We start from the raw sequence: 72,089 nt of genomic DNA, 5'->3' as shown, positions 1-72,089 counted from the left end.
AGTCATTGGTAGCTTGATGGGGATGGCATTGAATCTGTAAATTACCTTGGGCAGTATGGCCATTTTCACGATATTGATTCTTCCTACCCATGAGCATGGAATGTTCTTCCATTTGTTTGTATCCTCTTTTATTTCCTTGAGCAGTGGTTTGTAGTTCTCCTTGAAGAGGTCCTTCACATCCCTTGTAAGTTGGATTCCTAGGTATTTTATTCTCTTTGAAGCAATTGTGAATGGGAGTTCACTCATGATTTGGCTCTCTGTTTGTCTGTTGCTGGTGTATAGGAATGCTTGTGATGTTTGTACATTGATTTTGTATCCTGAGACTTTGCTGAAGTTGCTTATCAGCGTAAGGAGATTTTGGGCTGAGACGATGGGGTTTTCTAGATAAACAATCATGTCGTCTGCAAACAGGGACAATTTGACTTCCTCTTTTCCTAATTGAATACCCTTTATTTCCTTCTCCTGCCTGATTGCTCTGGCCAGAACTTCCAACACTATGTTGAATAGGAGCGGTGAGAGAGGGCATCCCTGTCTTGTGCCAGTTTTCAAAGGGAATGCTTCCAGTTTTCAAAGGGAATGCTTCCAGTTTTTGCCCATTCAGTATGATATTGGCTGTGGGTTTGTCATAGATAGCTCTTATTATTTTGAAATACGTCCCATCAATACCTAATTTATTGAGAGTTTTTAGCATGAAGGGTTGTTGAATTTTGTCAAAGGCTTTTTCTGCATCTATTGAGATAATCATGTGGTTTTTGTCTTTGGCTCTGTTTATATGCTGGATTACATTTATTGATTTGCGTATATTGAACCAGCCTTGCATCCCAGGGATGAAGCCCACTTGATCATGGTGGATAAGCTTTTTGATGTGCTGCTGGATTCGGTTTGCCAGTATTTTATTGAGGATTTTTGCATCAATGTTCATCAAGGATATTGGTCTAAAATTCTCTTTTTTGGTTGTGTCTCTGCCTGGCTTTGGTATCAGAATGATGCTGGCCTCATAAAATGAGTTAGGGAGGATTCCCTCTTTTTCTATTGATTGGAATAGTTTCAGAAGGAATGGCACCAGTTCCTCCTTGTACCTCTGGTAGAATTCGGCTGTGAATCCATCTGGTCCTGGACTCTTTTTGGTTGGTAAACTATTGATTATTGCCACAATTTCAGAGCCTGTTATTGGTCTATTCAGAGATTCAACTTCTTCCTGATTTAGTCTTGGGAGAGTGTATGTGTCGAGGAATGTATCCATTTCTTCTAGATTTTCTAGTTTATTTGCGTAGAGGTGTTTGTAGTATTCTCTGATGGTAGTTTGTATTTCTGTGGGATCGGTGGTGATATCCCCTTTATCATTTTTTATTGTGTCTATTTGCTTCTTCTCTCTTTTTTTCTTTATTAGTCTTGCTAGTGGTCTATCAATTTTGTTGATCCTTTCAAAAAACCAGCTCCTGGATTCATTGATTTTTTGAAGGGTTTTTTGTGTCTCTATTTCCTTCAGTTCTGCTCTGATTTTAGTTATTTCTTGCCTTCTGCTAGCTTTTGAATGTGTTTGCTCTTGCTTTTCTAGTTCTTTTAATTGTGATGTTAGGGTGTCAATTTTGGATCTTTCCTGCTTTCTCTTGTGGGCATTTAGTGCTATAAATTTCCCTCTACACACTGCTTTGAATGCGTCCCAGAGATTCTGGTATGTTGTGTCTTTGTTCTCGTTGGTTTCAAAGAACATCTTTATTTCTGCCTTCATTTCGTTATGTACCCAGTAGTCATTCAGGAGCAGGTTGTTCAGTTTCCATGTAGTTGAGCGGTTTTGAGTGAGATTCTTAATCCTGAGTTTTAGTTTGATTGCACTGTGGTCTGAGAGATAGTTTGTTATAATTTCTGTTCTTTTACATTTGCTGAGGAGAGCTTTACTTCCAAGTATGTGGTCAGTTTTGGAATAGGTGTGGTGTGGTGCTGAAAAAAATGTATATTCTGTTGATTTGGGGTGGAGAGTTCTGTAGATGTCTATTAGGTCCGCTTGGTGCAGAGCTGAGTTCAATTCCTGGATATCCTTGTTAACTTTCTGTCTCGTTGATCTGTCTAATGTTGACAGTGGGGTGTTAAAGTCTCCCATTATTAATGTGTGGGAGTCTAAGTCTCCTTGTAAGTCACTCAGGACTTGCTTTATGAATCTGGATGCTCCTGTATTGGGTGCATATATATTTAGGATAGTTAGCTCCTCTTGTTGCATTGATCCCTGTACCATTATGTCATGGCCTTCTTTGTCTCTTTTGATCTTTGTTGGTTTAAAGTCTGTTTTATCAGAGACTAGGATTGCAACCCCTGCCTTTTTTTGTTTTCCATTTGCTTGGTAGATCTTCCTCCATCCTTTTATTTTGAGCCTATGTGTGTCTCTGCATGTGAGATGGGTTTCCTGAATACAGCACACGGATGGGTCTTGACTCTTTATCCAACTTGCCAGTCTGTGTCTTTTAATTGGAGAATTTAGTCCATTTACATTTAAAGTTAATATTGTTATGTGTGAATTTGATCCTGTCATTATGATGTTAGCTGGTGATTTTGCTCGTTAGTTGATGCAGTTTCTTCCTAGTCTCGATGGTCTTTACATTTTGGCATGATTTTGCAGCGGCTGGTACCAGTTGTTCCTTTCCATGTTTAGCGCTTCCTTCAGGAGCTCTTTTAGGGCAGGCCTGGTGGTGACAAAATCGGTCAGCATTTGCTTGTCTGTAAAGTATTTTATTTCTCCTTCACTTATGAAGCTTAGTTTGGCTGGATATGAAATTCTGGGTTGAAAATTCTTTTCTTTAAGAATGTTGAATATTGGCCCCCACTCTCTTCTGGCTTGTAGAGTTTCTGCCGAGAGATCCGCTGTTAGTCTGATGGGCTTCCCTTTGAGGGTAACCCGACCTTTCTCTCTGGCTGCCCTTAACATTTTTTCCTTCATTTCAACTTTGGTGAATCTGACAATTATGTGTCTTGGAGTTGCTCTTCTCGAGGAGTATCTTTGTGGCGTTCTCTGTATTTCCTGAATCTGAACGTTGGCCTGCCTTGCTAGATTGGGGAAGTTCTCCTGGATAATATCCTGCAGAGTGTTTTCCAACTTGGTTCCATTCTCTGCATCACTTTCAGGTACACCAATCAGACGTAGATTTGGTCTTTTCACATAGTCCCATATTTCTTGGAGGCTTTGCTCATTTCTTTTTATTCTTTTTTCTCTAAACTTCCCTTCTCGCTTCATTTCATTCATTTCATCTTCCATCGCTGATACCCTTTCTTCCAGTTGATCGCATCGGCTCCTGAGGCTTCTGCATTCTTCACGTAGTTCTCGAGCCTTGGTTTTCAGCTCCATCAGCTCCTTTAAGCACTTCTCTGTATTGGTTATTCTAGTTATACATTCGTCTAAATTTTTTTCAAAGTTTTCAAACTTCTTTGCCTTTGGTTTGAATATCCTCCCATAGCTCAGAGTAGTTTGATCGTCTGAAGCCTTCTTCTCTCAGCTCGTCAAAATCATTCTCCATCCAGCTTTGTTCCGTTGCTGGTGAGGAACTGCGTTCCTTTGGAGGAGGAGAGGCGCTCTGCGTTTTAGAGTTTCCCGTTTTTCTGTTCTGTTTTTTCCCCATCTTTGTGGTTTTATCTACTTTTGGTCTTTGATGATGGTGATGTACAGATGGGTTTTCGGTGTGGATGTCCTTTCTGTTTGTTAGTTTTCCTTCTAACAGACAGGACCCTCAGCTGCAGGTCTGTTGGAATACCCTGCCTTGTGAGGTGTCAGTGTGCCCCTGCTGGGGGGTGCCTCCCAGTTAGGCTGCTCGGGGGTCAGGGGTCAGGGACCCACTTGAGGAGGCAGTCTGCCCGTTCTCAGATCTCCAGCTGCGTGCTGGGAGAACCACTGCTCTCTTCAAAGCTGTCAGACAGGGACATTTAAGTCTGCAGAGGTTACTGCTGTCTTTTTGTTTGTCTGTGCCCTGCCCCCAGAGGTGGAGCCTACAGAGGCAGGCAGGCCTCCTTGAGCTGTGGTGGGCTCCACCCAGTTCGAGCTTCCTGGCTGCTTTGTTTACCTAAGCAAGCCTGGGCAATGGCGGGCGCCCCTCCCCCAGCCTCGCTGCCGCCTTGCAGTTTGATCTCAGACTGCTGTGCTAGCAATCAGGGAGACTCCGTGGGCGTAGGACCCTCCGAGCCAGGTGTGGGATATAGTCTCGTGGTGCGCCGTTTTTTAAGCCGGTCTGAAAAGCGCAATATTCGGGTGGGAGTGACCCGATTTTCCAGGTGCGTCCGTCACCCCTTTCTTTGACTCGGAAAGGGAACTCCCTGACCCCTTGCGCTTCCCCGGTGAGGCAATGCCTCGCCCTGCTTCGGCTCGCGCACGGTGCGCGCACCCACTGGCCTGCGCCCACTGTCTGGCACTCCCTAGTGAGATGAACCCGGTACCTCAGATGGAAATGCAGAAATCACCCGTCTTTTGCGTCGCTCACGCTGGGAGCTGTAGACCGGAGCTGTTCCTATTCGGCCATCTTGGCTCCTCCCCTATTCTTTTTATTTATGGCTGCTGCACAATTTAGACAATATAAACAAATACTTATAAGCTGTCATTCTCTTTTCTTTATAAAAATATAAATCTTTTAATATTCATCTAGTTTTTTTTACTACATTGTTTTTAGTTTGGTCCCTCTCTCTCACTGCTCTGCTCCCCTGACTGGTACATATTTGGTATTTAGGAAAGCTTGAAATTGTGTGTTAATGGTTACCTTTATATTAGTATCTTTACATAAAACCCTTAGTTACACCTTTTTTTGGCTATTGTCTGTTGGTTGTCTAGTAAGAGTGATGTTGAAATTAGATAGTGACAACTTCATCCCATACACTTCCAGCTTCTGATCTGAAGTCATATCTTTTTACTCCTAGTTAATACCTAAATGTAATTAGTGAGTTTATCCTCCTTTTCATACATGATCCTCATTCTCCCTCCATAGTTGAGAGATGTACATTACTTACGTTGTCAGAGTGTATAGCCATTATGTACTACGCTGTCTCCTTTACAGCCACCAATCCTTATGTTGATGTCTCTCCATATATTTAGTAGATGCCTTAGGAATGTTTTAATGGAAACACATTCCTTGAGTTCTTGAATGTTTGTAGTTTTTTTTATGGCCTTTGTATTTGTGCATCAGTTTGTTCGGATATCAAATCCATGACAAGATATGAAATCATTACATTTTCTTTCCTTGTGTTGCTTAAATATGTTATGTAATTACTTTTTTGCATAACGCATTATTGTCAAAAAGTCTGATGGTATTTCGATTTTTCTTTCCCTCAGAAGTTACTTGGTTCTTTGGCCTGGATGCCCAAAGATACTTGTCTTTTCTTTTTTAAAGACTAATTTTACTAGAATACATCATTCTAGGCCAGTATTCCTAGGTATATAGTGATATCTCATTATGTACTTTTGTAGTTTCAGGAAAGTTTTAATTTTTTTTTATTTTTGCAAAGCTTTACTGAATTATAGTTTTTAGTATTTGATCTGTTTCATTTCTTTGATTTTGTTTTTCAAGGACTTATACAGTCTTGGATCTTGTCTGTCTTCTCTAATTGTCAATTTTCTCAAATTTCTTTTACCTCTTCATTTCTTTTTTATTTAAAAAATGTCCTGCCTTCCTTCTTATATTTCTCTTAAGGCATGCTTTTGTGTTACTTATAGCTTGGTCTTTATTTCTGAAATAAAATTTTCTTTCGTTTCTAAGTACTAATCACCTCCTTTTTATATCTTTTTTTCTCATCACCTAATTTATGAGTTTTTCTAATTCTTACTTGTTTCATAGATTCTATTATTTTCCTCCTTTTCGTTTTTAAAATAGTAGGTTACAGTTCACCCTAATTGCCCAAAGGGATGTTGTTCTGATCCTTATTCATATTTTCCTTAGAATAACTTTGAATGAAATCAACTATAATCCCCCCTCCCCAGCTTTTGTTGGTCATTTCTTTAAGTAAAATGAGTTTCCTTGTACTTTTGCACAAGAATTGAGGGAAGACTGGGCCAGAATAGTATTTTTAGAATCATGGCTTTGGAGCTTTCTCTTGTGTTGTATTTGTGAAGTGATCAAAACTTTATGAGATCTGAGACCCCCCCTCACCTGCTTTTAACTGGGCTTTGTCTTTGCATTTCCCTATTGTTGTTATTCTGTTTGATTTGGACTCTGCTCTTAGCAGTTTCTCTTCAGGGTGGGGCTTTCTCTTGGAAGAGAATTTTAGTTTATTATTTTTGAGAGTTTACAGAACCCAAACTGTTTAAGCACATCCAAATTTTAAATCTCACTGTGGTCTCCTTGGACATACTTGCAAATTGTAGCTTTGCAGAACCCCTTTCCAGTTTTGGTTACCAATCTCAGGATTTTGGTATTGCTATTCTTGTTGCTTTGCATGTTCTTATGAAAGCATACTGTTATGACTGCCATCTCTCTATAATCCCCTCACTGTAGTTTAGCATTCCTCTTATTATAAATTGAGTGTGTTTTCTATATATTTAAGAGGCATTTTGCATTCCTTTCACTGTGAACTGTGTGTTTATATAGCTCTCCAGCCTATTTTTCTTACTTAAAAATTCAGATAAAATTCACATAAAAAGTAATTGTTTTCTTAATCTTATTGTAAGTTTGTTCCTTGCTAGTATATAGAAACACAGTTGCCTTTTATATATTCATCGTGTATCAAGGATTTTTAATATGAGATCACTTCATCGCTGAACCGAGATAGCTTTACTTCTTTTCTAAAGTGAATGCCTTTTATTCACTTTTCTTGCCCAATTGCCCTGGCTAGGACTTCCATTACAGTACTGTATTAAATATAAGTATGGCTATCCCTATCTTCTTCCTGATTATAGGGGGATGTTTTCAGTCTTTTACCATTAAGTATGATGATGGTGTAGGTTTTTATAGATGTCCTTTATTAGGTTGAGGAAGTGCTTGTCTATTTTTAGTTTATTTTTTATTTTTAGATCGTGAAAGGGTGCTGAATTTTGTCAAATGCTTTTTCTGAATTCATTGCTATGGTTATGTTATTTTTGTTTTTTATTCAATTGATATAATGTATTACAATTATATAATGTATTACAAATTATCAATTTTATTCACTTGATATTAACGTATTGATTTTTTTTTTGTCTGTTGAACCAACCTTTATTTCTGGGATACATCCCACTTGACCATGGTATATAATCCTTTCCATATGCTGTTGGATTCAGCTTTCCAGTATTTCATTGAGGATTTTTGCATGTGTATTCATAAGAGACATTGGTTGGTAGTTATCTTTTTTTGTAGTGTCTTTGTCTGTCTTTGTTACTTTGGCCTTATAGAATGAGTTGGAAACTGTTCCATCCTCTTCTATTTTTTGGAAGAGTTTGAGAAAGATTGGTGTTAATTCTTCTTAAACATTTTGTAGAATTAGTCAGTGAAGACATTTAGTCCTGTCCTTGTTGGAAATACTTTGATCACTGATTAAATCTCTTTACTTGTTATAGGTCTATTCAGATTTTCTATTTCTTCTTGAGTTAGTTATGGTAGTTTGTGTGTTTCTAGAAATTTTTTTATTTATCTAATTTGCCGACATATAATTATTCATAATATCATTTTATAGTCCTTTTTATTTCTGTAAGGTTGATAGCAATGTGTCCTCTTTCATTCCTGATTTTAGTTTTCTCCATCAGTCTAGCTAAAAGTTTTTCAATTTCTTTGTATTTTTAAAGAACTAACTTTTGGTCATTTGATTGTCTCTGTTGTTTTTCTATGTTCTACTTTGTTTATGCCTGATTTAATCTTTATTACTGGCTTCCTTCTTGCTTTGGGCTGATTTTGCTTTTCTTTTTCTAGTTCCTTAAAGTAGAAAATTAAGCTATTCATTTGAGATCTTACCCTTTTGAAAAGCAGGCCTTTAAAGCCATGAATTACCATGTGAGCACTGCTTCTGCTGCATCTCATAGGTTTTGCTATTGTATTTTTGTTTTCATTCATCTCAATGTATTTTCTAATTTTTCTTGAGATTTCTTCCTTGACTCATTGGTTCTTTAGAAGTGTGGTATTTAATTTCCACATATTTGTGAATTCTTCAAATTTCCTTCTATTGTTGATTTTCAATTTTATTCCATTGTGGTTGAGGAGCATATTTTGTATAATTTCAATATTTTAAAATTTACTGAATCTGTTTTGTGGCCTAAAATATGGTCTATCCTTGAGAATAATCCATGTACTCTTGAGAAAAATGTGTATTTTGCTGTTTCTGAGTGAAATGTTTCATAGATATCAGTTTAAATCTAGTTGATTTATACTGCTGTTCTGGTCATTTTTTTCCCTGTTGGTCTTCTGTCAAGTCATTCTATTATTAAAAGTGAGGTAGGAAAGTTTCCAACTATTGTTGTTGAACCATTGATTTTTCCTTTTAATTCTGTCAATTTTTGTTTTTTTGTGTTTTAGGGCACCATTGTTATATACATATATGCTTGTAATTGTTACATTGTATTGATGTATTGATCATATTCCCATTATATAAAGTCCTTTGTCACTGTGACACTTTCGATCTTGAATTCTATTCTGTCTGATACTAGTATACTCATTTTAACTCTGTTTGCAAATAATATGTTTTTTTGTCTTTTGACTTTCAACCTGTGTTTGCCTTTCAAACTATGTGAATCTCTTGTATATAGCAAATAGGTGTATCATGCTTTTTAGTATCCATTCTGCTGACCTCTGCCTTTCCATTCAATAGTTTAATATTTACATTTAATGTAATTATTAATAAGGAAACATACCCTTCTGCCATTTTTCTATTGGCTTTCTAGTTGGATTATCTATTTTTATTCCTTAATTCCTCAATTACTGCTGTTTTGTGTGTTAAATGTATATTTTCTAGGGCACCATTTAAAAATATCCTAATTTTTCTTTTCTTTTTGAAAGATAATTTGGCTAGAATTCTTGGTTGACATCTTTTTCTTTTAGTACTTTGAATACATCATCCCACTGCCTTCTGGCCTCCATGGTCTAATGAGAAATTGTTTTATTTAGAACACCTTGTATATGGTGAGTTGCTTCTTTCTTGTTTTCAAGATTTACTCTTCAACTTTCAATAATGATGTGTTTGATTTGTGTCTTGGTATATATCTCTTTGGGTTTATCTTAATTGGACTTTGTTGGCTTCTTAGATGTGGAGATCAATGTTTTTCATCAAATTTAGGAAGATTTGGCCAATATTTTTTCAATTATTCTGTCTTTCCTTTCATCTCTCTCCTGATACGCCTATTATGCATTTATTGGTATGCTTGATGGTGTCCAAAATGTTTCTCAGACTCTTTCCTTTTTCTTTCTGTTCTTCACATTGGGTAACCTCAATTGACCTATCTTCCAGTTTACTGATTTTTTGTTTTGTTTGAAATAATTTGCTGTTGAACCTCCATTGTAAAACTTTAAGTTTCATTATTATACTTTTTAACTCCAGAATTTCGATTTGGTTCCTTTTAATAATTTCTATCTCTTTATTGATATTCTTTAATTGGCAAGACGTTGTTTTCATGCTTTCATTTAGTTCTTTATGCATGGTTTTCCTTAGCTCCTTAAAGATATTTAAACAGCTGATTTAAAATCTTCTTCTAGGTACTGAGCTACCTCAGGGACAATTTCTACTGATATATTCCCAACTGTGTATGGACCATACTTTCTTGTTTCTTTGCATACTTCATAATTTTTTGTTGGACACTGGAAATTTTTCATATTATAATGTGAGGATTCTGGAAATCAGACTCTTCATCTTTCCCACAGTTTCTTGTTTCTACATGTTGCAGTTATTGTTTTTAGTGGTTTTCCTGAACTAATTTTTTAGAAGTCTGTATTTTTATCACTTGTGACCACAGAAGTGTATGTTCTGTTACCTTAGTGTCCAGCTAATGGTTGGATACAGAGTTCCTTACATGTTTTGAAATAAAAAAACTCCCAGTCTTTGTAGAGGGGCACTATGTGTTTGTTGGGGTACAACTTCAATAAACAGCTTTGTTTTAGTCCTCACTTTCTGCTTGTGCAGAGAGGAAAGTCAGTCAGAGGCAAGAGCTTAAGGTGTGTTTAGGTCTTTTCGGAACACGTGCCCCGTCCTGTTTGGGTGTGGTCTTCTAGATTACTAGAAATATGTTGGAGCTTTTTGAAGACCTTATTCCCCAATACATATAATTCCTCAGCCTTTTCTTCGAAGCTTTTTTGTTAGTCTATTGTTTGCCCCAACTGTTATCCATTGCTTCGCATAGCAGCAACTAAAACATTTTTGCCTGTAAATGTTTTTGATAAATGTCCCTTGGGTAGTAGCAGTTATAGTGCTCAGTGAGTACCAGTTGGGTGATCAATCTGTTCTCTCACTTGTTTCTGGATTTTGAGGCACAGTGAGAAAAATTTTCCCTCTCTATAATTCTAGAGCAATTTACCAATGTTTTCTTATGGTGTTTGTATAGATTTGTTTTACATTTAAGCCTCTAATCCATTTAGGTTTTAGCATAGTGTGTGGTGGGAGAAATGTATCCAATTTTATATCTTTCATACGGCTATCTAGTTATCCTCTCTGCACTTACTATCTTTTCCTACTGATTTGAGATGCCTGCTTTATAATGTACCAAATTCCTATGTGCAGTTAGTTCTAAGTTGATTTTCTATTCTGTTCCATTTGTTTCTCTAGTTGTGTGCTGATACGACACTGTTTTTCATTATAGAGGCTTTATAATGAAAAAAGTACTGTACTCCCCAAATTATTTTACTTTTTTAGTTTTTTTTCTTCTTCTGGTTATTCTTGCTTGTTTGCTTTCCAAATGAACCTTGTAATAAACTTGCTTTGTGCCAGAAAAAAATTATGATGATACAGATGGTCCCTGGCTTACAGTGGTTCAACTTACATTTTTTGACTTTACAATGGTGTGAAAGCAATACACATTCAGTAGAAACCGTACTTCTAACTTTGAATTTTGATCTCCTAGACTAGCAATATGCAATGAGCTGAAGCTCCCAGTCAGCCATGTGATCATGAGGGTAAACACTCCATACTCTACACTGTACTACTGTGTTGCCAGTGTTTTTTGGATATTGTGGTTTGTGTTTTTGCATCCCATCATGTCTACAAAACATTCATTTTTATTTTTGTTTTATTTTCCCTCCATTTCCTGGTGATGAGACAAAATATCCATTTTTGACTTACAATATTTTCAAATTACAATAGGTTTATCTGGATGAAACCCCATCATAAGTCAAATCTGTATTTTATACTGGGAGTGTGTTTTGTGTATGTATTATCTTCATAAGATCTGATATGCCAAAACATATGTCTCTGAATTTCTTCAAGTATGCTTTTGGAACTTTAAGGGGTATTTTGTAGTTTTCCTCATAGAGGTTTTGGGCATTTCTTATTACATTTGCACATAGGTATTTTATTTCATATTTTGATGTCATAGATGGGGCATTTTCTTCTACTTAACTGATTTTTGTTTCTATATATGAAACCTCTTAATTTTATAATCTGCTATTTTACTGTGATTTCTAGTAGTTTTCCCATTGATTCTTAGGGTTTTCCAGATATAAAAAGTATCAGCTGCTGGGAAATATATTTGGTGGCTTTGCAAGAATTGTGAAAACCCCATATTAACAAAGTTCTGGGAGTTGGTATTCAGTAATAAGACCCATTAATCAAGTTATTCTCTCACATGCTTCAGCATTTTCTAAGATATTACTTTGATTTTAGGCCTAGATCAGCCTCTTGCAAATATAATTTGTTTTTTCTTTTGAGACAAGGTCTCACTCTGTGACCCATGGTGGAGTGCAGTGGCGTGATCACAGCTCACCGAAGCCTAGACCTCCCAGACTCAGGTGATCCTCTCACCTCAGCCTCCCGAATAGCTGGGACTACAGGTGTGCACCACAACGCCCGGCTAATTTTTGTATTTTTTGTAGAGATGGGTTTCACCGTGTTGCCCAGGCTGGTCTTGAACTCCTGGGCTCAAGCAATCTGCCTGTCTCAGCCTCTCAAAGTGCTAGGATTATAGGCGTGCAACACCGTGTCTGGCTGCAAACAGAATTTTTAAAGTAGCATTATCACAGCTATCTTTGTCTGGGTTGCTATAATAAACTACCATCAATTGGTGGCTTATAAACAACAGAATTTTATTTCTCACAGTTCTTTAAGTCAGGAAGTCCAAGATCAAGGCTCTGGCAGTTTCAGTGTCTGATAGGGGCCTTTTTTCTGGTTTGTAGATGGTGCCTTCAAGCTGTGTCCTCACATGGTGGGTGGGGCAAGGCAGTTATCAGGGGCCTCTTCCCCACCCCCCATCACCTGTACCCCCGACCCGAGATAGAGTCTTGCTCTGTCACCCAGGCTAGAGTGCAGTGGCATAATCTCGGCTCACTGCGACCTCCGCCTCCAGGGTTCAAGGAATTCTACTGCCTCAGCCTCCCGAGTAGCTGGTATTACAGATGCCCGCCACCACACTTGGTTAATTTTTATATTTTTAGTAGAGACGGGGTTTCACCATGTTGGCCAAGCTGGTCTCGAACTCCTGACCTTGTGATCCATCTGCCTTGGCCTCCCAAAGTGCTGGGATTCAGGGGCCTCTTTTATAAGGGCACTAATTCCACTCATGAGGGCTCTGCCCTTATGATTTGATTACCTCCCCAAAGCTCCACCTCCTAATGCCATCATATTGGTGACTGGGTTTCAGTGTATACATTTTGGGGGCACTCAAACATTCAGAACATGGCAATGACTCTTTATATCCTCAAAGACACATATGTACACAGTCATACATGATCATCTATTTTGCTTTTGAGAAATAAATGTATGTATGGGGCTGAATATATTCTACCCAATGAGGTCAAGTTAGTGGGTATTTTTGAAAATGCTATGAAACCCTTCACCTATAATTTGTCAAAGCTGAGGTAATAGTTCCTTAAATTTTGCTAACATTCTTTTAAATGCAATTTTGTGCCTATCTTTGCTTTTTAATCATAGTAATCCTATGTCACTACATGAGAGTTTGCTATCCCATTCTAATTCTGAGAAAACAGAGGCTCAGAGGCTAGTCACCTAGCTAGGAGTGGAGCAGAAATCAGAACTCAAATTTCCTAAGTCTTAATGTTCATTCTTTCCAACATCTCAAATACCTGCAAATCCTGCTGCTGCTCTTACAGCCCATTTCTTACCTGTGCTCAGAGGAATCAGGAAACAGCTGCTCAGCATCCTCTATTATAATATTCCTTCGTTTGCATGAATTCTGCGAGTTTGTTCCCTTCCAGCTTCCCCTTCAGCAGATTAAATAGCCCTGATTCTGTTCCTTGTAGAGTTTATCTTCCAACTCTTTTGCCAGTTTTAACAAAGAGGTTGTGACCCTTGGGTTCCTGCTCAACAGAGATCTTCCTCATTATTTTGTAACCTTTATACCTCCTTCCAGGGAGAGTTAAATAAAGCCTGTGGATTTTTGATCTGAATGTCTGGCAGGCGCACGCTCACACAGAAAGGTTTCCAGCAGGGCTTGCTGATGAAAACCTCACTCCAACTATGGAGTCTCATTCATGGCAAATGAAAGGTGGTGGCACCTCTGCTTATCCCCAAACCCACAAATGGGAACAGTGAAGGTCCAAATTCCAGAGCAAGTCCCATTTTGGCAGGAAGAGAGGTTTTAATGAGAATATTTAGAAACTAGGAACTGCTGGCTAATTACTTCGGGTGAACAATTCTTCTTTGGAAAGGCACCATCCTTTCAGCTTGCTAATCATGTGTAAAAATTACTCCTGACCCAGAATTTCATTATAGCACCTGAACCAGCCTGAAAATTGGAGAAATTAAATGGCATAAAATAGAAGCAATAAAAAGAAGAATAAACCTTGAACGTTAACAGCTACACAGTGTTCTGGATGCTAAAGCACAAAGCATGTCAAACACACTTCAGTGGATTTTAAGAAATCCACCAGATGCCACTTGTCCTTCAGCATCCTAGGGCTCTCTTCCTAGCCTCTTCTCTCTGTACCCACAAAAAAGGTGCCCGATTTGGATAATGACAGGGTGCTTTTTATCTTCCATAAACTACTACTTGCTTTTTCGCCTTCGGGGAGTGACACGTGGCTGATATCACTGTCTTTCAGAGGAAATTGATTCATGAGTCAGAGAAATGGGTTCAAGTCAGCCTTTCGTGGATGACACCAACATCTGTTATGAAGGGAACCTTCACAGACCTTTGATAAAAGGAAGCTGTGGTACAGTGGAGAAAGCACCGCTTGGGAATAAAATGGCCTCAGTTGGAATTTTTGCTCTGCCATTAAATAGCTGGATACCTCAAGAAGAACTTCTCTGAGCCTCTAAATCAGAGTTGCAAACTGAATCTGGCCTGTGCATTGGTTTTCATCTGCAGACAGCTTTATTTTGGCTAACAAAATGTTTTATTTTTTTTCCATAGTCCCCACCACTCCCTGGAGGTCAGACTTAGCTGGCTTCACACTTTGACATCACCCACCTGGCCCCCTAGTTTGCCATCGCTCATCTCTGCGATAAATCTTCTTAGAATAAATGTATCTATGTTTCCCTAGTTTGCTGTTTCTCACTTGAGGTTATAATTTCCTGAAGTCAGGAAACTATTTAACTTATTTTCTTCTAGCACAATATTAAGGGCAAATTAGCACTTAATAATTACTCATTGATAATGTTTGTGTGTGTTAACATATACCCTCTTTTTCCCCTTGTTCTTTCTCGCCTTTCTGGGAAAACCTAACAGTGGTTAGAAAGCATGTTTGGGGACTGGGCGCAGTGGCTCACACTGTAATCCCAGCACTTTGGGAGGCCGAGGCGGGTGGATCACGAGGTCAGGAGATTGAGACTATCATAACTAACACAGTGAAACCCTGTCTCTACTAAAAGTACAAAAAATTAGCTGGGCATAGTGGCACACACCTATAGTGCCAGCTACTCGGGAGGCTGAGGCAGGAGAATCGCTTGAACCCAGGAGGCGGAGGTTGCAGTGAGCCGAGATCACACCACTGCACTCCAGCCTGGGCAACGGAGTGAGGCTCCATATAAAAAAAAAAGAATGAACGCATGTTTGGGGAGTGGTCATAAGGTCAGATTTTATTTTACTTGCACTTTCCCTGCTCCAGTTTGGACCTTTCATATATTTAGATCCACAAATGCACAGGTATCTGTGTTTGGAAGGAAATTGTTTTGGGCTCTTTTTGTTAATTGATGCTAGCACATTGGGGATTGTGATGAAAGGAGACTAGATGTACAAGTAGAGCAGAGATGATCCCAGAGGTTATCTTGCTCAACACCTTTGTTTTGCAGAGGGAACAACTGAGCCCCAGATAGGGCAAGTGCCTTGCTTTGAACCCCACCCCGAGGGCTAGAGCCCAGTACTCCCTCTGTTGAGCTCCAGCTTCTATGTCTCATCCACTCGAAAGAGGCTGCATTCTGCTTGGGTCTTGGCTCAAGACATTCATGTAAAGCTAATTAAATCTTTAAAATTGAATACCTATACTGAGTTGCTAAAATTGCATTTTTAAAAATGGGGGTAGTGATGTGTTCTTGTAGAACTAAAAATCTGTAGGCCAAGTTTATTTTCTCAAAAGATTTATGAGTCGAGTCACAGAAACCAGATGATTAAAGAATGTAAAGATTAATTCAATTATCATAAAATTCTGAGTATTTAATCACATTTTGAGATAATCATTTATTTATGGTAAATGCTTTTTGCTTCCATTTTCCTTTATTTTATTTAGTATGAATTATTTTATTGTTCCCAAGAGGATATAACTTTACAATAAGTTAAAATGTTACATTGCATTTTCTTTTGTAACATGGAATTCAATTATATTGCATCTAATTCACTTGTGTTCACTTAAAGGCTGGATTTTTTAGGTGTTTTTCAGGTTACTAGAAATATAACTTCTCCTTTTCCTCATTCTCTTTTCCTTTCCTTTTTCTCTTCTTTTTCTTCATTCTTCTTCTTTCTCCTAAAATAAATCCTTTAGCATTCTCTCCTGCTGGCAAAGGTCTACAAAGCTGTAGCATATGAGAGCCAGAAGAGGCTGTAGAGATTCTCTTGTCAGGGGTTCCTGACCTGTGGTTCACCCATACATGTGAAGTCCTAGGCGGGCTTTGGTGAGAAGCCCAAGAACTTTGAAATTGTATGCAAAATTTTGTGTTCATATGCACTTCTCTGGGAAGAGGGTCTATTGTCTTCATCACATTCTCAGAGGGGTCCTTAACCCTAAAGGTTAAGTAAGAGTCACTGATGAGTAGTAGAACAATCCCTCTAGAAATCCAAATAACTCATTCAGGATCACATGACTATTTGGTGACAGAACCAGGAGTAGAAAGTAAGTCTTTTGGATTCCAACACAAGGTTTATTCTGTTACACCAAGGAAGCAGTTTTAATGAAGTTTTATATATAGTTGTTATGGCTCCTTAACCATATTTCATGGATGGCCTAGGAATTAGAAAAAAATTACTTATAAAATCAGGTTAATTAAAACATCTTAACCAACACAGAACAAAATGCTTTATAAATTCCAAGGGCTTTAATTCCTTTCATATAAAATTTCACACACTCTGAGTATGTCTGATATATAACTGCATACAAATAGAGAGAGAGAGTATGTTGGAGTGGGAAAAGGAGAGAAAACTTCCAAATTAGCAAGTGTTTTCTCCTTCCTAACTCATGGGGGTACCCTTCCTTGGAAGTACCCAGGATTTCTTGAAATCCCCAGAGTATACATTCTGCTATGTCTTTCTCTTCTATTCAAAAAAAGTGTAACCGAATGCAAGGGAGAATGAAGCCCTTAACAATTGCGACACCCCGATAACTGACTGTGAAGCCATAAGAACGCTGGGCACCACTGCCAGGAACCACAGTCCCACAGAGCACTCTTTTGTAAAGCCTGCAGCCACCCATCCCCTGGTCTAATAAGCCAGAAGAAGACAGTGCTTTCTGCGGTACTTTCTATCAACTCCTCTTCTACCACTCCTCATGGCCACCTAATCCTGCCTGGGTGCTATGAGCCTTCCCTGTGGGCTGCGTGACCAGGAAGGATCTATGATCCTGGTCTTCACACTCCATTTTAGCAGTTTCATCAGGTAGTAGAGATTTCCAGCTTCATTGTCCACATTAACGTAAATTGTCTTCCTTTCAGGCACAAAGATCAACTCCTTCTCAAATGCTGTGATCATGGCCAGCTCATTGATTAACGACTATGAATGGATATTAAAATTCACCTCTGAACCTCTGTTTAGTTGTCAGTATGCAGAGAGAGGCTTTTCCCCCCCCTCCGATGGTAATAAAGATGATGATTTAATCTTTCTTTCTCATGCTCTAATAGGATGGAGACGAATCATGCCGGGGCAGTTTAATCACATTTGTCATAATAGAGACTGTCATTCTTTGGATTCTGTTTTATTAGCAGCATTTAAAGATCTACAGCAACTCAGATTGCTGCTCAGTTGGCCTAACAGTATGACATCTATTTTCAAAAAAAAGAAAAGAAAAAAAAGGGATGAAAATAAAGGAAAGAAAGGAAGGAAGGAAAGTAGGAAGAAAGGAAGAAAGAAAAAGTTAACTAAGCCTGTGAAAGAGGCTGTTTGAAGCACGGGGCCAGGCTAAGGTCTGCTTGAGAGGGTGCCAGGAGCCAAGGCTTGGGCCCAGAGAGGAGCGTCAGGGGGAGGCTGCCTTTGAGGCTGAGCCACTGACCACACACCCTGAGTGATGGGCTCCTGAGACCTTAGGTGTGTGTGCCCCAGGGAGGACACTGAAGTTAGGTCTTCTCTAGAGCTTTCATGTCTGGACTTTTTCCTGCTGCGGTTTCCCCCCTCTGCCCACATAGATCCCAGGGTTACTGGACCTCCATGACTTATGTTTTGAGTGGGTCTTGACACTGCTGAGCTCCTCAGATCCACCATTTCCCTCAGCAATGAGATGATCAGGTGATTTTGCTGCTGCTTTTTCCCCACTGGATTCACCATCTCTCTCTGGGCTGTCAGGAGCAGGCAGTGAGTTTTGGCAAGATTAAGACCTCAGCAGCCCACAGAGGAATGTCTGTCAACTGTCTGGATAGGAAAATTCACCAAACCTTAGGCTATGGTGGCAACCGTGTGGCATCATGTTCTGGAGCACACAGCACTTGGTGGCAGCACACTATTCTCAGAGGGTAGAAGGGATGAGTTTTTAATACATCATGACCATTATTTGGTCTGTGAGAAAGACCATCTGCCAGGATCATTTCCTAGGTGGAGGGAGGGAGAATGATGCTACGTAGCAGGCAATTTTCACAGATGTATTTCCTCGGCCATTAACTTAGAGTCTGGGTTCGAAAATTAGATATCACCCTGTAAGCCTCCCAGTATGTGAGTGGCCATTATGATATATGAATAAATCTAAGCCTCTATGGTAGAAACTTCTTTGATTGACTTTTATACATTTTTTGGCAGAAGCTTCTTTAAGTGCTTTTCAGACTTTTTTTTCATTAAGATGGAAAAGAATTTTAGATTATCTAGCAGCAATGGTGTGTATGCATGTGTATGTGTGTGTGTGTACGTGTGTGTGTGTGTGTGTGTGTGTAGAGTTTTGGATCTTGATATTGAAACAGTGACAGTCCTATAGTCTTTCAGGGGCAGTGGTTGGGAGGAAGGCTTGTAAATAAACAGACTTCTAGTTTATTTCTTACTAAACTGTCTGTACAAAGACCCAGTACAATATGAACATTCATATCAGCACCCAAAACTAGACAACGCATGTTAGTCCATTCGGTCTGCTGTAACATAAATACCAAACAAAATACTGGATGGCTTTATAAACAACAGAAATTTATTTCTCACAGTCTTGGAGGCTGGGAAGTCCAAGGTCAAGTTGCCATCAGATTCAGTGTCTGACTAGGGTTTGTTTCCTAATTCGTAGAGGATGCCTTCTCACTGGGTCTTCACCTGGTGGAAGGGGCAAGGGGCTTCCTGGGCCTCTTTTATAAAGGTGCTAATCCATTCATGATGGCTCTGTCCTCATGACCTAATGACCTCCCAAAGGCCCCACCTCCTAATACGATCACTTTGTGGGTTAGGATTTCAACATGAATTTTGAGGGGAGATAAGTAATCAGTTCACTACACAACCCAATGACAGAATCTGGAAGGGACTCGCTGTAATTTTAAGGCAAATGGGATTGGACTAGGAAAAATCTACTAAAGCTTTAGGTTTTTTTTTCCAAAGCAGACTGAAAAAAAAAAGTCAAGAGATATTGCATGTCTCCCTACAATTTGTCCTCTCACTAAAAGAACAGGTCCTATGTAAATTGAAAATGATCAGTTTTACCTTTTGGGTACCCCTCTTTGAGGCTGGAAAAAAATTTTTTTCCCTCCCAGGTGCCTCCCTTACCATCTTTCTGCATATGGACAGAGACTAAAAAAAAAATCTCAAAATCATTTGAGCATATGTGTGAGTGCATGTGTGTGAGAGAGCATGAACATGTAGGTACAATAGCACTATATATTCTGGGAGATGTAGTCTCCATGAATAAAGCACTAGGTTGGGAGCAGAGACATGAAGACATTGACAGAATTCCAGTCTCTCATGAACTCTGTTAGTTCAAGTATAAGGGAACAAGGAAGAAGATGTATGTAGATACCTCCACAGTCAGTCAAAGGATTATTAATGAAAACTTTCACGGAACTGAGAATTAGCCTGGGAAACTGGCATATTACGCTGTCTTTTGACAAACTCTGTTTAGAGAGATGCTTCATTCAAGGAAGACAGAATGATAACATGGGGCACATAAAAATATTGTGGTGAGCAAAGGAAAGGATATAATATCTGGGCAATTCAGAGGAAAATCATACCTTTCAAATTGTCACAGGCTGGGCACAGTGGCTCATGCCTGTAAGCCTAGCACTTTGGGAGTCCGAGGTGGGCGGATCACAAGATCAGGAGTTTGGGACCATCCTGGCTAACACGGTGAAACCCTGTCTCTACTAAAAATACACAAAATTAGCCGGGCATGGTGGCGGGCGCCTGTAGCCCCAGCTACTTGGGAGGCTGAGGCAGGAGAATGGCATGAACCCGGGAGGCAGAGGTTGCAGTGAGCCGAGATTGCGGCGCTGCACTCCAGCCTGAGCGACAGAGCGAGACTCCGTCTCACAAAAAAAAAAAAAAAAAAAAGAAAAAGAAAAAGGTCACCACAGAACACAGCACAGAAGAAAATTTCACAAATTTTTTTTGAACTTTCTTAAAGTATGAATCAGGGGAGGAAGTCAAAAGTAAAAAACAGCTGGAACAAAGAGGCCATTGGACAAGATGAAAAAGGATTTAGATGAATCAAGAGATTGGCTCATAGCTAGAAGGCAACTGCAGAATTAACAACTACATTAAAGGCAGCAAAAGCAGAATTGGGGTGAAAAAAAGCAGAGTGCAGATGTCCTACAATTGCAAGAGATTTTATTAATAATCTAGATTTTAAACCAGATAAATGTAAAAATTAAAGTGGATGGAAGATATGGAGAATGTACTTAATTCTTTATCTCTAATAGGTGAAACTGAAAAAAATACAATTATCTATTAGTTCTGAAAGAGATCTATGGTTAAAGAATTAATTTCAGAAACTTAAAGTTATTTAGTGGAATTAAAAAGCTGATTTTCAAAACCCTGGATAATATAAAAACCAACCAAATAAACATAACACACACATACACACACACACACACACTCACGAAGAATCTAGAGAGTAAAACATAAAACATAGAATAGGAAATAAATTATCCTTACTTAAAGAAATAGGTTCCATGTTCTCATGTTAGGTCGAAAAACATCATCCAACTTTGTACTGTTGAGAAGCAATAGATCTAAAACAAAGTGAAGCAAATGTTTAAATATAAAAGGATAGCTATATAATGATAATATGAAAACAGAGAAGGAATGTAAATATGAGGTAGAATATAAGGAACAAATTAAACAAGATTACGAGGCATTTTATATTGATAAAATAATATTTTTGCCAAAAATATATAACTGTCTTGAACCTTTATGAACTAAATAATATTGCTTTAAAATACACAAAACAATTGCTGTTGGAAGTAGAAAGAGAATTCAAACATCAATAATAAAAGTTACTTTGTAACATATAATTGCTATTGTAGAATTTACAATGAATAATTCTGGAATTTATGTATAAAATTTGGTTTGTGAATATAAATAAAAAAACTTTTCCAGCATCCATGAAAACATAATTAAAACTACTTCAAATAGATCAAAAAAAGTAAGCAAATTTTCCAAAAACTAAAAATTAATAAAACAGAAAATTTAAACAATTGTAGAAATTATAAAACACTTCTTTAAATAACTTTTGAGTCTAAATGGAAATAAAAACTGCAAGTACAGATGGAGGAAATAAGCATCATCCCAGAGCCTCATTATACCCTTAATTAGAATGTTCCATTTAGGAATTTATGGAATCTTTTCTCTGCATATCATTAAGAAAATACTAGAACAACTATTCTTAGAATGGATTATGTAAGATTTCTTATAGGCAATGGTTATTCTGAGGTTTCTAAATATATCTTCTTCTTCTTTTTTTTTTTTTTTTGAGGTGGGGCCTCACTCTGTCTCCCAGGCTGGAGTGCAGTGATGCCACCAGGGCTCACTGCAGTCTCAACGTCCTGGGCTCAGGCGATCCTCCCACCTCAGTCTCCTGAGTAGTTTGCACTACAGACATGCACCATCACGCTTGGCTAATTTTTACTTTGTATATTTCATAGAGACAGGGTTTTACCATGTTGCCCAGGTTGGTCTCAAACTCCTGCACTCAAGGGATCCTTCTGCCTTGGCCTCTCAAAGTGCTGGGATTACAGGTGTGAGCCACCCTGCCTGGCTGTAAATAGATCTTCTAACTTTATGAGGAGGCAGAGTTGCCCCCTCCCCCAATTAAAAAATTATTTCTTTCAATGTGAAAGCAAAATAAAAAACAAAATTTAATTTCCTAAATAAGCAAAAACAAAACAAAACAAAACAAAACAAAAAACAAAAAAAACCCCAAACAATACAACAAAATAAAACACCCAATTAAAAAAAAACCACACACACAACAAACTGAAACAAAATAAGATACCACCACCACCACCAATATCTTTGTGATCTGGCACAGTGCAAGAATATTTTCCAATTTACACCCTGTCCAAGTCTCCAGTATGTCATCATCCCACCACTCTCTGATTATTTCACTCATTTAAATGACCTGTGTGGCTCTGTGCATTTGAGTTTGCAATCCTTGATAAAGGCTAAGAGTTGAAGAACTTAGATTCTTATTATCTTCTTTTGGGTTAACAGCTATTACGCAGGAGTTTGCACTCACTGAGCCTGCTGGTGGCAGGGCTGGGGCAATCACCCCAGGTGCAAAATAAGTTCAGTCGAAGTCTGTATTGGGAAGGCTGCAGCAGGGCTCTGTCAAAATTCTGAGGAAAGATCACTGTCCAATCTTGACTGTGAGAAGAGTTAACTACGTCTTCCTAAAGCAAAATAGAGAAATGGAAAAATGATTAAGGAATGATTGATAGTAGTTGTAGATTTATTAGAATAGTTTAAATAAGATTTCTTATAGGCCATGGCATTCTAAGTTTCTAAATATATTTTCTAGGTCTACTTCATTCCTAAGTGTTTTGCATTCATTCATTTATACTCACCTCATTCCAAAAAGGATTTGAGGCAGTTGGTAAGGTTGTGGCATATTAATAGGTGGGGAATGGTCAGCCCCAGGGACAAGCAAAAGAGAAGTTTAAGATCAATAATAAGACTGGCTAAATGTCAGTCTGCTTTTTATTATCACATGCACTGGCAATTCTAAACAATGTCAGTGATAAAATATTCCTCCTTGCCGAGATAGACCACTTCACTATTTGTTTTAAATACAGAGAATATTTGTATCTATTTAAAATAGGTGTTTGTATTTATTTTAAATTGCATTTCAAAATTGTGTATCATTTCATATAAATTGGAATATAGTTTGTATCAATGCTTCATTTGTGATAAAACTTTATTTCCAGTGAAAAATATATGTGATATGCCTAAAGGATAACTGGTTGGATTTCTATAGAACCCAGCCCATGACTTGCTTAGATACATTAAGCTGTCTTTCTCTTCAGAGCACTGATCAACCATCACCACTAGCCTAGCCCCATTTGTGCAGGTTAAAGTTGAGGAACTAGGAAAAAATAAGATTTTTGGCATGTGCTAGTGTTTCAAGCCTGTATTTAAAAAATGTCAGGAAATATCACCCTAATTTCTCTCTTTAAAACAGTTGTCATGTATATCTAGTGATTAGCAGGACTGACGTTGTGCCACATTTAGACTCTTAGTAAACTATTTCTTGGATGAATCTTTTCCTAAAATGGTCCATTTCTATAACTTATCTGTAACTTATATCCATATGCATTTAATCCACTTTAATTTATAACTCAGGCCATTCTAAGTATCTTCTCATTGGTTCTTCTTCATCAGATTAGGATGTTTATGCTCCCTTGTGGTAAGCAAATGTCACCTTCTTCTTCATGAAGTATTTGCTTAGTGTTTCATTTGTGCTCTCTCATTCCATGAGAGGAAGGGGAGGTCTGCAAACTGAAAACCTTTTCACTCTTTGGTGTCTTGCCACTTTTCAATTGTTAGGAAGCAAGCCCCGCACAGGCAGGTTAATGTCTTCACTTGACGTCGAAATATTAGCAATCTGCTTATGTGACTTTCTTAAGAAGGTGTTAGGCCCTTGACTGTTCTTTGAGAAAACTAAGATAAAGCAAATGTATTTTAACAAAATATAGTGCTTTCTGCCCACCATTCTCTTCATTTTGAGTTATGGGCTCCAGTGATACCTTGTTCCTCAAGAAAATTACTCTCCATTACTCAATTTTCAGATCTCTGTCTAAGTGGGTGTCTACCAATTCCTTTTGGCAGTGGTGTGTGCCTGACGTGGTGGGATGGTGAGGAGGGACGCCTGTGCAGATTGAAGATGTGGCTCCTGCCAGCTGTAAACCTGCAGAGGTGTATTCTTTTGCTGCAATTCAGTGTTCTTGTAAGTTGGTCTGTCACCATCAGGCTCATGAGGAAAGGGACCCAAGAGAAAACAGAAACCAGCCTGAGCCCTCGAGGGTCTTATGTGTGGCATAGTTTAGGCTAGTGTTACCGGGGGGGGTGGTGGTGAAATTGTTTGCTATTGCCCAGACTCAGATGGCAAAGACAAGTGTGGCCCAGATTGAAAAGAGTGCAGGAGGGCTGTGGGCTGTGCCTGGCCAGGCTCATCCCTGACAATGCTGCCTGTTGGGTTTATCATACTGGCCACAGGTAAGGCATTTGGGCAGCTGAGCCCAGGTGTTAACATGTAACTTGCATAAATTGTTCAAAGGAGCTTTGGAAAGCATCAGACAAAAGTGTTGCAAGGAGAACAGCACAACTGAGAAAGGAGATAGACAGGGCTACAATCTCCTGTTTTACAGACTTTCCTGTTCCCTTCCTTACATTTTCAGAGGAAAAAAAGGCACAAAATGCAGTTGTTTTATAGCTTGCAGAGGAGTGACTTTGACAAGTTGTGGAAGGCCCACAGAGGACTGGCACTAGGGGATAGAAAGTCCTAATTGTCAGAAGGAGAAACAGGCCTAAAGGTTTTTAGACACCTCTTTAGGGGGTAATTATGACTATGACTTGGAATATCTAATATATTCTTGCAGATGTATTCAAATCCACAACAATTTTTCTTTGGTCATCTCTCCTTTCTTTATGCTCATGTCAGAGTCCTTGAAAACTTGGTTCCCTAGTGTTACCACATAGCCATATATTCAGGCAAATGGTCCAATAAGGGTTATATTAAGGCTGTTTAACAACTGGCAGTGCAAACACCAACCAGTCAAATGGCACCCTAATGAATCAATACAGAGGCACACAACTGGCACAGCTGTCTTAGTACATGCTGGCTGAGTGTCAGCCCTGGGATGACAAGGTGATCTGACCTTGGGAACTTTAGAATGTCTTCATGAGCTGCCCCACCTCACTGGAAAACAGGCTTGCTTGCTCTTTCTCTCCTTCACCATGTCTGTCTATTTCTCTCTCACACAAGAGAAATGAGATTTATCAGAACCAGATTAAGGGTCAGGCACACCAAGGCAACAATCTATAAAAAGCACTAAAACATCACTGGAATAAAAGAGAAATATTATGCCAGTTAACTTAGGGCTTCTTAAAAACCTGGTGAAGTATAAATTTCTCTCTTATTGAAATAAACGGTAACCTGTTTTGATTTCTATCTATTTTGATATGTGTTTCTGTGTGGGGCAAGATTCATGTGCAAATGCAGATTGCACCACCAACTCTAAGACCTGCCAGCTGATGATTGCCTGAAGTCTGGGTCAAGTTCAGCTGAGAAATTGGAAGTAAACAAACTATGGTGTATTGCTCTATCCTAGACTTTGTAACAGTGGTCATAGAATTTAGAGATTCTCAATAGTTTATTACTGGGACATCACAGGTGGGTACACATGTGCTACAAGATATTGTTCCTTTCAGCCCTCAAGGTGGTTGGGCAGGGCCTGCAGAGGCGGAGCTCCTGAGCAGCCTTATATGGGGCTCCTTGGAGGGCAGCCTGAGTGGAGCAGAGTCTGTGGCTGCTCTGTGGTGCCCCTGGGTGACAAGTGTGATGAGCAACAGCCAGCACTTATGGCTCTAGGTTGATGTGTTGTGGGAGGTCATGGTGCTCTACCACTCAGAGACTACTTGAGCAGCTGCCTGCGGCAGAGTACATTGATGCTGCCTGTTGTGGACAAGGGTCCTGTGGAGCTATTGGAGAATTTGTGGTTTGGGTGCGTAAGGAGCGGATGGTTGGATGTGGGGAGGGGTAGAGGTTGTATATGGTTCCTGTGGGCCCAGCTCCAGGTCCTGTTTCAGAGTTAGTCACTCTCTGTATGTATTTTAGTCTCTCTTTCTCTGTATTAGTTGTCTATTGCTGCTGTAACACATAACCATAAATTTAGTGGCTTTTAAGAACATAGATTTACTATCATACAGTTCTAGAGGTCAGAGTCTGTAATGGGCTTCACTAGACCAAAATCAAGGTATTGGCCAGGTTGCATTCCTTCTGGAGGCTCTAGGGAAGAATGCGTTCCCTTTCCTTTTTTAGCTTTTAGAGGACACTTGTTGGCTCATGGCATCATGAGCATCAAAGCCAATAGCCCACCATCTTCAAGTCTCTCTCTGACTCTGCCCTCTGTTTTTGTTGTTGTATCTTCTCTGCCTGACTCTCCTGCCTACCACTTTTCCTTAGAAGGACCTTTGTAGTGATATTGGGTCTACACAGATAATCAGGATAATCTCCTCAGCTTGAGATCCTTAATTTAATCACGTCCGTAGGGTCCCTTACCATGTGAAATAACATATTCACAGGTCTCCGGGACTGCAGCAGACATCTTTAGTGGGCTATTATTCCACCTCCTATACATATGATGGCTGCCCTTGTCTGATCTGCAGCTGATTCACCCTGAAGGATGACATTCATGCCCTCTGTTTGAGTGTTATCATTGTTTTGAAATACTTGATGTGAAAAAGTTTATTGGATTATAAATCTATTCTCATCATTAAAAATATTTCATTATGATATTGGCCAATGGGGAAAAAAGAGTGGTTAGATTTCTAAAATACAGTTTGAACCGTTATAAATTTTTCAAAAGTTATAAAAATGATTAAAAAATTTGTATTATCATAATTATGAGAACAAAATTTCTCATTGATGTGACTCACAGACTTAAAGGATCATCATTAAAAACTCTTGATCACAAATTGTGTGCAGCCATTTCAGCTTTAAAATCTGGTATAAGAAAGTTACGGTTGTTACGTTCATGGAAGCAAACTTGAGTTTCTAATTCTAATTTTAAAAAATGTAAAAATTGCTGGGAAAGTAATATTCAAATTAGATATTTAACATCTTTCTTAATATTTTATATTTAATTTTTTATCATTATAGCATATAAAACAAAAAAAAGTCACGAGGTGTTTTACACCAAGCTCCAAAGAGATATACCCATACCTCCCCCAGATTACCTCAGTGTACTCTACAAATATTATCATTTTCTATGTGTGGATAATGTGAAAAAAAGTTGGAGAGAATGGATGTGAGTGAGATCATCCTTTGTGACTGTATAGGACCAACTCATAGAGGTTTTTCTACAAATATTATCATTTTCTATGTGTGGATAATGTGAAAAAAAGTTGGAGAGAATGGATGTGAGTGAGATTATCCTTTGTGACTGTGTAGGACCAACTCATAGCTGTTTTAAAGAAAATGCTACAAAATGATAGACAATTTCAATATAAGATTGATTGCTATGTTTAGAACACATGATAGATCCCTTATTTTGACCATAAAGAAAGAAGTCTATAGCTTTTATTCATAGACTATTAGCCTTTCCTCATGCCTGCTAGGGAATGTTGAACAAATTCTTATCACGTGAAGGGGTTTCCAATTATTAGTCTTCTGTGGGTACCCCATGTTTTGGTCTTTCCAAATTATTTCTGAAAGTTTCCTTAGATTCTTTTTCTTTTTTGGAGACAGGGTCTCACTCTGTTGCCCAGGCTGGAGTGCAGTGGTGGGATCATGGCTCACTGTAGCCTTGAACTCCTGGGCTCAAGTGATCCTCCCACCTCAGCCTCCCAAGTAGCTGGGACTATAGGTGTGCACCACCACGCCTGGCTAATTTTAAAATTTTCTGTAGAGATGGGGCCTCCCTGTGTTGCTCAGGCTGGTCTTGAATTCCTGTGCTCAAACAATGTGTTGGGATTACAGGAGTGAGGCACTGCACCTAGCCCATCTTTGATTGTAAAATAAATCTATAAATTTCAAAGAATTTGAGTCAAAATGTCTGAAGAAATAAATATTTTAGGTCAGGCACGGTGGCTCATGCCTGTAATTCTAACACTTTGGGAGGCCAAAGCAGGCAGATTGTTTGAGCCCAAAAGTTCAAGACCAGCCTGGGCAACATGGCAAAACTCCATCTCTACCAAAAATATACAAAAGTAGCTGGGTGTGGTAATGTGCACCTACAGTCCTAGCTACTTGGGAGGCTGAGGTGAGAGGATGGCTTGAGCCTGGGAGGTGGAGGTTGTAGTGAGCTGAGACTGTGCCACTGTACTCCAGCCTGGGCAACAGAGCCAGACCCTGTCTCATTTAAAACAAATTTTGTTCTAGTATGGATTGCAGTGGACACATTTATTTTTATTAAGAAAGCCAACAGAAATGACCACATAAACCCATGTCCTATAATGGGGTCCCTGTTCTAATGTGCATGGAAACGGAGGCAGGGAAGTGGGTGCTGAAAGGCAGTTTCACACAGTCCTGGCCGCATAACATTTGACCTTGGGGCATGAACAGGCACTTCAAAAGAAGGCATACAAGCAGCCAACAAACACATAAAAAAATGCTCAACTTCACTAATCATCAGAGAAATGAAGATAGCCATGGATACCATCTCACACCAGTCAGAATGACTTTTATTAAAAAGTAAAACAAACAAACAAACAAACAAAAACCCAAACAGATATTGGCAGGGATGCAGAGTAAAGAGAATGCTTACACACTGCTTGTGACAATGTAAATTAGTTCAGCCACTGTGGAGAACAATTTGGAGATTTCTTAAAGAACTAAGAGTTGAACTACCATTTGACCCAGCAATCCCATTACTGGGTTTATATCCAAAAGAAAATAGATCTACCAAAAAGACATTTGCATTCACATGCTCATTGCAGCCCTATTCACAATAGCAAAGACATGGAATCAAGTCAAGCACCCATCAGTGGTGGATTGGATAAAGAAAATGTGTTACATATATACCATGGAATATGATGCAGCCATAAAAAAGAATGAAATCATGTCCTTTGCAGCAACATGGATAGAGCTGGAGGCCATTATCCTAAGTAAATTAACAAAGAAACAGAAAATCAAGCACTGCATGTTCTCACTTATAAGTGGGAGCTAAAAATTGGGCACACATTGACATAAAGATGGGAACAATAGACACGGGGGAATGTGAGTGTGGCAGGAGGGAAAGGATACATGGTTGAAAAATGACTTATTGGGTACTGTGTTCACTACCTGGATGACAGGTTCAATCGTACTCCAAACCTCAGCATCATAAAATGCACCAGGTAACAAACCTGCACATGGACCCCCTGAATCTAAAATAAAAGTTTAAAAATAAAATAAAATATCTTTGTAAAACAAAAAAGAACAAACCCTGGTCCTGGAACACTTTCCTACCAAAAGATAAAGAGCCTACACGGCCTGCGCTGGGTGTATTGGCTTGTGTGGAAATATCTTTCCCTGTTGCAAGCCCAATGTATGCTCCTTTGTCCTGCTTAGGCAGGTGCATCACATGGCACTGGGCCAACCCCACAGCTGTATGTTTCCTTCACAGGGAGGGGACTAGGTCCGTATACTGTGGCAGGGGTACACATAGCCAATTGCTCTGTGTGGGCTGTCAGGAGAGATCCAATGGCCATGGGATACCGGCACACATTGCTGAAGCAACTCTTGCCGTATCTCTTCTCCATGTAAGTAAAGTGTTGTTCCATCCAGTGCTTGACTGCGTCCTGTTTTCCTTGGCGACTCCAGCACCATAATGCAATGGGCAAAGTATTAGGACTTCTCTTCCTGGTGGTTGGCATAGTGGTCGTCTTTGCTATTCTCTTGGTCTTAGAAATCCTGCCTTGGGGTTGGTAACCAGTGCGTGGGATTCCTCTCCCCTGGGATTGATAACGGTGAACGACATTCTGCTTAACATGGGGCACAGTGAGAGCCTCTTTGCTCCCCAGGGAACCCTTGGAAGGAGAGGCTGAGAGCAGCTTCGGCAGCACCACATGAGGATAGGTTGTAGGGAAGGAAGGCAGGAGTTTCTTGGGTAACCTGTGGCCTTCGTCTGTTCCAGGCATCTGTCCTCAGGTTGGCCTCTTCCCAAGCCTACCTCTCTCTGCCAGCCCTGTCATTCTCCACCTCCAGGATCGAGAAGCTGGTGGTCCACACAGAGCTTCTGGCCCCATTTCATCTTGTAGATGTGAAGACAAAATTCTGTCCAAGTAGTCTTTCCCTGCTGAAGTTAATGCAAATTTGTTCTCTGCTCTCAATACCTTTTATTCACTGCCTGACGTTGTACCACCTCCCACCCCAGGTCAATGGTTCTGATATCTCTGTTTATGACATAGGGTGACATGCATAATAACTGTACCTCTTTCATTCCCCTCTTCTGATTCAGAAGGTCAGAATCCCCAAGCAGGGGTCACTTTAGTACTTGGTATATATTGATAGTAAGTGCTCAACAAATACCTGTTGAATGAGTGAATGTATAATGAATGAAAAAATGATTTTTATGGAACAGATTAGATTGCATACTAAATGTTTTAGGGAAAATTATCAGGAACAGGAATTTACCAAGGGCAAAATCCTTAGGTCCCATTTTTCTGATGTGCCCTTTTAAGCTTATATTCCTAGAAGTTAATTATTTATTGAAAAAGTAGTTTATACTCATTACATCTATTTTTTAAAGTTACAGAAAAGTATAAAGAATAAAATAAGAACTGTTTATAATCTCTTGTCTCGGAGATAATCACTCCTAGAATTGCTGTATATTTTTCTAGACTTTTTTTCTAGTCACATATGCGAGAGTGTGTGTGTGTGTGTGTCTGTCTGTCTGTTCCCGTGTCACAATAAAGAAATACCTCAGGATGGGTAATTTATAAAGAAAAAAGGTTTAATTGGCTCACAATTCTGCAGGCTATACAGGAAGGATGACGCTGGCATCTGTTTGGGTTCTGGTGAGGCCTCAGGAAGCTTTTACTCACGGCAGAAGGTGACAGGGAGCAATGTCGCATGGTGAGAGTGGGAGCAAGAGAGAGAGCAGGGGAAGGTCCCAGACTCTTTTAAACAACCAAATCTCGTGTGAACTAACTGTGCCAGAGCTCACTCATCACCAAGGGGATGGTGCTAACCATTCATGAAGGATCTGCCCCCATGATCCAATCACCTCCCACCAGTCCCCAGCTCCAACATTGGGAATCACATTTCAACATGAGATTTGGAGGGACAAACATCCAAACCATTTCAATATATAGTATATATGCCTTTTACAAAAATAAAACTCTGTGATGTTGTTTTATAAGATGTACAAATCTTATGTTTTGTACATGTTTTTAGCAGTACAAATAAAACAGTGTATTTAAATGTTATATTAATGTAGATCAACCATCATCCTTCCTATATATTTAGAGTTTATGTATGTATTCACATACGTGTGTGTGTTTGTGTATATATACACATGTATGCATGTGTGTATATAAATATATATGTATATATGTATGTATATGAAGAATCTTATACGTCAAGATCCCACAACTCTGGCCTCTGGCCAGGCTTCCTTGAGGCATGGGAGTGAGATAGGCTGGGGCATATCTTGGCCTCCCTCCCGTATGGGCCCTTGAGTGGGTTAGTCACTTAACTTGTAGATTGCCAGTTTTTACCTTGCACATTTCGTCTGCCTTATAGGATTATTGTAAAGTTAAAGGAGATGAGATACTTTCTACATCTCATTTACAACTCCAGATGCCAAAAATGATCATCCAATAAATAAACGTTAATGTCCTTCTCCTTTAAACTTTTCTTTTCTTTTTGAGACAGGGTCTTGCTCTGTTACCCAGGCTAGAATGCAGTGGTGTGATCCTGGCTTACTGCAGCTTTGACTTTCCAGGGTCAAGGATCCTCCCATCTCAGCCTCCAGAGTAGCTGAGACTACAGGCTCACATCACCAGGCTTGGCTAATTTTTGTATTTTTTGTGGAGACAGGGTTTCACCATGTTGCCCTGGCTGGTCTTGAACTCCTGAGCTCAAGCGATCTGCCCACCTTGGCCTCCCAAAATGCTGGGATTATAGGTGTAAACTCTTTGTTAAGAAAATGATTCGTGCCTCTAAGTTATGCCTCCTGGCTTTTTTTTCTTAAATAAAAAAGATCCATTTTATGAACAGATGAACTGAAATTACCATTATTTTGATAGTTATGTCAGAATGTCTCACCACTGCACCTTCACAGTTTGCATGAATTACTGGTGCCGCCCAAGGCTAGCTGTCAGGGAGCTCAGTGCGGCAGCAAGGCGGTTTGTCACATCTTTATGTCTTTCTTCTTTCCTACACAGGCACAGGCAGTCAGTTCCAAACACACCATTTTCTAATATGAAGGGCAGCAAACAATAATGGCTAAAAGCAATTTCAGTACCTTATCTCCACTGCCTGATCATGCACCACCTCCCACCCCCAGGTCAATGGTTCTGATTCCTGTTTATGACCATAGGCTGCTAAGGGAGCCCCATCTTCAGCCTTTCTTATTATGTTAAAGGCCTATAGTCCTGCTGGGGTAGAGAAGCCCACCAGAAAATGAATAGTGGCTCAATTTTTCTCAGAGGCCCAGCAGTATGTAATTATTCCAGTAATCCCATAAGCATTCAGATTGAAATCGTCATCATCCATGACAAATAATTATTAAGTCCCACTTTGTGTTTGGTTTCTAGGTATAATGAATGAGGTGGCAGAAGGTTTTTCGGTTAAAAGGACTAAAATCCATTTAATGCCTGGATGGACATCAGAATTAGGTGACAGATGAATCATGTGCCAGTCAAGGCAAGAAATGGTCTTTCCCGAAGTGGATATAAGCACTAAGTTGAGAGTCTCCCGATTGTTCCTTAAACTTTCTAGTTCCCACAACCTTGGGGACTCTGTAGGTGCCTACTGGGTAAGTGCTTGTTAATTTATTGTGTTTAGTATTTTAGAATGATAGAAACTGTTCTCTACTTTGGAAATGAGCAAAATAAGTTTAAATGTTGATAGTGTGTAATGATGTCTACATTCGCAGGTGGGGAAGAATTTAGAGAATTAAAAACAAATGTGTGAGCAGCCTCTTTAGATGAGCAAGGGAGGCTGTTCAGGTGTCCACCTGTGGACAAAGTATAATAATTTGTCCTCAGGCATAGGTGCTTTGGTGTTCTCTGAATGCATCCATGCCTGGTGGGGAGGAAGAATATTACCTAGCTTCAGTTTAGGCATAAATGAGTGAGAACAAAAATGCTTAGGCTTTGGCATAGTTTTGAGAAAAGATCAGTGCCTGTTAAGACTTCTAGACTCTTGGATCCTGGGAGGCAGTGGACAGAGAGTGGTGGAGAGATAACAATGACACTGCTGCCTTCTGTAAATGTCGTCATCTGCAAAATGTCTGGGTTGGACTGTCCAGCTTGAGCTCAGTGCTCCTTTCCTTCCTTGTCCATGGTTACTTCCTCCTTTGGCTCTTTCCCATTTATTTATTCATTTAACATTTACATAGTAAAGAACTGTGGGGCAAGACAGCCCCTGTCCCCCACCCCCCACCCATGTGGCTCCAGGTAGTAGGAGAGACAAATAAATGAGCAGATGGTTGCAATCTAGTGGGGTAGGTGACATGCAGCCTGAGGACAGCTGGAAAATGCCAGGCAAAGGGCTGTGATAGGAGAACTTGAGGAGGGTGGAGAGGGAGTATCCCAGGAGAGGCCTGGAAGTGAGGGAACAAGCGAGGTATGTGCTATCAGGGGCACAAAGTCCTTCTATTCTCTAACTGGGGGTCTGCAAAAAGCAGGAAAGTGTATTGTGGAGAGCAGTAAAGAGGTCAGGAAAAGGCAGGGCACTGGAGGTTCTTTTCCTTTCTTTTTCTTACTTTTCTTTCTTACTTTGAAACCTCTCCATTTATGTGGACTTCCTCTGGTATGGAAATATGGGGACAAATAAATCCCTGCCCCCATCCACGCCCCCCACCATCCGAGTGCTCTCAGACACGCAGGTCGGGTGGTAGGAGAAGTGATGGTGGGCTTCGTCGTCCAGCAGAGCGGTTCTCAAGTGCTCGCAGACATCAGAATCGCCTGGAGAGCTTGCTGAAACACAGACCACAGACCCTCACCCTTGAGTTGCAGTTTCAGCACATCTGGGATCAGGCCCCAAAATTTGCATTTCTTACAAGTTCCCAGGGGGTGCGGCTGCTGCTGATGGGTGGTCCTCACTCTGAGACCTGCTCTAGACCCTCCTTTCTCAACCTGTAGTCCCAGAACCAGCAGCATCAGCATGGCCTGGGGCATGTTAGAAATGCAGCATCTTGGACTTTAACCCAGACCTCCTGAAGCGGAACCTGCACCACAAGCTCCCCGGTGGCTCCCATGCACGCGACAGTCAGAGAACACTGCTCTAGATGTCCAGAGCCTTTAGTCCAGGACTTTGAGATGCTTCCCCCAAGCACAAAGCCTTCCATGAGCTCCCGCTCAAGTCCTGGGCCTGTGGTGCTGAGACATGACAGTGGCGTCTTGGTGCTCAGGCCTTGGGGTTACTAGGTAGGAGGAAGGAGATCCTGACCATGACAGAGAGACCTCCGTGGCCACAGCCTGCAGGTGACATGTAGCAGAAACACTTTCTCTCCTTGGTGCATTCCCACAGCCTGTGAGGGGCTCAACAGCACTGCTGAGCCACATCCTCCCAAGTACACAGAGAGGCAGAGGGCTGGACCCCAGTCTGGAGGGAGATCCCACAGCACCAGGCTAGAGAGTCCTGCCAGCTTAGGTCCTCCCTGTCTATCTGGCCCTCTCAGAAATGTGCAGTGTTGGATCTAAAACATATAAAGAATGTTTATAGATCAAAAATAAGAAGACAACCCAATAAGAAAATGGGCAAAAGGTTTGAATAGACATGACAGAGAAGATATATCAAATGCCAATAAGCCCACGAAAATATGCTCAACACCACTAGTCAGTAAGCAAACGTGAATAGAGCCATAGTGGGATACCCCCACACTACACCCATTAGAATGGTAAACAAATAAAACAACAGAACAAAATGCTGATCATAACAAGCATTGGAGAGGGTATTGGGCAGCTGGAACTCTCACATAGTGCTAGTGGAAATGTCAAATGGTACAATCACTTCCAGTTTGTCAGTTTCTTAAAAAGTTAAATGTATATTTACCGTACGAAATAGCCCTTCCATTCCTCAGTATTTATGCAAGGAAATGAAAACATGTGTACAGAAAAATGTGTACACAAATATTCACATCAGTTTTTCTGGGCAATAGCTCCAAACTGAAATGAATGTCCAGAACAGGAGCATGGATAAACTAGAAAAAAAAAGCTAGAAAATAAAATGCAGGACTGATATGCACAATGTGGATGAATCTCAAAATTATTAGGCTGAGTGAAAGATCCAGAATAACAGTCCATACTCTATGACTTCATTTATCTAAACTCTAGGAAATGGGAAGCAATCTATAGGGCTAGAAAGTGGCTAAGAGACTGATTGCCTGATGAAAGGGTGGAGGGAGGGATGGGGCAAAGGGGTACCAGGACATTTTGCAGGGCAGTGGAAATGTTTGTTATCTTGATTGTGGTGGTGCTTTTACAGTACTGTACATGTGTCAAACTGATCACATGGTGCACTCTAAATATGCGCAGTTTAGTGTACTTCCATCATTCTCCAATAAAGTCGAGGGCTGTGTGCCCCATTTCAGTGTTGGGAAAAACAAGAGTGGGTGATGAACTGGCCACCCTGGGGGTATCTGATGTTCAGAGGCAAAACAGAGCCTTGGGAGTAGGAAGAGGTCTCAGCAGCATAAAAACACCCAAAAGCTTAATGAGAAGGCTACAGTCAGAATCTGTGTGTCTGTTGACCGTGTCAGGACCCTGAATAGATTCAGGTAATTTACCAGACCTTTACTGGCCCTGTGCTGGCTTCAGAGATGGATAACAAGAGCAAGACATATATAAGAATTATTAGGCTGGGCGCAGTGACTCACGTCTGTAATCTCAGCACTTTGAGAGGCGGAGGCAAGTGGATTACTTGAGGCCAGGAGTTAGAGACCAGCCTGGTCAACATGGCGTTTCTACTAAAAATGCAAAAATTAGCCAGGTGTGGTGGCACACGCCTGTAATCTCAGCTACTCAGAAGGCTGAGGCATGAGAATTGCTTCAGCCTGGGAGATGGAGGCTGCAGTGAGCTGAGATTGCATCACTGCATTCCAGCCTGGGTGACAGAGTGAGACTGTCTCAAAAATAAATAAATAAATAAATAATTAAATGGAGAAATAGAGAGAAATAGAGACATGCAGAAAAACGATGAAAGGGCAGGCATTAATTGTTGGCCGGTGTGGGGACACAGAGCATTTGTGCAAGAGAGAGAGAGAGTGGGAGCGCTCTGCCTGCCCCCTGCATCCTCAGCAGGAAGTGAGGGTGAGCACAGAACCTCCTTCATTTGCTGCCCGGAGCTGCCATTGTTTAGTAGTGTTGTATCACCTTGGTTATTTATGCCTCTACCTCAGTTTCCTTACCTGTAAAATGGGGATAATACCTATCCCCTAGAGTTATAAAATTTTCTATTAATAAGCATTATTTTTTAGAGCAGTTGTGGGTTTGTGAAGAAATTTTGCAGAAAGTACAATTTCTCATATACCCCTCCTCTCCCTTTCCTATTTCATAGTTCCTCTGGGTTTCGACAAACGCATGTCATGTATTCATCATCACAGTATCATACAGAACAGTTTCACCGCTCTAAAAATCCCCCGTGCTCCATCTCTTCATTCCTCCCTTCCTTCCTCCCCCACAACTCCTGGCAACCACTGATCTTTTTACTGTCTCTATAGTTTTGTCTTTTCCAGAATGGCATATAGTTGGAATCACAGTAGGTAGCCTTTTTAGACTGGCTTCTTTCACTTAGAATATGCATTTAAAATTCCTCCATGTCTTTTCATTGCTTGAAAGCTCATTTCTGAATAACACTTCATTATAAATATGGACCAGTTTGCTTATCCACTAATCTACCAAAGGGTGTCTTGGTTACTTCTGGTTTTTTGACAATTATGAATAAAGGTACTATAAACATTTGTGTGGAGGTTTTTGTGTCGATATAAGTTTTCAATTCATGGGGGTAAATACCCTAGGAACTCAATTGCTGGAAAGTACAAGCCTACTTTAGCTTTGTAAGAAACTATCAAACTGTCTTCCCAAGTGGCTGTGCCATTTTGCATCCCCACTAGCAATGAATAAGAATGCCTGTTGTTCCACATCCTCACCAGCATTTGGTGTTGTCTGTGTTTTGGATCTCACCCATCTGTAGGGTTTCCATAAGCACTGAATAAAATGATGAATGTAAATCTCTGATCACAGGCCCTGGTACAGAGGCGTTGCTCAGTATCCAGCAGCTGTTGTTACTATCTTTGAGTACCTTTCCTCCTTTGCCCGTGCCCTTCCTCCTCTTCTTGGCCTGCTTTAATCCTCTCTTTTATTTGAGGCACAGTTTTCAGTTTTTAATCTTTGAAAACTCTTTCTCCTCCTCTCTGCCAGCCTCTTCCCCTGAACTTCTTGTCACTTCTAATTAGACTTGTGACATGCATGGTTCAATAATCACTTGCAGTATTAGTCAGGATTCTACAGAGAAACAGACCTATAGGAGGTTATCTACTATCTATCTATCTATCTATCTATCTATCTATCTATCTATCTATCATCTATCTATCTATCATCTATCTATCTATCATCTATTATTATCGCTCTGTCTATTATCTATCTATCTAGAAATATTTGTTTTAAGGAATTGGCTGCTCACATGGTGATGAGACTGGCAGGTCTAAAATCTGCAGTTTGGGCTGCAGACCCAGGGGAGACCTAGGGGAGAGCAGATATGCGGTTCAAGTCTGAAGGCTATCTGATGGCAGAATTTCTTCTTGCTCAGGGGAGATCGATCTTTTGTTGTATTCAGGCCTTCAACTGACTGGATGAGGCCCACCCACATTATGGAGGGTTACTGCTTTACTAAGAGCCCACCAATCGAAATATTAATCTCATCAAAAACACCCTTACAAAAACATCCAGAATAATGTTTGACCGAATATGTGGGCATTGTGGCCCAGCTAAATCACATAAAATCGACCATCGCAAGTATGTGGATAGTGTTTTGACATTAAATTAGGAGCAAGAACCTTGTTCTGAACTTTTTCCATCCCAGCCAGCTCTAGCACTGAGGCAGATTCTAAACGGGCATGATAAATATTGGCTGAAAGAATGCTTGAGGGAAAGAGTCCTTTAGTTACCTGGTTTCAGATGTAGTATGCGGGGGTGATAAGGTGACTGCCATAATACCAGAGTGATCATTTACATTAAGGTATTCTTGCTTGAAGGAATTCACTACAGAGAATAATTTTGAATTATGTGAAAAATTTACAGAAATTTTAAAGATAGTGGTATTTCCAAATGAATCAGGGAGGCAAATTATTAACCTTTGTGATTTTGACTACCTGCCTCCTCTCCTTTTATTCCTTCTTCACTTTGGAGGGATATAAAATAAGAATGAACTGAAACTATACTTGCAGGTGTCCAAGGTTTCTATGGAGACAGATCTTTGTAATTATTACTTTGTGGGTTGTTAGGAACTCAGCTGTGAGGTACAGTGAGTGGAAAGTTCTGAGAGTCTGTGGCTCAGCCATCGTAACTATGTAACCAGTATTGGTCGGTGGCCCAAGGTCTCTCTCCTTTCAGGGTTCAACCTCCAACCTTATTTCTGCTTCCTTCATGTTGGAATTCACACTGTGAGGTAAATACACCATAGTACAGCTAAAGAAATAAACAAGCAAAGGCCAAGGGGATCATAATACACAGGGTGGTCACCATGGTCAGGCAATATTAGCTCACAAGGACAAAAGAACAGAGGCATTTGGATAAATCCAGCCATCAGGAGCAACAACTGCTGTAAATATTGTTGAATCACACACTTTCAGAACTGCAAAGGTTTTTGAGGGAATAAGGTACAGCTAGAAGGAACACAAGACTGAAAGTCAGAAATTCTGGGTTCAGAACTTCAATCTGCCATACTTATGTGCAATCTTAGCTGATCCAAGTGGCCTCTCTGAATTTCAGCATGTTCATTTCTATATTTGGGAAATGAGATTTTATAATATATTTTATCTTCATGGTCTGTTGGAGCAATTGAATGAGCTACCATTTGTGAAGGCTCTATGCCAATATTATTATTGAGCTACACTCTTTCATTTTACTAGTGGGGAAGCTGAGATTCAGAGAGGTTAAGTGATTTTTTTCAAGGTAGGACATTGATGCTGTAAAGCTTTGTCTTTTCTTTCAGTGCCTTGTTGTTGACTCATGGATGTTGAGAATCGCTAACATTCACTGAGCAGTTATGTGTGCCACAAACCATGCTAAATGCTTTATGTGTATTTTTTCCTCAGCAAAACCTTATGAATTTGGTACTTGTATCAGTTTCTTTCTACTGCATAATAAACCCCCATGTCGAGTGGTTTAAAACAATGCCCATTTATCAACTTACACTTCTGTAGCTTAGAAGTCTGGGCATGGCATGACTGAGTCCTCTGCTCAGGCTCTGATGAGGCTGAAATCAAGGTGTTAGCCAAGCTGTGTTTCTTTCTTGGGGTTTTGGGGAGAATCCACTTCGAAGCTCATTCAGATTATTGGTTGAATTTAGTTCCTTGCAGTTATAGGGGTAAGATTTCCATTTCCTTGTTGGCTGTCAGCTTGGTCTTGGAGGCCTCCCATACTTCTTGCCACTTGGCCCCTGTAGGCAGTTAACAACCTGGTCGTTTCTACTTCTTTCAGGCCAGCAGGAGTTCATCACTCTGGCTTTTTTTTCTCTGTGTCCAGTTGAAAATGCTCTGCTTTGAAGGAGCTCACCTGATTAGGTCACACCCACCCAGACAATCTCCCTTTCTTAAAGTCAATCAGTGCCATATAATGTAACCTAATCAAGTGGGTGAAATCTATCATATTTACAGTCCTGGAAATTATACACCAGGGAGTATGCATCTTGGGGCCATCTTAGAATTCTACCTACCTTGGCACTATTATTAACATGTCCATTTTACAGGTGAAGAAACTGAGAATAGAAAAGGTTAAGTAAACTGCCTGAGGCCACACAGTAGTAAGTGAAAGAGCCAGGAATCAAAACTAGGACTGGCTTCTTCCAGAATCCATGCTCTTAGGCCCTCTGTTATGCTACCTCTTGCTGCTGCCAAGACCCATGGGGCTCTTGAGAAGACCCTGTTCTTCTGATCAGGAGGGAATGATAGTGCTCAGTCTGACAAATAAATCTCTGTTGGAGATGGCCGTTTACCCATAGTCACCAAAGTTTACCCAGCGGCAATGTGGGCCATGAATATGTTTCTTCTGGTTACTATGCTGCCTTAGGCCAGCAAAAACATTCTGGGGCCCTTAAGTGATGCATGAATCCAATTTCAGGAAACCTGGTGGGCTACTGCAAGAGCTGATTATGTCAAATGTCCTTTTCAATGTCTCTAAAGAGGTGTCTTGCAGGTGCTAGTCCGTTTTGCTTCCACCCAGGTAAAGCACATGCACCCCTGTGTACGCAGTTCTCTCTCTTTTTCTCCCCCATGCTTTTGAAAGAGGCATCATGTGTGAGGACAGCAGGTGTCTGGACACAGTCATAGCACCACCTATAGATGCAGAGGGGAGACGCCCAAGTGGAGCCCATGCTTCATGATGCCCCCCATCATGTAGCCACACGCCTGCCATCTCCTCCTTCATGGTGTCTGTGCCTCCCTTCTGATGAGGTGGATCTGGACCCAAATGCTGGGGCTTGGGGGATGTGGGAGGCTGGCCAAGGAGTGTTTTATTTCTGCAAGGTGGTTCCCTTACTGCTCAGAGGTGAAATAAGCAGGGAAGATATCATGCTTGCATTTTATAGCCCTTGCTGTTGACCACTGGAAGAGATTTTGGGTTTGAATGAAATATTCACAATCACCCACACATTGGCTTTAGTATTCATCTCCATAGATATAATCCTTTAAAAACACAACTTAAATTCCTTGGCTTGAATTCCTAAGCTTCTGTACAGAAATCAGGAAGAGAGGATGTTCTTTGGTTGGAACTCATTGCTGATTAGGGACATGGTATTTGTGTAAGGGTGGGGAGGAGTGGGATTCTTCCATGGAGGCAGGTTCTGGAACCCTCAAAGCAGCACATTTGCAAGCCCGACATATAATTTGGAGCTTCCATGTATGCTCTTGACATCTTTCCAAACGAGGTCTGGTAAACTTCTCCAGGATGTTCTTCCTTATTCCTTGGAAGGTTGTTGATATGGTTTGGCTGCCTCCTCACCCAAATCTCATCTTTAATTTTAATGCTCATAATCCTTATGTGTCCAGTGAGGGAACTAGTGGGAGGTGATTAGATCATGGGGGCAGTTCCCCCATGCTGTTCTCCTGATAGTGAGTGAGTTCTCGTGAGATCTGACGGCGTTATAAGGCAGTTTTCCCTGCTCTTGCTTGCTCTCTCTCAACTTCCGCCACATAAGACGTGCCTACTTCACCTTCGCCATGATTGTAAGTTTCCTGAGGTCTCCCCAGCCATGCAGAACTCTGAGTCAATTAAACCTCCTTTCTTTATAAATTACCCAGTCTCAGGTATGTCTTTAAAGCAGTGTGAACAAGACTAATACAGTGGTCTCAGGAAGATGAGGAGAAAAGACAGGAACTCTGTTAGCATAGTAACACTTTGTGCTTTTGTGGCAAGCATGGTAAATAGTAACAAGAGGAACATTTATTTGATTTGTTTGCTGGGGAGGCTCAAAAGAACCAACTAGTCCCTCTGGCTTCATTGAGGGGGTCCACTCGGGAGGCATCAGGAGATTGGTTAAAAACACTGAGGGGGCTGGGCATGGTGGCTTACACCTGTAATCCCAGCACTTTGGGAGGCCGAGGTGGGTAGATCACCTGTGGTCAGGAGTTCGTGACCAGCCTGGGCAGCATGGCAAAACTCTGTCTCTACAAAAATGTTAAAATTAGGCTGGCATGGTGGCGCATGCCTGTAGTCCCAGCTACTCCAGAGGCTGAGGCATGAGAATCGCTTGAACTCTGGAGGTGGAGGTTGCAATGAGCTGAGATCTCACCACTGCACTCCAGCCTGGGTGACACAGAGAGACTCCATCTCAAACAAACAAACAAACAAGCAAAAAACATAAAAAGGTGGGGGGTTGGGTAATGGGGAGAAAATGGAAGGAAGAACAAAGCAAATGTAAGGAAGAAAGATGTGGCCTGTGTGTGAACTGGCAGGCAAGGCAAGGGGAAAAGGGACAAACTCCTGTGAGTTGTCCTTTGACTCCATGTGAATGTGAGACCACCAAACAGTAAGTGATGGACTGTGGTATCTTGCTCTTGCAGGGGTTATCTGTATAATCTGACTCTTGCCTCCTTATACTTCTCTGAGCTCCTCTATTGGATTATAGGAGTTTCTTGAACAAATACATGAAATAATCTTGAACATTACACACCTTTGTTATTCTCAAAGGCATCATGTGGTCCACATGACCTTGACCTTGGTGGCAGGGGCAGAAAAGCTCCACACTCAGCCTTCCATGCTCTCTTCTCTTCCCTGGGGGCTTGAAATCTGCAAACCACCCTCCCTTCCTGTTAGGTCTGCCAGTGCTCCCACAGTGGAGGGCATTCACTGGGAGCAGGTGGGGAGCCTTAGGGAGGCCGCTGGCAGCAGCGAGTGGCTAAGGGCGGCCATGGGCAACTGCATCATGGCGGCTTTGGTGGCACCAGCGGGCCTGTAGGCTCCTTGGCTCCCCATGGGCAGCAGCAGTGGCTTCTCCAGCAGGAGCACCACGTGCAAGTTCTTGTCCACAGGCAGCAGCCGCTTGCAGACGGTTGGGTAACCCCCTTCGCCTTGGTGCTCCTATGCCCAAACCAAATCTTTTCTTTCTCGTATGTTCTTCCAGGCCTTCTACCACTTCTATAACTAAGCATCTGTTTACATCCTTTTCTCCTCAAAATATCCCCAGGGGTTTCATTTTCCTGAGCGAACACCGAACACCGACCCAGCCAGCAATCTTGCCCAAGTCTAAGATCATTCCCAAAGGGGGCCCAGACTTGCCTGTTTTTGTTCTCTTAGCTTTCAGGTTCAGTGTGACAGCTCTGTGGAGCCTCGCACCTATGGTTAAGAATTGTTAACATCATTGTCTTTTTTTTTTTTTTAAAGGCAACCAACCAGGGGACTGATGGACTTATCAATATACTGTAGTGACTAAAGCTAGGGAAGAAATTATAGGACAATGTACAGTGATAGAAATTTGAAGCTGAACTCCTCTTGACAGCCTCTGCCCTTCTACTCATCGGGATGTTAGCTGTTACACAAGCTTTGTCAAAAGGTGACAGAATTGTCAGTCAATGTTATGTGATGAACTTGGGCTGACACTGGTTGCTCTACTGATTTTTCTTAAGCTATACTACAGCAGGTCCTCAGATAACGTCATTTCATTCAGCATCATTTTGTTATAACATTGATGAGAAAAAAAATTGCTTCCCAGCTGGGGCCATTGTCTATGTGGAGTTTGCATGGTCCCCCATGTCTGTGTGGGTTTTCTCTGTGTACTCTGGTTTCTTCCTACATCATGAAGATGTGTGCATTAGGTGCATCGGCGTGTCTAAATAATCTCATCTGGAGTGAGTGTGGGTGTGTGTCAGTGCACCCTGTGATGGGATGATGTCCTGGCCAGGGCTGGTTCCAATCTTGCAGCCTGAGCTGTTAGGATAGGTTCTGACCACCCGTAACCCTGAAGTGGTATAAGTGGGTGAATAATTATCTTACTCGTTTTTATTAATATTTTTTTGGATGGAGTTTCACTCTTGTCACCCAGGCTGAAGTGCAGTGGCACGATCTTGGCTCACTGCAACCTCCACTTCCCGGGTTCAAGCAATTCTCCTGCCAGCCTCCCGAGTACTGGGACTACAGGTGCACACCACCACGCCCGGCTAATTTTTGTATGTTTGGTAGAGACAGGGTTTCACCACGTTGGCCAGGCTGGTCTCAAACTCCTGACTTCAAGTGATCCGCCTGCCTCGGCCTCCCAAAGTGCTGGGATTACAGGCATGAGCCACCTCTCCCGGCCTATTAATATTTCTTAAATGGATGTATAGCTCACATTTATTTCAATGTTTAACACTGGAAATGTTTTGGTCTTTGTTTAGAAGTTTGGTGATGTTGTTGCCACCAGAAATATGCCATAGGAATTTAACTCTTGTCTATATCAAATAGCCAATGGAAAGTTGTTATCTTTTTTTTTCTTTTTTCTTTTTGGTGCTGGTTGTTTTTGTTTTGTTTTGTTTTGTTTAGAGACGAGGTCTCGGTCTGTGGCCCAGGCTGGACTGCAGTGGCATGATCATAACGCACTGTAACCTCAAACTTTTGGGCTTAAGCAATCCTCTCGTCTCAGCCTCCCAAGTGGCTAGGAGGACAGGCATGTGCCACCATGCCTAGCTGATTAATTTTTTTTTTTGGTAGAAGTAGGGTCTTGCTATATTGCCCAGGCTGGTCTTGAACTCCTGTCCCCAAGCCATCCTCCTGTGTTGGCCTCCCAAACCACTAGGGTTATAGGCAGGATTGGTTTTATTTTAAGTTGCAGTTTCCAAGAACCCACTGATGACGTTAATTGAGGACTTACTACATATTTCACAAAGGGGATGGGTGATATGAATATGATTTACTTTTAGAGAATGAAGCAGGGCATGAGTGATTAAGTGATATTTTTCAAATACATATTTATTTGTGTATATTATTTTGAATATATGTTTCAGGTGAGATGATTTTAATTATGAGTAAGAATAATGGCATAAAGACCTCAAAAGGACTTAAGCAAAAAGAGGATTTATTGGGCTCACATGATGAGAAATCCAGAGATGGGTAGGCATCAGTGCTGGCTTAATCCAGGGGCTCTTGCCCCATTTTCCTAAGATGTTCTTGGCTCTGCTGGCTTCTTCTTCCTGGGCTTGTAGCAATGTCTAGAGAAAGAGTTCAAGGGTTGTTTCTTCAAGCTTGAGAAGCCCTCAGAAAATCTTTTCTCATGTCTCCTAGGTCCAAATTCAGTCATATGCTCATCTGGAACCAATTACTGGGAAGGCATTGGAATGGCATTACCTTTGGAACATTCTGGAACTGGGAATGAGATTAGTTTTCCCATATGGGCTGCATGGAGGAGGATGTTTCCCTGAAGGAAATAAGGGTTTGGTTGGGGAAAAAGAAGATAAAAAGGGGAACCTGGATAATTAAGGCTGCGGAAGAGCAAAGTCCCTTTGCTCTTCTGACTCCAAAAAGCTCCCATATTATCTATGTAACTGATGGCTTATAATTTTTATTCATTCAACAAACATTTATTAAGCCGTTAAATATGTGCTGAGTACAATGCCAAATGCTAGAGATACAAAGAATAATGAAAATATTGTCTTATTCCCACGGGGATTTTACAGTCTAGTGGAGGAGACATATCGGTGAAAAGATTATTATGAAAAATATATGAGACAGTTGTTGGATAGAGATAAAGTGAAGTGTTATGAAAACTCAGAGGAAGAAGCAACTAAATCCATGGGTAAGGGGGCTGAGGAGCAGAGGTCTGGGAAGATGGGGGAGGCCATTCCAGTCAGAGGGAACAGCATGTGCAAGGGCACAGAGGCATGGAAGAGGGTGGAATGTTCCAAAAAATAGGACTACCTGTGTGAGCATGACACAAGGTGAGCACATGGGGAATGGTGAGAGATGAACCCTAGGATCCAGGTTATAAAGAGACTTGGACTTCATCCTGTACATGATGGGGAGGGGAAACTTAGCAGGTAGGGGGCCACAGAATAGGACTAGAAAGCGTGTTGTGGTTTCGGTGTGGACAATGAATTGTGGGAGGTAAGCCTGAAAGCAGGGAGATTATTTCAATGTCCAAGTGAGAAATAAGAGGCAGTGAGAACCTGAACTGAGGGACAGAGGGACTGGAGCAGAGGGGACAAATCCAAGGGAAATTTAATGGGAAGAACCAGCTGGTCCTGGTAACTGCCTGAATCAGGGGAGAAGGAGGAGGTTGGGAGGGAGTTGAGAGAGAAGAAGGAGTGACGTGAGTCCGGAATGCCTTCTTGAGTGGCCAGATGGTGATGGTGTTGGTAACTGAGGTGGGGACCCCAGGAGGAGGAGGAACAGGTCTGGGGGAAGAAGATGTGTTCAGCTGTGGACAATTGAGGACAAAATGCTGCAGCCATTGGTAGTCCTGGATGCCTCTAGGTGGCAGTTCAAGTGGCATCCAGAACTACCAGTCTGGAGATCAGGAGAGAGCTCTGGTAGCAAGCAGGGCAGGGTGGGATATTTGAAATAGAGGGCCAGGAAAGGCCATTATAAAAAGGGAACATTCAAACAGACACTTGAATGAAATTATGAAGCAAGCCATGCAAATATTTCACACAGGTAGCTAGCCAGCTCTCCAACCTGCTCTTCCTAACGGCATTAGAGCCATGGAACGGAGTGTTGGTAGGAAGATGCTCACTGACCAGTAAAGGCGTATTCTCCTCTCTCCTCCTCCAGGTCAATGGGGCAGGAGGCTGTTCATCTGTGAACTCCAGAGAGGCTACTGGCCTTGCTGTTGAGTGTGCGGAGGACTACAGGATTCCTCAGACTCCATCTATGCCCTCTTCTTCCCCCTTCCCGCCCCTGATTTTTGAATCCGGCATTAGAACCTCCCAGGGCTTCCCTTTAGGTCTTGACTGTAGCCTGTATCTAGCTGCAATGAGCTCCTCTTGGTGCAGATACTGCTTCTGAGCACTAGAGGGCTCTCCTGAGGACCCATCAGCCTGGATGAGATCCAGGAAAACGTGTCCTCTGAGGATGTTTTCTTGTAGGATTGTGGTACAATGGATTAAAGCAGGAGTGTCCACTCTTTTGGCTTCCCTGGACCACATTGGAAGAAGAATAGTCTTGGGCCACACATAAAATAGCTAACGCTAACGATAGCCAATGAGCTAAAAAAAATTGCAAAAAAACTCATAATGTTTTGAATTTGTGTTATCTCATAGGTTTATGAATTTGTGTTGGGCTGCATTCAAAGCCGTCCTGGGCCGCGGGTTGGACAAGCTTGTATTAAAGCATCATACAGCTTATGCAAGCTCAAATTATATTCTAATGTGGGCTTCAAAACCACCTTATCTGGTAAATGCAATGACTAAGACAAGAAACTCTCACGAAAGTCTTATTTCTTTTGTTGAATGAATGAATGATGAGTACTTTTGCAAAATTCCAGGAGAATTTCCAAAAAGGGATGTGAATAGGAAGTAAAGCAATTGCTGTTTTCCTATACTCAAGGCAAGCCCCAGCTGAGTGTTATTCCCTGATGACCATTCCAGGCAAGCCCCAGCTGAGTGTTATTCCCTGATGACCCTTCCAGGCAAGCCCCAGCTGAGTGTTATTCCCTGATGACCCTTCCAGCTGTTACTACTGATTTGGGCGGAGACTTTTACTGGCTTCCTGATAACAAAGCCCTCATAGGAGGGAATCTCTCAACAGCAGAAGGCTGTGGCTACTGGAACGCTGAGTTCTCTCAGACACATTGAAAAAATATTGTCTTGCTACAGTGAAGCCTTACCGTCATGGAATACACTAGACCGGTAAGATGGAGTTTATGCTAGCCAGGTCTGAATGGTACAGTACTAAAGAACAGCAAATTCATTAGGTAAAAAGGGAGAATGTCTACCTTTTTTGGATAAAAAGCATTTTTAAAAATCTTATTATTTCAAAAGGGAACATGCTGTTTGTTCTTCAACGAGGTTATTCTTTAGTGTCATACCGTCTGCTAGGTTAGGTCTATACCAGGCAATATATCTTAGATTTTTGACCCACAAATGCCATATTCTTGCCGCTACAATTATCTACCGTGTCTAAAGGAAGCAGGTTTGTGGTAAGCACCAATTTAAATAAAAATGAAAAATACAGCAGGCCTGAAGATATTCTGTTTTTTTTTTCTGTTACTGCTGCTACCATATTCTGCGTTGGATGTGAGTTCTCAAGTTCTGGTCCATGGGGAATGGGCAGGTGAAGATGAGAATTGCAAAAAACTATACTCCGACCAATAGGCGAGTTTGGTGAATTCATTGTTTTGCCATCCTGAAAATAATAGCCATGAAGGCTTTCATATCTGCCACCACTAGATGTCACTAGATATCAAGCTTCTTAGAACAACTGCGTTACAGGCTTGAACAACTGCTCCCCTCATTCTATTAATACAGTATTTTAAAACTGTATCTGTACTGTATACATTTTCCACATTGAATCTTGTGCATTTAATGTGACATTCATTCCTAGGAACCGAGCTTCATTCTGACCATAAGGCAGCTTACTTTTTGGATAGGAATAACTCCTCTAGCCTCTCCTTTATATGGCAAGTGAATTCAGATTTCCTTTGCTGTTAAAATATCCTGGTAAAGATGTGCATGATTCTGTTTTCACGTTGGCAAAATACTTGTTCTCTGATGGGTTGTGGCTGACTCAGTGCAACGTGACAAAAGTAGAAGCTTGATTGCCTTGCTTATGATTTAGGCTCCTCAGACAGTGTGATGCTTTCATAGAGGTCATTTTAGCCATCTGGGGCCTTCAGACAGGGCCACCATGTAAACCATCTGGGACGGGTGAAGAGCTTGTACTGGTTTAGAGACCTCTATAGAAAAGGTCTTTGCTAAAACAAAACCCTTTTCTTTGAAGCCCCTTAATCCCTTTATCTTTCTGCAGGCTTTCTTGTCATATTTTCTATGACAACTCTCAGGGGACCAAAGCCAGCAGAATTTTCTCTGCCTTGGGAATATCTATCTCCATCAGTAATTCAGAGAGTAGGAAGGAGAACTTGTCGTGTGTTCCCAAAGGGGCCCTTCAATTGTGCATTTGATGTTGACGACTTTCTTTGTCATGAAGAATGGAATTCAGGGCTGTGCGGATCCACAGTCTAACGCTAAAACTTTGGAGCTATATGAGGCTTCACAATTTCCAGAGCCCTTTCACATCTACCACCTCACTTTATTCTCACAGCAATCTATTAAGGGAGGCAGGGTGGGTATTTTTATTTCCATTTCACAGAGAGGAAACAGCAGCTCAGAGAAATTAAATGGCTTGCCTAAGGGTCCCTCAGCTACAAAAGGTGGTGTCATGACCCCCCCCCCTTGCATCTCTAGGCTCCCGGGCCTTGAGACCTCCCTCCCGCCATGACACCAAGCTGCTTCCTGTGGTGGAATTGTTAAGGGCCACAAGATGTGGGCCTCTAGCAAGACTGCTTCCTCAAAGCTGGCAAAGGATCAGAAATCTGGGGTGGGAGAATTCAGAACAAGAGCAGAGGAGTCCCTGGTCTCTCTGCTGCCAACTGTCCACCTTCTCAGGGTATCCAACCAAGGCAGACTAAATGACTCGGACAATTGCTTGAATGGCACTGCTTGCTGAAACTGTTATTTAAAAGATATGAAAAAGATGGAAAGTACAGAGGAAGCCTATACAAATACCTCAACAATTGCAAGGCATTTTGGGTAGAAAAAGTGTTCAAGATATAAAGCTTGTTTCATTCAAAAAAGAATAATTGAGAAGGAGAATTTGAATATTGTTGTCAAGTCAAAACCCAGAACTTATCCTGGCCTTGGAGTGTAAGAGAAGATGGACAGGATGGAGTAGACTGAGGCAATGGGAACAACGGTACCAGGTGGGATGAATTGACTGCCTTCCCCAACCCTGAGAGTCAGGAATGGGTGGGGGAGAGTGCTGGGAGAATTCTTTTGTCAATATCAGGAGCTACTGTTTGACTGAACTGTATCTATAAAGCATTTTGCTAACCTGATGAAAACCACTAGCTAATCACTAAAATAACCTGTTTATCTGTTGAGTGGGATCCCTTTCCTGATGAATAGAGACTTTGAAAAATACTGCTTAATCAATGATGACAACTGAGCTAATTTTCCACCGCAGCCAGTATTTGACTGGATGGAGCTAAAATTTCCTACTTACCAGCCATGGCTGTTGGAAGTAAAGGCACCTGTCTGGTGTTATTTCTGAAAGAGGCCCTACCAGCAAAATCCGTGTTTGTGAACTCCTAGGTTCGTTTTGCAAGACTAGCCCTTCAGTTCTCATTAGAGCCAGTGGTTTTCAACTTTGGCTGCACCTGAAAATTGTTTGGTGAGCTTTTAAAAATTGCTGATACTTGGGCTTCATTCCTGGACGTTCAGATTTAACTGGTTTGGGGTGGAGCCCAGGCACTGGTTTTTGTTTTTTTTTTTTGCCTTCTACCTATTTTTTTTTTATTATACTTTAAGTTCTAGGATACAGGTTTGATACGTAGGTATACATGTGACATGTTGGTTTGCTGCACCCATCAACTCGTCATTTACATTAGGTATTTCTCCTAATGCTATCCCTCCCCCAGCCTCCCATCCCCCAACAGGCCCTGGTGTGTGATGTTCCCTGCCCTGTGTCCAAGTGATCTCATTATTCAATTCCTACCTATGAGTGAGAATATGCGGTGTTTGGTTTTCTGTCCTTGTGATAGTTTGCTGAGAATGATGGTTTCCAGCTTCCTCCACGTCCCTGCAAAGGACATGAACTCATCCTTTTTTATGGCTGCATAGTATTCTGTGGTGTATATATGCCACATTTTCTTAATCCAATCTATCACTGATGGACATGTGGGTTGGTTCCAAGTCTTTGCTATTGTGAAGAGTGCTGCAATAAACATACGTGTGCATGCGTCTTTATAGTAGCATGATTTATATTCCTTTGGGTATATACCTAGTAATGGGATTGCTGGGTCAAATGGTATTTCTAGTTCTAGATCCTTGAGGGATCGCCACACTGTCTTCCACAATGGTTGAACTAATTTGCACTCCCATCAACAGTGTAAAAGTGTTCCCATTTCTCCACATCCTCTCCAGCATCTGTTGTTTCCTGACTTTTTAATGATTGCCATTCTAACTGTTGTGAGATGGTATCTCATTGTGGTTTTGATTTGCATTTCTCTGATGACCAGTGATGATGAGCATTTTTTCATGTATCTGTTGGCTGCATAGATGTCTTCTTTTGAGAAGTGTCTGTTCATATCCTTTGCCCACTTTTTGATGGGGTTGTTTGTTTTTTTCTTGTAAATTTGTTTGAGTTCTTTGTAGATTCTGGATATTAGCCCTGTGTCAGATGGGTAGATTGTAAAAATTTTCTTCCATTCTGTAGGTTTTCTGTTCACTCTGATGGTAGTTTCTTTTGCTGTACAGAAGCTCTTTAGTTTAATTAGATCCCATTTATCTATTTTGACTTTTGTTGTCATTGCTTTCGGTGTTTTAGTCATGAAGTCTTTGCCCATGCCTATGTCTTAAATGGTATTGCCTAGGTTTTCTTCTAGGGTTTTTATGGTTTTAGGTCTAACATTTAAGTCTTTAATCCATCTTGAATTAATTTTAGTGTAAGGTGTAAGGAAGGGATCCAGTTTCAGCTTTCTACATATGGCTAGCCAGTTTTCCCAGCACCATTTATTAAATAGGGAATTCTTTCTCCATTTCTTATTTTTGTCAGGTTTGTCAAAGATCAGATGGTTGTTAATGTTTGGTGTTATTTCTGAGGGCTCTGTTCTGTTCCATTGGTCTATATCTCTGTTTTGGTACCAGTACCATGCTGTTTTGGTTACTGTAGCCTTGTAGTATAGTTTGAAGTCAGGTAGCGTGATGCCTCCAGCTTTGTTCTTTTTGCTTAGGATTGTCTTGGCAATGGGGGCTCTTTTTTTGGTTCCATATGAACTTTAAAGTAGTTTTTTCCAGTTCTGTGAAGAAAGTCATTGGTATCTTGATGGGGATGGCATTGAATCTATAAATTACCTTGGGCAGTATGGCCATATTTATGATATTGATTTTTCCTATCTGTGAGCATGGAATATTCTTCCATTTGTTTGTGTCCTCTTTTATTTTGTTGAGTAATGGTTTGTAGTTCTCCTTGAAGAGGTCCTTCACATCCCTTGTAAGTTGGATTCCTAGGTATTTTATTCACTTTGTAGCAATTATGAATGTGAGTTCACTCATGATTTGGCTCTCTGTTTGTCTGTTATTGGTGTATAGGAATGCTTGTGATTTTTGCACATTGATTTTGTATCCTGAGACTTTGCTGAAGTTGCTTATTAGCTTAAGGAGATTTTGGGCTGAGACAATGGGGTTTTCTAAATATATGTCATCTGCAAACAGGGACAATTTGGCTTCCTCTTTTCCTAATTGAGTACCTTTTATTTCTTTCTCTTGCCTGATTGCCCTGGCCAGAACTTCCAACACTATGTTGCATAGGAGTGGTGAGACAGGGCATCCTTTTCTTGGGGCACTGGTATTTTTAATAAGCATCCCAGATGATCTAATGTGCAGTCAGGATTGAGAACCACTGCGCTGGGTGAGCTGCTTTAGAGGATGCCCTCCTCACAGGTGTGGGTAACAGAGAAGCCCAGTTAGCATGGCTTTCCACTCTAGTTTTCTGTTTCCATGAAAGAAGCTTATTCAGATAACTTAATGCAAACATCTACTAATCAATAATTATTTTATTTAAGAGCTAAATCACATTTTAGCCCCAAATTGAAATATTTACCATCACTAGATAGAATTTGCACCACAATTTAATCCAATGTTTCTCACTGTGTTTATTGACCATTCCTATAAGAATCCTATCAGAATCTGAATGCTTATTAACATGCAGATTTCTGACCCCCATTCCAGACCTACTGAATCAAGTACCTGGATGGAAGCCCAGGAATCTGCATTATAGCAGTTGTTCCAGGAGAGTCGACAATAATGCTTAACTGGTTTTCAGTTAATATTAACCCTGTTTGTCCTGAGGGCAATAGTAAATCTTAGTACTTTTAGTGTTTTCTTTTGTTTTTGCAATTACAAGACTTCTAGCTCTGTGGTCTCCACCATTTCTCCATCAGAACCATATACTTTTTTTTTTTTTTCTGTATAGACTGTTGACTACTGAGAGGGTGGCCTGATTTTAACCTTTCTGGCATCCTTAACCAACTAAAATGTCCCTTGTATCTTCTCTCAATTCTGTCACAAAGCAGAAAAAAAAAGAAAAATGAAGTAGCAGCATGATATCACTGATCTGCTTAAGAACCCCATGATTGTCTATTTTCAATTAGCAGTTTCCCTGCCAGCTGGCCTCTAAGTCTCTCCAAGCTTGCCCTGGTAGCAGGTATCCAGCTGCTTAGTGTTTGCTGATTTATTTGCATAAAATTTTCCCTTAATAACTGTCTCTCCCAGGATCAAACACCTCTGCTTTTGGCACAGTTTTCTCTCAAGAGTTTGGAGTTACCAAGCCAAGCTCTATCCATGATGATGAAAACCTATCATTAGAGAGCATGATGTAATTGTAAAGTAGCTGTAAAATGGTTTCTCCATGCATATGAAATATTTCAGATTCCTGCTTTACTATTGTCCCTCTCCTGGTTCTGGCCTAACAGTAAAAAGATTCTGGGTGCCTTCCTCATAATTCTACTATTATATCTTCTTAAAATCAAGTTGCCTTGAATACAACTCCCAGCCACACTGAAGGATCAATGTGATGACTTTTGAGTGAAAAGACCAGATTGAGCATATGCTAAGAGACCATGTTTCCATGCCAAACACATAGAAATGCCAGAAATATTAATAAATTATTCAAAGTCAAATTAAAAAGAACCAAGTTGAAATCTTAAAAATGAAAAATAGTCATTGAAATAAAAAGCTCAGTAGATGGGTTACAGTATAGGTTAGACACAGATAAAGAGAGAATTAATGATTTGAAAGATGGAACTGACACAGTTTTTCATATGTAGTATAGAGAGATCAAGAGATAGAAATATGGCAGAAATCAGGAGTCATGGAGGATAGAATGAGAAACTCCAATGTATATCTAATAGAAACTCTAGGAGCAAAGAGCAGAGCTCTGTAAGGAAAGAATAGCGATAATAATAAAAAGCCAAGATTCAAAGACACAGTGGCTGAGTATTGTCTAAATATGGAGACATGGGTTTCTAGAAAGAAAAATTCAGAATGTCAAGAAGGATTGAAAGAGAAAAAAAATCTTTTGGTGAGTTCCATTGTGGTAGAACAGCAGGATATAAAATCCTAAAATCCACCAGAGTTAGCTATGAGCCAACAGTAATCAGACTGACAGCAGAGTTTTTACTGGTAATTGTCAGAAGACAATAGATACTACTCTGAAACACTCTAATCCTAGAATTTCATATTCAGTTGTTAGGAACCAACCTAAGCCTAGTCAATCACTGCCTTATTTTTTGGGTAAATTTTGGTGGCCTCCAGTGATTAGTAGTAAGTGAGGTTTCCTTCTGCACAATCTTGCCACCAGGTAGGATATTTATAATGAAAGCAAGTATCAGGGTGAATTCTACCATGGTCACAAGCATTTTTTGGTAAGCAGGCACACGTAATAGTCATGCTTGTTCTTATAAGGTCAATTAAATTATATTTCTCCATTCTTTAGGCATTTCTACTAATGCCTTGCATAAAAGACTCTCTAGAGGCAGATGTGATAATATTCTAGAAGCAGGATCAGCTCACTTTCCTGTTGGAAATTAACAGAGTCCTCTGTGAAATGATAGAACACAGGTAGAAAGCGAGCCCATTGCTTGCAGGGAGTTCAGCTGCTGGGTGGACCTAATATTACACCCTGTTCATGCAGAAGTGAAGGAGGTACCTGTACAATATTCCTAACCAATCTGCATAGCTTGACCACCAATTATTTCAACAATTAAAAAATATTTCTAAATCATCATGCCAATTAATGCTCTCCTGTGGTTTTAGACAGCAGTATTTACTGGGCTTGAAGAAGTTGCCTCTGAGGAGTCTAATCTTGAATGGGATCTTTCAATTCTAATTAACCAACCTTGGAGTGTTTATCATTGATTAGGTACTTCCAATCTTTACCAACCACAACCATAGATTACAACTAGCATATATTCAGAAATATATGTCATGCTACTTCTTCTGAAATATTTTAAAACAAACTGTAGACTATATAACACCAGCTGGATGATGTTTTAAAAGTGAGGGAAAAATGAAGATACTTTAGATATGAAAGAACTTGAAGAGTTTACCACTCACAGATAGAAATAATAAAGGATGTTGTAAAGCTGGAATAAAAATGGACCAAAAGAAAGGTATGGGATACAAGAAGCAAACAATAACTTATTTATATGTTTAAAAGCAAAATATAACTAAAATTCTGACATAAAAATAACAAAGGTTCATTTGGGAAGGGAGTTAAAGCAAGCTAAAGTTTAGGAGATAGATACAGATACCAAATATCTTTAGACTCAGTTACAAAAATATAGTTAAGTATGTATTTTAAAATCTAAAGAGTAACCACTAAAAGAATGTACATAGAAAGTGAAACTTTTATTTATAATTTAAATTTAAAAAATTAAATTGCAAGTTTTATTACTTCAATAACAACAAATAGATTTAACAAAATAGATTTAATTTTACTAAGGAACAATTCACCCACCTATTTATTATGCCATAATAAACTTTTATTTTAGATTCAGGGACTGTATATGCAGGTTTGTTACCTGGGTATATTGCATGATGCTGAGGTTTGGGATATGAATGATCCTGTCACCCAGGTACTGAGCTTATTACCCAACAGTTAGTTTTTTGATTCTTCCTCCTCCCCCAGTAATCCCTAGTTTCTATTGTTGTCATCTTTATGTCCCTGAGCACCCAATGTTTAGCTCCCACTTAAAAGTGAGAATATGTAGTATTTGGTTTTCTGTTTCTGTGTCAATTTGCTTAGGATAATGACCTCCACATGCATCCATGTTACTGCAAAGGACATGATTTTATTCTTTTTTTGGCTGCATAGTATTCCTAGTGTATATGTACTGCATTTTATTTATCTAATTCACCATTGATGGGCACCTACGTTGATTTCATGTCCTTGCTATTGTGAATAGTGCTGTGATAAACATACAAGTGCATATGTCTTTTTGGTAGAGTGATTTGTTTGTTTCCTTTTGGATATATACCCAGTAATGGTATTTGCTGAGTTGAATGGTAGTTCTGTTTTAAATTCTTTGAGAAATCTCCAAACTGCTTTCCACAGTGTCTGTACTAATTTACATTCCCACTAGCAGTGAATAAGCATTCCCTTTTCTCCACAGCCTTGCTGGCATCTGTTATTTTGACTTTTTGACAAAAGTTATTCTCACTGGTGTGAGATGGTATCTCATTGTGGTTTTGATTTACACTTCTTTGATGATTAGTGAGGTGAAGCATTTTTTCATATGTTTGTTGCCTGCATGTATGTTGTCTTTGAGAAGTGTCTGTTCATACCTTTTGCCCATTTTTAAATGGGGTTATTTGTTTTCTGCTTGTTGAGTTATTTACATTCTTTATAGATTCTGGATGTTAGACCTTTGTTGGTTGATGCATAGTTTGTGAATATTTTCTCCCATTCTGTAGTATGTCTGCTTACTTTGTGGATAGTTTTTTTTTGCTGTGCAGATGCTCTTTACTTTAATTAGGTCCTACTTGTTAATTTTTGTTCTTGTCACAATTGCTTTTTAGAGCTTAGTCATAAATTCTTTCCCAAGGCCAATGTTCAGAATGGTGTTTTCTAGGTTTTCTTCTACGATCTTTATAGTTTGAGGTCTCACATTTTTATCTTTAATCCATCTTGAGTTAATTTTTGTATATGGTGACAGGTGGGGGTCCAGTTTCATTCTTCTGCATATGGCTAGCCAAGTATACTAGCACCATTTATTAAATAGGAAGTCCTTTCCCATTGCTTTTTTTTTTTGACCCAGTCTTGCTCTGTTGCCCAGGTTGGAGTGTAGTAGCATGATCTCAGTTCACTGCAGCCTCCGCCTCCTGGGTACCAGTGATTCTCCTGCCTCAGCTGGGATTACAGGCATGCGCCACCATGCCTGGCAAATTTTTGTATTTTTAGTAGAGACAAGATTTCACCATGTTGGGCAGGCTGGTCTCGAACTCCTGACCTCAGGAGTAAGTGCTAGGATTACAGGCGTGAGCCACTGCGCCCAACCCCATTTTTTTTTTTTTTTTTGTCAACTTTGTCAAAGAAAGATCAGATGGCTGTAGTGTGTGCCTTTATTTCTGGGTTCTCTGTTCCGTTCCATTGATTTATGTGTCTGTTTTTGCATCAGTACCATGTTTGGTTACTTATGGTATAGTTTGAAGTCAGGTAATATGATGCTTCCAGCTTTGTTCTTTCTGCTTAGGATTACTTTGACTATTCAGGGTCTTTTTTGATTCCCTATGAATTTTAGAATTTTTTTTTGTTTTTTTAGTTCTGTGAAAACAACATTGGTAATTTGATAAGAATAGTATTCAGTCTGTAGATTGCTTTGGGCAGTATGGCCATTTTAGTGATATTGATTCTCCCAATCCATGCACATGGAATGTTTTTCCATTTGTTTGTGTCACTATGATTTCTTTCAGCAGTGTTTTGTAGTTCTCCTTGTAGAGCTCTTTTACCAATTTGGTTAGATGTATTCCTAGGTGTTTTATTTTTCTGTGTGGCAATTGTAAAGGGGATTGTGTTCTTTATTTGGCTCTCAGCTTGAACGTTATAGGTGTATAGAAATGCTACTAATATTTGTACATTGATTTTGTATCCTGAAACTTTACTGAAGTAGAAAGTATAACTTTTAAATTGGGATAGAAAATAAAGGATTATGAATGTAAAATTATAGAAGAAATGGACTGAAAGACACATACTAAACTCAGGGCAGTGATTTTCTGGGAGTGAAAGCTTGGGGGTAAAAGTGAAAAAGGAGGGATGAGGCTCATGAATAGACAGCAAATAAAATTGTTAATTCTGCATCATGGTGATATGGAATTCCAAAATATTAATCTTTGCTATTTTTTGCATTGTTCAAAAAAAAAAAGAAGTCTTAAGGAAACCACATGTTACAACTGTGGATCAGTTTAAGTGCAGCAGCTTGGAGGAAATCAAAGGCTTGGATAAAAGGCACACGGAATGAGTGCCTTAAAAGCAAGAACCAACTGTTTCAGTTGTTGTATTAAGTAGATACTCAATAAACTCTTGCAGGTAGAGGTTGAACTCTGAACATGCATCTACTTTCTTCCTGGGACTCCCAACCCCTCCAAACAGCTATCTTTCTCTGAAGGGTCAAGATCTCTCTTGGGATTCTCTGTTGTTGATCTACCCCTTCTGAGGGCAAGCCCCAGTAGACACAAAAGTAATTATGGCACCCTGGCCTAACCTCAGAATGTCTAGCCTTTAGGTATTTTCAAGTCATTTGGGCTCGCTGAACCTTATAAACCCGTCTGTTGAAGACTATTGAATAAATTCCTGGGAATATTTGAGGAAGCAATTCCTCAGCACTGCTGGCCTATGCCTGGGATGAGAGTATGCATGCCTCAAAACAATTCCTCAGCACTGCTGGCCTATGCCTGGGATGAGAGTATGCATGCTTCACCTTCGCTACGTGGGGTGAGTTTCTTGCTCTACTGGGTATTTATGGCAGCCTTTCTTCTCTCTTTGTAGAATTGTTGTCATCCTTTCTTTACGACTCCAAGAGAAACTTTATACTGGAGGAAGAATATTCTACCACTTTGGGATGCTTCCAAAGAAATGGGACACCAAAGGAGTGAACTTCAGGTCATTGGAAGTGGCCAAGCTAGAGGGCGACCTATGGAGACATGGTGAGACTGGAAGACCTCTTGGGTTCCTTGTACCTCTGAGATTCAAGGATTTTGGGATCATTGGTGCTAACCCCTAGAATCAGGTTAAACCCTAGAAAACATGCTTGGATAGGGGGCCTCTAAGCAACTAACAAATGTTTCATGCAAAGAAGTAATGCTATTGGTAGAGATTCTGAGGTCAGATACCTTGTTAGATTAGCAAGGTATTTTCTAATGCTTCTGAGAGGCATCAGTTACAGACAATCATAAATTTCATCTGTGAATAAATCTCTGATGCTGCTGCTTCCCCTGCAGTGCAGAACGGACCAGGGGCTCCTCTGATGGAAAGCTATTTGCTTTGCAGTTAGCAAAGGGAATGAAATTCTTTTTGAATTCTTTGATGGGATATCCAGAAATTAAACTTATTCTACTGTCCCTTGAAATGTAAAGTCACATGGCATCCATTTGGTATTTAGTGCATGCAATCTTGCTTGATGAGTTGTTGTTAGGTGCACAGGTTTTGTTTCCTCAATTCATGTATTACCTTCCAGAGGGAGGAGCTGTGTCTTACACTTTGTATCACTCACAGTGTCTAGCAGCATATTCTATACATATTGGTGCTCAATGATTGTTTATTAAATCATTGACATGAGCTAATATAGAGCTTGATAGAAATGATTGAGCTAAGTTTATTTTAAGGATGATAGTCAATGTGTCTCTTCACTAAAGACAATACTTGTCATTGTCTTTTGCTCCTTTATCTTCACAGTCCACTTCTGTATGTTCTCCTGTGGGTCACAGGACTGTCTATGCATCCATACAAAATGCAAAACAGGGGATGACATCCTAGAATGAATTGTGGCAAAACAGCTTCAAACTAGCCAAGAAGACAAACAAAATATGGAGGGAAAATAGAATAAAATTAAATACCCAGAGTAATGCCCCCCAAGGCAGATCCCCAATCAAGGATTTGAGCACATGTAACTCAACTGAGAGTTCACTCCAGAAGCCACTGGTAGATGGGTGGGGAAGTGAGACGAGAAAGGACACCAGTAAAGGGTATGTGAAAGCCAGGCACCTGGAGCTGGGGCATGTGGGAGAATGTTGGGAGACAGCATAGGACTTCCTCCGGGGTCATTGCAGCTGGATATTGATTCAGCAGCTTTCATCACTGGTTCAGGCTACCTTTGGGGTCATTAACTCCTTGACTCTTCCACCTTGCCCTATGTGTCAGCTGAGTATGTTCACAAAATCAGAAAAAGAGCCCTCCTCGGTCAGACAGTCACAGGGGTTCCCAGTAAGCAGTGTTTGTCATGTTGTGTGGAAGTGGAGCCGGGAGGATGGACAGGTTTCAGGGTGCCACTGCAGGTGGCACACATGTGTGCCATGAGGGAATGCTCTGTGCAGCCCGGAAGGGGACTCCTGTGGTGGCAGCCCACATTTCTCCTCCCCTTGGGAACTTGTTTGTCCCTGTCTCACTGTACCTGACTGTGGCAATTCAGCCTTGGCTCTGAGGTCAGCTTCCTCTGCCGCCCTCTTTCCTAAGCATTAGGCCAGGGCCCCCAGCTCTGCTCCTGATGGCCAGGGAGAGCCATTTCTGGGCTAAGCACACTGTGGCAACTGAGAGGAGAACAGTGAAAGAAAGGCTGTGTGGCTCTGACCATTTGTCACCTCTGCTGAAGTGGTATTTAGGGAGATTCAGCTCCCAGAGGTGTTTTCATTTTAATAGGCGGCTCTCAGTCTAGAAGTCTACAGGATTCAAAAGAAGGAATGTTTCAGGTGTGATTTGGGCACTCTGACAGTCTATTTGTGGCAGGGCCTCAGGAACATCACACACAAGCAGGAGATCCTGGCTCATTTCTCTCCCTGGTCCTGGCTCCACAGCCTCCATCTCCTCAGAACAGGAGACTGTAGGAAACCCCATTCCCAGGCCACATGGATGCAATAGTCCCTGTCCCACTGGCTCATACCCTATCCCATCAACACTGCCAGTCCTCTACTGGGAGTAGGATTCTGGGAGAGAGGGAATTCCCTTCTGGGAGGAGCTAGGCTAGGTAGAAGCCATACAACCTGAAGGGTCTCAGACTACCTGGGTTTGCATCCCTGTGTACTCATCAGCTGTAGGCCTTTGTAAAAGTTATCTAAATTCCCTATGTCTCAGTCTCTGCATCTGTGAAATGGGATAATAGTAGTACTTACCTCACAGGGTATGTGAAGATGAAATGAGTTATTTTGTGAGAAGTGCTACGAACTGCTAAGAAGTCCTGGCATAGTAAGTGTTGTGAAATATACAGGACAGGAGTGTGGAGCTGAATGCCAGGGGATAGGGGCTCTAACAAGTGGTGGAGTCGACAAGCTGTGTGGCCTTGGAACAGCCGTTTAACCCCTTAGAATCTCAGTTTCTCTTTGTAATATTTACACAAAGTCATTGTGAGAATTAAGTGAGGTAAGGATGTGAACTATCGAGCACAGAGTTTGTCCCACATAAGACAATTTGGATAAATATTGCAACTGTAGTAAAAGGTCTTACTGAGGATTTACCTTGTCTTTTGCATAAGAGATTAAGTCACTGTGGTGAAACTGAGGAGGAAGCTTTGTCCTTTTTGGATGTGGGTGGGAAGGAGAGAAGATGAGGTATGCGTCGGGATGGAGTGGGGAGGGGAGGATGAGAGGGGGAAGGGAACAAAGGGGAGCTGTAGGAATTTATTCAAAGGAAAAGACATCATTATATTGAAGGGCCATCTGAACCCCTGTGTTTATTGCAGCACTATTCACAATAGCCAAGACCTGCAATCAACCTAGGTGTCCAACAACAGATGAGCAGATAAAGAAAATGTGATATATATATATATATATACACAATGGACTATTAATCAGCCATAAAAAGAATGAAATCCTGTCATTTGTGGCACCATGGAGAGAACTGGAGGACACTATGTTAAGTGAAATAAGCTAGGAACAGAAAGTTAAACACTGCATATTCTCACTTATATGTGAAAGCTAGAAAAAGTTGATCTTATAGAAATGAAAAGTAGAATAGAGGATACTAGAGGCCGGGAAGAGTTGGGGGATGAGGGGGCTAGGGAGAGATTTGTTAAAGGACATAAAATTATGGCTAGATGGGAGGAGTGAGTTCTAGTGTTCTATACCACTGTAGGATGACTGTAGTTAACAATAACATATATATAGTTTCAATTAGCTAGAAGCAGGGATATTGAACAGGAGGAGAACCAGTGGATTTCAAAGGCTGAAAAGAAAGATCTGCTTGCTTTCTAGGGGTTGGAGGCACAGGGATGTGGATTACAGGGAATTGAAATAGTCAGAGAGTTCTTGCTATGTAAAACAATTCTGACAGACAATCCCTGGAATCCTGACACCTGGAGGAGGGAGGGAGGGAGTATCAGCTAAGAACTGCTGTCCTAGAACCCTTGCTGGGGAGAGGGGTGCGCAGCCTTCGCTGAGCTGGACGTTAAAGTTGACCATCCTCCCTCAGAAGACCAAAGGTATAAGGCCAGCACAGTGTGGAGGGAACATCTCAGGCTGTGGGCAGTCAGAGTTCAACAGCCATGTTGGTGGCAGCAAGGAACCAGGTAGGAGTGGATTGTTCAGAGACCAGTGCTCTCCTTGCCGAATGTGAGAGGCAGGCTGGCCATTAATATGGGGCTGAGGTTATTAGGAAAATACTGGACTTATTGCTTTGTGGTAGGTGGGTGACTGAGGTGGTTTTATTTTATATATATATATATATATATATACACACACACACACATACATATATACATATATATGTATGTATATATATGTGTGTATATATACACATATATACGTACGTATATATGTGTATATATACACATATATACGTGTACGTATATATGTGTATATATACACACATATGTGTACGTATATATGTGTATATATACACACATATGTGTACGTATATATGTGTATATATACACACATGTGTACGTATATGTGTATATATACACACATGTGTACGTATATATGTGTATATATACACACATATGTGTACGTATATATGTGTATATATACACACATATGTGTACGTATATATGTGTATATATACACACATATGTGTACGTATATATGTGTATATATACACACATATGTGTACGTATATATGTGTATATACGTACACATATGTGTACGTATATATGTGTATATACACACATGTGTGTACGTGTATATGTGTATATACACACATGTGTGTACGTATATATGTGTATATACACACATGTGTGTACGTATATGTGTATATACACACATATATGTGTACGTATATGTGTGTATATATACACATATATGTGTACGTATATGTGTGTATATACACATATGTGTACGTATATGTGTGTATATATACACATATATGTGTACGTATATGTGTGTATATATACACATATGTGTACGTATATGTGTGTATATATACACATATGTGTACGTATATGTGTGTATATACACATATGTGTACGTATATGTGTGTATATACACATATGTGTACGTATATGCGTGTATATACATATATGTATGTGTATATGCGTGTATATACATATATGTATGTGTATATGCGTGTATATACATACATGTATGTGTATATGCGTGTATATACATACATGTATGTGTATATGCGTGTATATACATACATGTATGTGTATATGCGTGTATATACATACATGTATGTATATGCGTGTATATACATACATGTATGTGTATATGCGTGTATATACATACATGTATGTGTATATGCGTGTATATACATACATGTATGTGTATATGCGTGTATATACATACATGTATGTGTATATGCGTGTATATACATACATGTATGTGTATATGCGTGTATATACATACATGTATGTGTATATGCGTGTATATACATACATGTATGTATATATGCGTGTATATACATACATGTATGTATATATGTGTGTATATACATACATGTATGTATATATGTGTGTATATATGTATATATGTGTGTATATACATATATGTGTATATATGTGTGTATATACATATATGTGTATATATGTGTATATACATATATGTGTATATATGTGTGTATATACATATATGTGTATATATGTGTATATACATATATGTGTATATATGTGTGTATATACATATATGTGTATATATGTGTGTATATACACATGTGTGTATATACGCGTATATACACATGTGTGTGTATACACGCGTATGTATACACGTGTGTGTATATACGCGTATGGATACACGTGTGTGTATACATATGTGTGTATATATGTGTGTATATATGTGTGTATATATGTGTGTATATACATACATATATGTATGTATATATATGTATATATATACATATATGTGTGTGTATATATATGTATATATATACATACGTGTATATATATGTATGTGTATATATATAGAGAGAGAGATTGAGTGATGGATGCATGCTAGCTGTGGCCTGAATTAATGGAGCAAGTCTTTGTTCTGTGTCCTATTGGTAAAGATAGGAGAATTCTTTAGTGCTCTAGAGTTGTCTGTTCTCACTGGGGCCTTTGGTCAGGAAAGGCGGCCATTCCATGACAAGAAACCCAGGAGCAGGACCTGTGCCCCTCCTCACACAGGATACCTACAACAGGCATTTGTAATGACTTAGAAATGCATGCACTACTTTTCTCATTTAATTCTTATAATAACCCTGCAAATAGGCATTTGTCTGCATTTTAGAGATGAGAAAATTGAAGCCTAGAGAAGTGCAGTCATTTGCCCCGGTCTCATGATGGAGGTGGTGCTCAAACACAGGCCAATTTCAAATTCTGCTTTGCTTTCCATATCCCATTCTCCCCCATGAGACTTCACAGTGCCTGTGTGAAGTGCTCTGGATGTTGGGATTGAATACAATGGCAGTTCTATTGCACACATTTTTCTTTCTTGCCGGGAGTCTGGGCTTCTTTAAGTGCATAAATAATACATAAATTAGTATGTTGAGCTGATTCCCACACTTTTTCAACAGACCTTCAGTTCTTCCTGAGATCAATAAAGCTTAAAAGAAAAGAAAAAGCCAACTCAGCTTGTGCGTGGATCCTGGACCTTGCTCTAATACAGACCCCGCTCCTGGAGTGTAAGCCATGCTTGACGGCTCAGCTTTCTTGTCACTAATGAGGTGGGATGTGGTTGTGCATTCAGAATCTAGCAAGGACGAAGTGAGTGCACCACTGATTAAACATGGAGAGAAATTTCTTTCCAAAGGGCTGTGTAAGAGGAGAAGCAGGAGATGTATGTAAGATTTCTCGTTTGTGCAATGCATCCTCTGAACCACTGTGATGCCACGCGCTGCTGAACTTTCCGCAGGGGCCATTAGGGACGAAATCACACCGATGGAATGAAAGGGAAAATAACCAAAGACAACAGCAACAGCTCAAAACACCAGAAAAAGCAGCAACACTATATCTATCCATCACTGGCCCAACTCGACATCTGGAAAAGAACCCAGAGTAGCTGCCAACCAGATGGCCCCTTGGTGTAAGTGGGAGGAGGTACCTGTCCAGGCACATGCAGCCCTACACAGGCTGAATTTCAGGCCCCCTTGTGCAGGGAACCCTCTTCCCAGCTGTACATGGTCTCCTGAGCATTCGCATGTAATTCTCTCATCTTTCCAGCCATTCTTTTTCTCTTTCCTTTTTTTAAAGGCTTGGCAGCTACCTTTTTTTTTTTTTTTTTTTTTTTTAGGACCATGAAGCTGCAGCCTCTGACATGATATGTAGATAAAAGACGTCACGGGGATAAGAGCTAGAGAAAGCTTTAACGAAAAGAGCTTAGACCATTTTCAAAGCTCCTCCATAGTGCACGGAGGGGCCCAAAGCTGGCGGAGCGCTGGGCGACACGCTCCCGCTCGCACCAAGGCCTCGCTCTGATGAGCTGGGCAATTGGGAGACTGTTTGAACAAACCAAAGAAAAATATCAAAAGGCAAATTGGAGTTAGGGAGAAAATGAATAGCCCATGATCTCCAAGGGAGATTACAGAGGTAATGACAAAGCAGGCAGGTTTTTAGAGGCGCTGTTATTCCAAGAAAGGTAATTTTGTTCAACTTATTTTTTTTAACGGAAAAGAGGATGAAGAGATCAGCACTAGCTAAATCATCACTGTCAGATAAAAGATAAATCTTTCATTAGGAACCATATCTTTGCATGCCCTTTTGACATTGAAGAATATATTTGATGTAAGGATTTGGGGCTTTATCAAAACTATAGTATTCTAAAATAAACAAAACCACAATGTCATGTTTTATTGGAGAACAGCCATAAAAAAATGAAAAGAACTTTTAAGATTAATAGCACATTTTCCCTATAGGAGCTTTGCTCTTTTTGATAGCTTTTTAAGATCCATACTCACAGAATGTTTGCATATTCAGCAAACATAGGCTTAGATAACAAGAGGAGCTGCCTTTAACCCCTAGAGATTCAGACTCCATCCAGTCTTCCAGTGCCTGCCAAGCTTGAGAAAGGATAAAAGAAACCCTAACCAAGAAAAGACCCTCAAGAAACTGTCCTGCTGCTCCACCTCCTGGGACTTGGTGCTTCTACCAGGTCCCTTCTTCCTTCCTCTATCCCCCCTCTCATTGGTCCCCGCTCTTACCTGGCCTGGACTGTGCACCTGCCAAGTCTCCCTGGGACTGGCATTGTGCCCATGTCATGGTTCCTGCCTTTGACTTCCCTAAGCCTGTGCCACATCACCACACAGTCTGTTCCCATCCTCCTGGGGAGAGCTCTGCCACCTGGCTGGTCTCCCAACTCATTACCATTGGCTGCAATTCCCGAGTTCTTTGCCTTTCATCAGCCCCTAGCTTCTCTGGACATGATCTTCTGACCAGCCAAGTCTCCTCCTCTTGCCTGCAGCTGTGTTCCCACCTTAATATCTGTCCTACTCTGGTAGACAAGTACCTTCCCCAGGTTTCCAAACCCTTTGTCTGGCTTATAAAACACCACTTCTTTAGGAAGAGTTCATGGATCTTCAGTTTTGAGCTCTGCCATCAATAGACTCAGAGACCCCCCTCTCTGTTTCTGTTCCATTCTCTGGTGACTTAGACTCCTTATCCTCTATCCAGTGTTTTTTCTCTTCCAAGAGTCTCCATTATTCAGTGCACGCTCCCTTCGAACATCAGCTTCTACGTGGCCCATTTAGCCACTTTGTCTTCCCTCTGTCTCTCTGTTTCCTTCCCCCGCTCTCTCTCTATCTCCCTATTGGTTATAGGTTTACCTTTCAGCTTCCCTTAATTATTGCCTGACTCTGATATTTTTGAGAAATTTTATTTGCACAGCTTACACCTTTTATTTATTTATTTTGCATGAGGTTCAAAACATGCAAACAAAGGAAAAAACAGAATTCTCCTACGAATTGCTTGTTCATGGGACGGGTGCCTCCTTCTACTCTAATCAGTCTGGCTACAGGTTGTCCATTTACAGAAAGTACTGTGGATGTGACACGGTTTCTAGGAAGGTCTTGGGGTGAAGCAGGCACCAGGACATGTCTAGCATTTACCATTTACTGTAAAGTAAATAAGGTTCAAATTGAAAAATAATTAAAAGGATCGAGCTATTCCAGGTGGATTAAAAAATGGCCTCAGATCTTTCCAGATTATCAGAGTTCACCAAGTCATCCAATCCTTGGGGAAATAAAATTAATGAAATCAGGTTCTGAAATTCTGAAGAAAAAGAGAAAACACACAAACTCAAAAAACAAAACAAAACAAAAAACTCTGAAGAGGCAGCTTTGTGTAGTAGAAGGAGTAGTGAATGAGACCCAGAAAACTTGGGTTGGAGTTGTCTGTGGCACATTGCATGAGGCATTTCTCTGGGGCCATAGTAGACACTGTGACCCTGCCCCGATCCCCATCACGGGCCCAGGGACCCATCTCCCAGCTGCTGTGGGCACTGAGATCTAACAGCTCACAGCTGTTCCTTTCTCTGGGAATCATCCACTTCTGATATCAGCTCCCCACTTTTGGGGGGAAAGCCTACAGCCAGAGCCCTTCAGGCCAAGACTGAACTTTGCTGAGGTCACATCCTTAACCAGCACTTGCTTCTTCCTTATACTACTTCTCTTACTCCCTCAGATGTTTTTCCTGAAGAGCACGCCCTCAGTAAATCATGGGCACCTGAATCCCTGTCTCAGGCTCTGCTTTCAGGGAATGTGTGACCTAAGATAGCAACTCAGTTTACTTCTCTGTGCAGTGAAGTGGGAGGCTGGGTTGATTAGCTCTGAGGTCCCTTCCTACTCCGATATTCCTTGGTTCTTTTTTGTGCATTATCTCACTTCTATTTCCAAAATAGACCAAGCTTAGAAGAAAACTTGTGATAGTATTGGAATAGCTGCATTTCCATGTAGCTTACTACATAACTGACATAAGCTAAGGGTGTCTTAGCTCATCAGATCTCAACACTCCCTTCGGTTACCCCTGGCAATGGGATTTGGAAGTGTTGCAGGGGTGACTACTGTGGTGTGATTTTTATCAATGTGCTTATATTATACACACACAAAGTTCCTGGCTTTCTGAACCATGCAGACATTTCAGAGTGCTGAGTTCCTGGAATGTGAACCTATTCAGTCACTTCTATCAGCCTGCCTTGGTACTTGTTGACACCTAGGCAGATATTTGGAAGACTCACATGGTGTTCCTCACATAGAACAATTTGTAAGTCATTTACAGCAATAGGCAGACTGTGTTCCAAGTTATTTGTATCTAAAAAATGTTGGTTGTACATGATTGTATTATTTTCAGTCTCGGCTTGGGTCATGGAAAAACTGAAGATGCATTAGATCATCAAAGAAAATGGCACAAACAACCCTGCAAAAGAAAGGATCTTCTCCCAGATTAAATCTCTTATAATATAACTCCTCTATTGGATGGTTAATTCTAACTATCCAATGTCTCCCTTTTTTGTCTTTAATTTACCAGCCTGGACAACATGGTGAAACCCCATTTTAACAAAAAATACAAAAAAATTAGTTGGGGGTGGTGGCATGCGCCTTTAGTCCCAGCTACTCAGGAGGCTGAGCCTGGGAGGTCGAGGCTGCAGTGAACCGTGATCATGCCACTGCACTCCAGCCTGGGTGACAGAATGAGACCCTGTCTCAAAAAAAAAAAAAGTTAACAGCCTTTGCCAGAACTTTCTCATATGACCATTGCCAAGTAGCCATCAGTGACTTTCATTTAGGAAACCATATTAAATGAACCTACTGAACATGCAGTTCTTGGTGTGGAACTCAAGATCTGACTGCTTTCTCTTCTACTGACTTCACCTTGTTAGCATAACAAGGCACTCAACACTCCTGTGACTGAATGAGTTTTGCCATCAATGGGAGATAATAATTATTCCCAAAGGGTTCTCTGAGTGTTGCTTAGGGAATACTTACAAAGTGCTTGCCGCACCCCCAGTAGGGCTCCAAGTCAGCTCACAGTGTTCCTTCCAAACACACAGAGCTAGCTGGGGATCATAGCAACATTGAATTCAGAAGCAAGTGGCTTTCTGCTGTTTCTGTCCCCAGATCTGAACAGTCCCAAGCAGAGACCCCCTAGGGAGCTCCCTCTGCCCTGGGCTTTGCTTTGAGCTCTGAATGGGGTCTCTGGTGGGAGAAGAAAGGAGGGAGAAGAATTGGCATCTACTTATGGGCTTTGTACTAAGGGCCCTGCCTTATGCCAAAGGGATCCATGGAGTGGACTCAGGGCTTCTTTTACTGTGTGCTGTGTGTCCTCTTCAGTTCATTTTCCTAAAATCCAGGGCCGTCCAGCTTCCAGGGTTCAGGAGAGGAATGGTTCGAAGGAGATAGGACTGGGAGACAGAAGACCAGGCTCTAAAGACCAGTATGAGCTTGGCCAAGTCAGTTAACCAGCCAGGACTTAGATTTCTTCACCTGAAACAGAAGGGGCTGAGGAGAAAATGCCTCTTTCAATCACAGAATTGTGCCATTTTAGACATGGTAAAATGCCAGAAATCATCAAGACCAACCTCCTCACTGATGGATGAAGAAATGGGGTTGGAAGAGTCACTTCTGCACATGCCAGGTCTGTGCTCAGAGTCACTCAGTGTGGGAACTGTCATCACTGTGACTCCTGATTGTGCACCTGCCAGGTTTGGTGCTCACCCCAAGCTTTGATGATGTTGGTGACCCAGAGTCAATTTCAGGGTTTAGTTTGAAAGTAAACTTTGGGACTCTCTGGACAGTGCCTGGCACCTAATTTGCATGTACTCCTCTATCCAGTGTAGGTAGAGTGGGTATATAAGGAGAAATTTTAAAATTTTAGGTTATTGTCAATTTCCTTACATACCTGATGTTGTAATTTGAATGTGTCTCCTCCAAAATTCAGGTATTGAAACTTAATGGCCAATGTGACAGAATTAAGAGATGAGGCCTTGAAGAAGTGATTAGGCCAGCAGGGCTCCTCCCACATAAATGGGATTAAAGCCCTTATAAAAGAGGCCTCACGCAGCAGTGTTTGGCTCTCTTGCCCTTCTGCCTTCCACATGGGAGGATGCAGCATTCTTCCCCTCAGGAGGACACAGCAACAAGGCACCATCTTAGAAGAAGAGAGATAGGGCCCTCACCAGCTGGCACTTTGAACTGGGACTTCCCAGGCTCTAGAACCATGAGAAATAAGTTTGTTCTTTATAAGTTACCTAATTCCAGGTATTTTGTTAAACCAGCACAAAACTGACTAAGACTCCTGAGGAGAAGGTGAGGGGTTCATTGGTACAATACTCAGTTGGGTGGTGGTCGGAGTGGGCACTGGTTGTGTGTCCTACTCAGAGCATAGCACAATGGAGGTGGGGAGAAGATGAGAAGCATGATGCCTGGTTGGTGATAGAAGGGTATGGGTATTCCTCAGCATAATTCCTGGTGTTACTGATTAAAGGGCTGTGGATTACTTCCATAAAAGAGCTCAGATCTTGGACAGATTGACTAATTCAATAAGCAGGGACACTACTGTGAGTTGTTTTCCAGGGCTGAACTGAAAGGACACTTGATTGTCCTACAATGATGGAGTTATAGAGTATGGAGACCCAAGATTAACCTTTCCAAAGCACGCGCTGGGAATTACTCTGGGTGTGGGTGTGGAGAAAGGAGAGAAAAACTGAGAAACTCAGAGACAGAGTTTGAAGAGGACTTTGTAAATGAAGGTTTTTACCATCCCTTGGTAAGTGTGTCCCTTTAAGGAAGAAAGGGGCTGGCTCCCATTTGGATCTACACATCCCTGGGGAAGATATCAGAATTTTCCATTAATAAACTTAGGAGTTTTAAGATCCATAAAGTCTATGTGGGGAATTGAGTTGGTAGTCAAACCCTTGAATTAAAGCTTGATTTCAGAGTCTCAGTAGGTGTGGGTGAGGCGAGGTGAGGATGGCATGGGTGCCTCACCTAAACAAATGAATCATGGAAAATACCTTGAATCACCTAGCCCCACCTTCCTCCCACTGCAGGAATCCCTCACAGAACAGCTCAAACAGATAATCCTGTAGCTTCTGTTTCAGTTCGTGCATTGACAGGAAACTAACGAACCTCTTAACAGTGATAGGCTTCAACAACCCACTGTGGGCTGACGTTAATTGTTAGAGGCTGCTTCCTTGCATGAAATTAAATATGCCTCCTCTTGGCCATAGTTCTCCTCTCTAGAGCTAAACAATTATATTGACTTTCAACATACTGTCATTCCAAAGAGAGCTATTCAGCCCCCACCTTACTCTTCCCCCATTGTTTTCTTTTTCAGGCTAAATCTCTTCAGTTCATCCCCTTGTTGATCATAGAACATACTTCTAGATTTCTCTGAGCTCCTTTGGATGTCTTCTGATTTGTCAACATGTGCTATGGCCTGGCCTCTTTCTTCTCTCTGTAAGCCAAGAGGACCATAGCACTGGGCTTTCCTGCATGTGGCAGTTAGGAGTTTTCTGAGCCTTCTTGAATGATTTTTTGGCACAGTCTGGCCTGCTCTGTGCCTAGTGACCATTTGTGGCTGCCCAAAGGTTGGGGAACTTTGCCCAGGTGGGAATAGTCTGACCTGGAAAGCTTCTTTCCCCAAGAAGTATAGGGGAAGTAAGTTGGAAAAGACTTGCCTGTCCTCTTCAGGGATCTGTCTACTCCTTAGAATAGTCTGCACCTCTCATTTTCTCAAAGATCATGGCCCCGCTAAGGCCCAAGGCCACAGCATAGAATTAATCTTGGTCCTAAAGAAGAGTAGATAATGATCTGGCATTCCTGATATCCATCCATCCATCCATCCATCCATCCATCCATCCATCCATCCTCACATCAATCATTTATCAGCATGCACTGAGCAATGACTTTTTCATAGGCAATGAACTAGGCAGGGAAATAGGACCTGTGAGTTGCAGTTTCCTGCTGAGGAATCTCTCTTCTCTTCCTGAGCCCCACCCCTCTGTAAGTAGTCAGAGACTCAAAGAAGACTTAAGAAGATCCAGGAAGATTAAGGCAGAGCCTCAAGAAGGTCACAATCTAAAGTAGTTTA

The sequence above is a fragment of the Pan paniscus genome, chromosome 4 (assembly GCF_029289425.2).
Source record: "Pan paniscus chromosome 4, NHGRI_mPanPan1-v2.0_pri, whole genome shotgun sequence".
Lineage (NCBI taxonomy): Eukaryota > Metazoa > Chordata > Mammalia > Primates > Hominidae > Pan > Pan paniscus.
The sequence above is the reverse complement of the archived record's forward strand: the minus strand, read 5'-3'. Positions refer to the sequence as shown.